This window comes from Hevea brasiliensis, chromosome 15 (genome assembly GCF_030052815.1).
Source record: "Hevea brasiliensis isolate MT/VB/25A 57/8 chromosome 15, ASM3005281v1, whole genome shotgun sequence".
Classification (NCBI taxonomy): Eukaryota; Viridiplantae; Streptophyta; class Magnoliopsida; order Malpighiales; family Euphorbiaceae; genus Hevea; species Hevea brasiliensis.
This window is the reverse complement of record NC_079507.1, coordinates 22,299,455-22,371,543: the sequence shown is the minus strand read 5'-3', so window position 1 is coordinate 22,371,543 and position 72,089 is coordinate 22,299,455. Positions and strand designations below refer to the sequence as shown.

At 34.5% G+C, this 72,089-nt stretch overlaps 1 protein-coding gene and 1 pseudogene across 1 annotated transcript; one reads left to right on the top strand and one right to left on the bottom strand.

Moving 5' to 3' along the window:
* Positions 1-21,765: 21,765 nt before the first annotated feature.
* LOC110664592 (replication protein A 70 kDa DNA-binding subunit A-like) lies at positions 21,766-25,727 on the top strand (annotated as a pseudogene).
* Positions 25,728-27,997: 2,270 nt separating this feature from the next.
* LOC110664591 (uncharacterized) lies at positions 27,998-30,737 on the bottom strand. The gene is made up of 4 exons (XM_021824324.2): positions 30,520-30,737; positions 29,586-29,732; positions 29,173-29,466; positions 27,998-28,858 (listed from the first exon to the last, which is right to left on the bottom strand). Exons 2-4 carry the CDS (start codon positions 29,724-29,726, stop codon positions 28,214-28,216), a joined length of 1,080 nt encoding a protein of 359 aa, XP_021680016.2. The 5' UTR covers positions 29,727-29,732; positions 30,520-30,737; the 3' UTR covers positions 27,998-28,213.
* Between the last annotated feature and the right edge of the window lie 41,352 nt (positions 30,738-72,089).

The window sequence follows — 72,089 nt, the reverse complement described above, 5'->3', positions numbered from 1 at the left end:
TAAACCAAACACATATCCACATCTTTAAGGACTAAAACAACTTGAAAATCATACTTAATTCCCACATACATTAACCAAAAACTCAAATTCCTAGGTTTTTCCCAAACCCAACATAACATATATAAGGATTTCCTAAAATCCATCAAGGGGAACTAGCAATTTAAGGCCCATAACACTTAAACATGGCTAAACTAACAATGCAATTTTAACATAAATCATAAAACCCTAACCCTACCATGCATAAACTTCTCAAATCTCATCTTAAAACAACTTTACTTGAAATTGAAGTTATAAAAACCTAATTTCTCATCAACATGCTTGGATCTACCTATTAGAACAAGAAGAAAAGAATGTTACCTTTTTTCTTGTAGCTTAGAGGTGAGAGAAATAAAGACCTAAAGTTTGAATCTACTCTCCCACACTTCTAAATGAAAGAATCCACCTTCAAACATTGAAAAAAGTCAAGAAAATCTCCTCAAAACTCTCCTTGCATGCTTCATCAGTTGAGAAAGAGGGAGAAGAGAAAAAACCAAGTGTTTTGGCAAAAACACAAACTATGGTTCCTTCTATACCCTCAATGTCGAAGGGCTTTCAACAGCTGGAGTCCATTCTTCAAAAAAGAGTATTTGAATAGGAAAAAAAACTTTGGCTACTGAAGTTCCTTTTGCCTAAAATACACACTTAAAAACACTTAAGAAAGAAATCCTTTAAAACATTTTCGTTTTTTAAATACAGTTTGAACACCTTGAACACACATATACATAAATATATACACCTTTCACCACTCTTCCCATCGTTCGCAAAATCTTCAAATTTGCTAAAATATTTCATCTATGACAGAAATTTTGACATCAGAAAATGGTGGGTGTTACATTTAATATGAAACCTATACCTATTAACAATGTAACCACAAATAGATGTCACATATCAAGTAAGACCACGTGACAATGAGAGTAAAGCTCCCATCATTTGACTTTGGTATTTTTTATGCAACCACGCAATTTATAACAAAAAAAAATACTTTGAAAAAATGAAACATCAAGTCCTATGGTTATAAACAATTAAAATAATTAATCAAATCATTCAACTTAAAGTGTACTTACTCTTGTTTTGAACCATTTACAAAAATTTTTATTTCGTTGACCTTCAAACATACCTACCAAATTGTTTGCTGGCAATTGTGAATACTCTGTAAGAAAAAAAAAAGAGGATTATGGGTTGTGAGAATAAAAAAAGAAATAAGATAGTAAATACAATATCGATAAGCTTAAAAATATCATACTTGATGTATGGCTACACTTCATCATAATTCTTTAATACATAAATATAAGCTTGCTCCTACTCTTGTGTATCAAGACTATATCCTTTGTACTGAACTATAACCTTTTGATATTCTAACTTTTGAGTTTTAAATCCCTAAATAGGATTTCCAAACTCATTTCTAACAATAAAATTATGTCCTGGCATAACTATACCAAAATAGATGCCATTGATAACTATTCTCATCTTGGTGTATTATCGAATAGTACGTAGCTCTACACAATAATCTCATATCAGTATTGTAATCTGCAGCTTACAGTACAAAAATCAAGAACATTGCACAATTACTACGATACATTCTAATAGATCAAATTTTCCTATATCTTATCCTTCTTGAGTCCACTTATATCCTAAACTTATTCTGATTACAATATCCATTGATAATTACTAACTGTAACATCTTTGCCCTCATCTAGAGCAATTCTATTATGGCAACTAACAATTTTTTTTTTCAAAATTAATGTCAATCATACTTGTTATCGTAGTTTTTATCCTAAAGGACTAGCCACTAATACATCAAAATTTGTTCCCATGTAAAGGAGTAGTAACAGAACATATAGTTCTAACACTAACATACAAATAAGTAGTGCTGGGATCAAATAAAAACTAATTGTTTCTTCCAAAATTAAGAACTTACCAGCAGCTACATTTGATGTTTTTGCTCTTTCTCCTTGGCGCATAGTGAACGCTCTGACTGGTGCGCTACTATGTTCAGGTTGATTTATTGTGCTAGGGTTGTTAGGAGTATCGATTCTATTTCTATCTCAGCCCTGACCGACTGTCTGTGAATTTTAGAGAGCAGATCGAGGTGCTTTAGTACAATCTCTAACAAAGCGTCCAAGCTTTCCACAGTTGTAGCAGGCTCCAGTGGCCTTACGACAAAAACCCCCATGTAGTTTGCCACAAACATGGCAAATACGGGCAGAATAGGAACTTCTAGTTGTTTGACGATTGGACCTTGGTGGCCTCTGCCCTGAAGATCTACCTCTATCAGATTCAAAACCACTAGGCTCTCCAGTGTTCTTCCTTTTTCCCAATTTACTATTTGAACTTTGATCACCAGGTCTTTCATTCTTCTCTATTTCATATTGCCCTTGTGGGTGTTGGGTTTGTTCTTGGGCTTGGGCTGACAGATTATCAGCCATTTGTTAAAAGAAAATGGCCATTTGCTGGGCCATTTGTGCAGTAATTTGTACAGGTGGGGCTGGTAAAGTCAAGCTTCCGACTCTCTGAGGGGTTGAGGCCTCACCTTGTACTTCCACTGTCATAGACTGTTCTATTGTCTCATCCTTCCCTTCCATATCTTTTCACAAGATTTTTTATTTTCTGTACAACCAACACAAGGAGATTTCCCTCCATTAGTTCATATTTATGATGTAAATGTACTATATGTATCAAACATTTGAGCAGTTGTACTTACCGACAAAAATATTTCAAATTCACAGTTCAAAATTTACTTTAAAACCATTGCTCTGATACCACTAAACATGTCACACCCTACTCCTCCATAAGATGTAACATGATCCCGTAGTACACCTAATGAATTACCGTACTTCACCTACTGGTAAGCCATTAAATATACTACAAGAAATTTTAAATTAATTTTCGTGAATTTTAAATCATCGATTAAAATCTGGTGTTATAAAAATTTTTCAAAATTTCGGTAGAGTGCTAGCTGTATTTTGAGAAAACAGTTCTTCAAACTTGAAAAAGAAAACACTCCCAATATGTTTTCTCAAATACAACTCTAATAAACTTCATTTCATCTCACAATTCAATCTCAATAATCAAATCATTTCATTTTCAAACCAACCTCATCATAAAAGAAACATTTCATTGATTACAAGACTCAAAAATTAATATTACAAAACTATTCAAGTAAATGAAATCTCAAATTTACATTTACAATAATTTACATTTAATTACATACCAAAATATTTTACAAGAGTTTTTATATAACTGCTCAAATAATTTACATACATATTATTACATGCATACATCAAAACCTATGTACATTGGTATACCTATGATATACCTGGAGCTGATCTGCATGTGTCTTCAAAGAAGCTCACTCAACTGCTCTATGCTCTTTTCACCAGTGACAGTATACAAAGCTATCGCTGAGTGGTGAACTCAGTGGTGTACAACTATAATTTAAAACATAGTACAATATACATTGACAAAATTATAACAATTAATTTAAAAGTCTTAAAATTCAAGAAAATTCCAAAAGTCAAAATATTTATTGCCAATAATATAAATCATTAGTTAAAATGACTTTGAGCAAGAAATTCAATTTAACAAATCACAACTGGACATTTAAAGTAATTCCAACAATCATGGAAATAAAGATTAATACCAACAAAATCAATTATGCATAAATCCCATTTGAAATCAAAATTCTTTACTATTCAAAAACCATTCTTTATCTCACTAACTGTGCAAGGCTAATCCGAAAGGGCCATCTTCGGGGTGATTCTAACTCCCTATGGTCGGGGAGGTCGAATCGAATTCTAACTCCCTATGGTCGGGGAGGTCGAATCATCATGCACAGTACACATCACAATAATGAAACTTTCGAAAGGGCCATAACAAATAAAAACTTATATCTAACCTCTAATAAGAGGAAAATCTAAGCCTGTGCACGTACTGTTAGTAGTATGCCCTAGAGCATATCATTTAGTATGTATCTTGTACATATTTTTAATAATAAAAGGAATTTCCACTTTTCCGTTTACATAATATATTTATGTGTAATAGAAAAGGTCCATTGATATTTTGTTAGAAATATTATTCTTAAGTTGTTAAGAATATGAGTGACAATATTTCTAGCACAAAGTATCATAAATAGGTTCACAATCGAGGATACTTCATAATAAGGACATGACTTATCCAGAAAGATTGTATTCATGTTTGTTCCCAAGTTATTTATATGAGATATAAATAAGATGGAATGGTGAGTCTCATGCCATATAACAAACATGATAGTCTCTTATAAATGACAAGTAGGTCAACCAAAGTGACACTTATGATAAGCACATGGAGTTTACTCTTGTCAATGTTTTGTCATAAATCATATCGAGGCATATAATCTTTAGACCGAGATAGCAGCTTATCTTGTATATAGGTAGTTTGAGTTTGATATCGCTTTCATACTTGTACTATGTATGGGTATATGGGCATGTGTTGGCTCTGCTAGTTATATATGGAGGTAGGTGTTGATCAAGAAGGAATCTGCTCCTCTAAGTAAATAGAGATAAAATCCTATGTTCATTTAATTGTTCTTGATGTTTCAAGTTCTGGCCAGACAGATAGATTTATTCGTAAAAGAGTTTCGATGAGAAAAATCTTTTAATCAAGAACTGGAATTAAAAGAGAACATAATATTCATAGCAAATGGAGTTTGACATAAACCATGACTCACTTGAGTTGGGATTTTGTAACAGAGAGATTCTAGTGCATGGTAACATATGATTATAGGTTCATTTAAGGTAAACCTTATTACTAATTGGGTGGCCATGGCATGCTATGCTAGGTGTTAACCATGGTCTATGAGGTTCATAAAATGATTTAGAGAAATCATTTATGGTAAGAAAGAGTTCGATGATATTAAGAGTTGATATCATGTCTCATTGCCAATTAGTGATGAGCCTAGTAAGTCACACACATACACAAGTTATCACCTATTTAAATATGATTTAATTAATTAATTAAAGAGTTTAATTGATTAATTAAATAGATTTGGTTTGCAATTAAATTGCAAAGTCCCTAGCATGACTTGAAACCAAATCTAGATTATTGGATGTGTAGTATAAATTAAATTTATATTTAAAGTGTTTAAATATGAATTTAATTGATGAGAAATTAATTAATAGAGATTAATTAATTAATTTATATTTGATATAAATTAATTAGAAGAAGAAAATAATTATTTTGGGTTAAGAACTCAAAATTAAGACACAGGGCATTTTGGTCATTTCACGATTGTGACACGTGGCACCATGAGATGGTGACACATGGCATAACACATAAGCTTGCCAAATGTTTTTTTTAATCATGTAAGATGATTAAAATCAAGATTAAATATAGGTTTGACACTTGGCACAATGTGATTGGGTCACTTAAACCTAGAGCTAATCAAAAGGTGACATGTGGCTAGGGTTTAATGTGTTAACCTAGCTATTTAAGTGTGGTTATGAAAAGAAACATAACCAGCAGCCTCTCCTCTCAATTGTCACGCCACTTTGAGCCTCTCCAGCTATTTCTCTTCATCTCTCATCAATTCAAAGAGATTAGCCATCAATCTCTTGAATTAAGAACACTAGAAATTGTTTCTAGTGTCCTGTTTACATCTCTAATCTCTTAAAAGGCAGAACTTGAATTTCTAATTAATAGAAAAGGCTTTAGAATCTGTTTAAGGGCTGTCATAGGTGTTCTTGGTGTGGACAAGCTAGAGGGACAACATCTGGTGTCCTGAAGACGAATCTCAAAGGCACATCACTGCAAAGACATCAAGAGGTTAGTGTAATCGTTCTTGATTTAATCTAGGGTTCTAAAATTAATCTGATTAATTTTAAAATCTTAAATGGCAAATAAAGATCCAAAAACATATTAAAAGAGTTTTAATATGTTGTTTATCATTGAAATCAAATAGATAAAAATAAATCTTGCATGGTGCATGTGACCCTAGGTGAAAATTTTTGAATTCAATGGTATAATCTTGTGTTTTTCACGCTTCCGTTCCTTCACGTACCATGGTAAACAAAACAAAGCTAACTCCGTTGTCTCCTCAACAAATGAGAGAGACGGGTAATAACCAAGTTAAGCATCTATAGTGAAATACAAAACAATATCATAAATCTCCTTGTTCTTTTTGTAAGCATAAATCACAACACAATTCAATTCAAAGTCAATTCCAATATCCAATAATTTTTATGCTCATCACAATTCAAAATATAAGTTTGTATTTTTTTCCATGCAAATTGCCCATCACAATTCAAAACATATTCAATCACAATTTTTTAAAACATAATTTATTCAATCCACAACAATGCTTAATACTTGTTGAAATACCATTTCATAAAGCTAAATTCATACATACTATAATAATTTCAATAATCATTGAATTAAATCCAATACTTGATAAACATAATACGTAATGAAAATAACTTCATTTAATCATATGAAATATTCATAACAAAATCAACTAAAAACTAATTGTGCACAAACCTCTGATGAGTCGTCTCTTGGCCTTAACTCAATTTTCCTTATGCTTTTCAATATCCTTTTCAACTAAAACACACAATTTAAAGTGTTTCAGTACTCAGTTAAATCATTTCTAACAATAAAATTCAATATCTAAATTTTCTTGGTACTATTCCCTTCAATTCATTTCATTAGTCAATCTATAATATTGACCTTTGATGCACTCTAAGTGAGTCAATTTTAATGTTCCCAATTTGTCACATTTTATAGTCTCTAAGTGTTGGTATATGTTACCAATTTTATTTTAAAGCTTATTGCATTTTATTGTAATTATTCAGATTTCATGGCCAATGTTTACTGTCTATTGGAGCAAGCTACAGTGCAAATTTAATAGATTTCTCTTCATTAAATAGTTTCTCATTGTGTCTTCTTTAATTTCCTTTTTAAATCATGTCATTTGGATTTGTATAACTCAAGTTATGGTCAATTGACCATAACTAGGTCAATTCTGAATTTTGGTTCACCTACTAGGCAGTTTTAGTATTACACTTTGCCAATTTTATTTGAGTAGGTTGCTACCATAGTTAGGTCTATTACTCCTCATAGGGTATGTTACCCTATGTCTTATAGTCACTAAAAATTTTTTATTGTAATTTTTCAAGTCTTGTAGAGTTACTTATGGTCAAGTTATTAGACTGGACTCAATGGTCTTGTAGTGACAAGATGTTTAACTAGGGCTGTAGCTTTGACCCAACATTTGAGCTTTTTACATTCATAAGATGAGGGAGAGGTCTAAAACAAAGTTGAAGGTCTATTTCTTAGCTTTCCAGAATGGTATGGTTCATTTTGTTTGAAGACTTCTAGTGGGAGTTATACTTAAAACACTTTGCTGGAGTTAATGGTCATTTGAACCATTTCCAGATTTGGTATGCCAACTTAATCAAGTTAATTGACCTAGTTCCCTAAGTTTCTGGGTTTTAGTCAAAATACCATTATTGTAGGCCTATGTCTTAGTGAAAATTTGGCGCTGGTTTCAGGGCATTTGGAGTTATATGGACCAAGTTATGGTCATTTTACTATTGTTGATCAAGTTGCACTTATATTGCAAAGTTTAGGTCATTTTTAGGTCAAAGTCAATTCGGCCAGTTTTTGTAACCCAACGTATGCAAGCATTTTGACTTGGTTCTTGTCATTTTTGGGCTTTGGTGTCCTCATAAGAGTTTTAGCTCTATGTCTAATCTTTCTATGGTATAAATTTCAGGTCATTTTGATCTGTTTTGAGTGAGTTATGGCCAAAATACTAACTACTATTCTTATGGTCAAAATTCTGGGTTTTCATGTCATGCAATTCCGGATTTGGTCATTGTTTTAAGTCACTTCTAGGCAGAATTTAGATAACACTTCTACATGAAAGTTGGCCTATTTTATGTCTAGTTTCACCTCCAATTGGCTTCATACCAATTGGAGTCACAACTTTTCACTTATAACCTAATTTATACAATGCCAATAATCACAACCTGCATAAGAGAATTTACACTCCCAATTTGGCAATCCTCCTCCTCCCAATACTTCAATATTCATTCTTGGCACTTGTATATTTATTTAACACAATTCTAGCAAAGTAAATTGGGCAGAATACTCAAATAATATAGGCTCCCATGGCTGCCTAAAATTGGGCAGTCCAATAACTTAACAATTCCATCAATTTTCATCACCAATCAACTCATCTCAAGCTAAACATAAACTTTACTTAAGAAAGGAAGTGAATTGGACCCTTAACTCTTTTTGGAGCTTGGTCAAACCTTAAAAAAAATCCTTCTTTTTGCTCCTAATAAGCTGCCCAAGGTATGAGGATAAAGTTTAATGAAAGAACCTTGAAGATTTCATGGCTTGATCTTGGTGGATGAGAGCTTGAAGCTTTGGCCATCCATGGAGTTTCTGGGAGGATTGGATTCTGCTTGGAGATGAAATAAAGAAGAAGAAGTGGCTGAAGTGGGATATGTTGTCCACTTAATTAATATACAAATCCATAGTGCTCCACTAAGGTGGATTAAATGTTTAATAATCCAAATTTTCCCTTAATTGTAATTATGCCCCAAACTTCCATCATTTATTTTATGTATCACATTTTTAATTTTTATGATAGTTTTAAAGTGTGCTATCACACATTTTTAATGGACGTTGAGGTCAAAAGGCAACTCTAGGTATCAATTGACCAAAATGCCCCTATTCGATTTGTATTCCCAATTTTTCGGTGACACCGATTTTTGTTTGTTTCTTGATTTTTCGTTTTTCTTTGTACTAATTTATTAATTTTTTTTTGACATTTTTAATGTCATTTATACCTCAATAGATGTTTAATTAAGTCCCAAAAATATTTTCCAGGGTTCCTTGCAGTCCAGGGCTAGTCAACGGTCCTCGCCGCAACTTCTCGGTGCGATCACCCATCGCTACGGTTTTTGGCTCATTTAACTTAATTACATTTCATTGCTCTTATTTTTCCTTTGTTTTTCTTGTATTTTCCTCTATTGTATTTCATTATTTTATGCCTTCTCACTATCACTAAAGTGTAGTCCCAGACATCTTGACTTGTCTGGACAGATATTAGGTCACCAGAGTAGCAGAATGTACAGACTACGTAAAGTGAGTGCGTTACAATTCTTCCCCTCTAAATAAAAATTTCATCCTCGAAATTTATCGAATGTATCTATTACTTCCTTACTTTTTCATTTCCTTGTGTTGTTTCATCAATTTTTAGGTTTGGCTTCTCTCTAGCCTTCACGGCATACACCTATGGTGTCACCTTGACTTTATGCCTTTCGACCGTCTCAGAAATAGCCTTCTGTGAAATCTCAGTCATCTCTACTTTAACTGTACCTCACTGGATACTGTGTCCCACCATTAATACGCATCTTGTTGGAGTAGAGACATAGCACCCTCCAGGTTCTGTTCTAACCAATTCTCATACTTACTTTCTTATTTACTTCTCTTTCCATTCCACAACTTAACTTTAATTAGTTCATTTTTCGATCTTATCTTCTTCCTTGACTCAATTCCTTGACTCGACTGTCGAGTCAAAATTTAGCACTGCTTATCACCCCTAAGAAATCCACTATACATCGGTATTACTCTGATTTGGCCCTCTAACCATTCTAGTCAACCCCTTTACTAATATTCGTAACATTTCTTTATTACATTTAAATCAACTATTCAAATTTTCATTTCCACAACTCTTTTATCTATCAATATTCTATAACTTACTTCTTTTGTACTGAACTATAACCTTTCGATATTCTAACTTTTGAGTTTTAAATCCCTAAATAGGATTTCCAAACTCATTTCTAACAATAAAATTCTATCCTGGCATAACTATACCAAAACAGATGCCATTGACAACTATTCTCATCTTGGTGTATTATCGAATAGTACGTAGCTCTATACAATAATCTTAAGTCAGTACTGTAATCTGCAGCTTACAGTACAAACATCAAGAACATTGCATAGTTACTACAATACATTCCAATAGATCAAATTTTCCTATATCTTATCCTTCTTGAGTCCACTTATATCCTAAACTTATTCTGATTACAATATCCATTGATAATTAATAACTGTAACATCTTTGCCCTCATCTAGAGCAATTCTATTACGGCAACTGACAATTTTTTTTTCAAAATTAATGTCAATCATACTTGTTATCGTAGTGTTTATCCTAAAGGACTAGTCACTAATACATCAAAATTTATTCCCATGTAAAGGAATAGCAACAGAACATATAGTTCTAACACTAACATATAAATAAGTAGTGCTGGGATTAAATAATAAACTAATTGTTTCTTCCAAAATTAAGAACTTACCAGTAGCTACATCTGATGTTTCTGCTCTTTCTCCTTGGCGCATAGTGGGCTCTCTGACTAGTGCGCTACTATGTTCAGGTTGATTTATTGTGTTAGGGTTGTTAGGAGTATCGATTCTGTTTCTATCTCGGCCCTGACTGACTGTCTGTGAATTTCGGAGAGCAGATCGAGGTGCTTTATTACAATCTCTAACAAAGTGTCCAAGCTTTCCACAATTGTAGCAGGCTCCAGTGGCCTTACGACAAAAACCCCTATGTAGTTTGCCATAAACATGGCAAATACGGGCAGAATAGGAACTTTTAGTTGCTCGATGATTGGACCTTGGTGGCCTCTGCCCTGAAGATCTGCCTCTATCAGATTCATAACCACTAGGCTCTCTAGTGTTCTTCCTTTTTCCCAATTTACTATTTGAACTTTGATCACCAGGTCTTTCATTCTTCTCTATTTCATATTGCCCTTGTGGGTATTAGGTTTGTACTTGGGCTTGGGCTGACAGATTATCAGCCATTTATTGAAAGAAAGTGGCCATTTGCTAGGCCATCTATGCAGTAATTTATACAGGTTGGGCTGGTAAAGTCAAGCTTCCGACTCTCTGAGGGGCTGGGCCCTCACCTTGTACTTTCGCTGTCACAGACTGTTCTATTGCCTCATCCTTCTCTTCCATATCTTTTCACAGGATTTTCTATTTCCTGTACAACCAACACAAGGAGATTTCTCTCTATTAGTTCATATTTATGATATAAATGTTCTATATGTATCAAACATTTGAGCAGTTGTATTTACCGACAAAAAGATTTCAAACTTACAGTTCAAAATTTATTTTAAAACCATTGCTCTGATACCACTAAACATGTCACACCCTACTCCTCCGTAAGATGTAACAAGATCCCGTAGTACACCTAATGAATTACCATACTTCGCCTATCGGTAACCCATTAAATATACTAGAAGGGATTTTAAATCAATTTTCATGAAATTTAAATCATCGATTAAAATCTGGTGTTATAAAAATTTTTCAAAATTTCGGCATAGTGTCGACTGCATTTTGAGAAAACAGTTCTTCAAACCTGAAAAAGAAAACACTCCCAATATGTTTTCTCAAATACAACTCCAATAAACTTCATTTCATCTCACAATTCAATCTCAATAATCAAATGATTTCATTTTCAAACCAACCTCATCATAAAAGAAACATTTCATTGATTACAAGACTCAAAAATTAATATTACAAAACTATTCAGGTAAATGAAATCTCAAATTTACATTTACAATAATTTACATTTAATTACACACCAAAATATTTTACAAGAGTTTTTATACAACTGCTCAAATAATTTACATACATATTATTACATGCATACATCAAAACCTATGTACATGGATATACCTATAATATACCTAGAGCTGATCTGAATGTGTCTTTAAAGAAGCTTACTCAACTGCTCTATGCTCTTTTCACCTGCGACAGTATACAAAGCTATCGCTAAGTGGTGAACTCAGTGGTGCACAACTATAATTTAAAACATAGTATAATATATATTGACAAAATTATAACAATTAATTTGAAAGTCTCGAAATTCAACAAAATTCCAAAAGTCAAAATCTTCATTTCCAATAATATAAATCATTAGTTAAAATGACTTTGAGCAAGAAATTCAATTTATCAAATCACAATTGGACATTTAAAGTAATTCCAGCAATCATGGAAATAAAGATTAATTCCAATAAAATCAATTATGCATAAATCTCATTTGAAATAGAAATTCTTTACTATTAAAAAACCATTCTTTATCTCACTAACTGTGCAAGACTAATCCGAAAGAGCCATCTTCGGGGTGATTCTAACTCCCTATGGTCGGAGAGGTCGAATCGAATTCTAACTCCCTATGGTCGGGGAGGTCGAATCATCGTGCACAGTACACATCACAATAATGAAACTTCCGAAAGGGCCATAACAAATAAAAACTTATATCTAACCTCTAATAAGAGGAGAATCTAAGCCCGTGCACGTACCATGGTAATTAAAACAAAGCTAACTCCGTTGTCTCCTCAACAAATGAGAGAGACGGGTAATAACTTAGTCAAGCATCTATAGTGAGATACAAAACAATATCATAAATCTCCTTGTCCTTTTTGTAAGCATAAATCACAATGCAATTCAATTCAAAGTCAATTCCAATATCCAATAATTTTTATGCTCATCACAATTCAAAACATAAGTTTGTATTTTTTTCCATGCGAATTGCCCATCACAATTCAAAACATATTCAATCACAATTTTTCAAAACATAATTTATTCAATCCATAACAATGCTTAATACTTGTTGAAATACCATTTCATAAAGCTAAATTCATACATACTATAATAATTTCAATAATCAATGAATTAAATCCAATACTTGATAAACATAATACGTAATGAAAATAACTTCATTTAATTATAAGAAATATTCAGAACAAAATCAATTAAAAACTAGTTGTGCACAAACCTCTGATGAGTCATCTCTTGGCCTTGACTCAATGTTCCTTATGCTTTTCAATATCCTTTTCAACTGAAACACACAATTTAAAGTGTTTCAGTACTCAGTTAAATCGTTTCTAACAATAAAATCCAATATCTAAATTTTCTTGGTACTATTCCCTTCAATTCATTTCATTAGTCAATCTATAATGTTGACCTTTGATGCACTCTAAGTGAGTCAATTTAATGTTCTCAATTTGTCACATTTTATAGTCTCTAAGTGTTGGTATATGTTACCAATTTTATTTTAAAGCTTATTGCATTTTATTGTAATTATTCAAATTTCATGGCCAATGTTTACTATCTATTGGACCAAGCTACAGTGTAAATTTAACAGATTTCTCTTCATTAAATAGTTTCTCATTGTGTCTTCTTTAATTTCCTTTTTGAATCATGTCATTTGGATTTGTATAACTCAAGTTATGGTCAATTGACCATAACTAGGTCAATTCTGAATTTTGGTTCCCTTACTAGGCAGTTTTAGTATTAAACTTTGCCAATTTTATTTGAGTAGGTTGCTGCCATATTTAGGTCTATTACTCTTCACAGGATATGTTACCCTATGTCTTATAGTCACTAAAAATTTTTTATTGTAATTTTTCAAGTCTTGTAGAGTTACTTATGGTCAAGTTATTGGACTGGACTCAATGGTCTTGTAGTGGCAAGATGTTCAACTAGGGTAGTAGGTTTGACCCAATATTTGAGCTTCTTACATTCATAAGGTGAGGGAGAGGTCTAAAACAAAGTTGAAGGTCTATTTCTTAGCTTTCCAGAATGGTATGGCTCATTTTGTTTAAAGACTTCTAGTGGGAGTTATACTTAAAAAACTTTGCCGGAATTAAAGGTCATTTGAACCATTTTCAGATTTGGTATGCCAACTTAATCAAGTTAATTGACCTAGTTCCCTAAGTTTCTGGGTTTTAGTCAAAATACCATTATTGTAGGCCTATGTCTTAGTGAAAATTTGGCACTGGTTTCAGAGCATTTGGAGTTATATGGACAAAGTTATGGTCATTTTACTATTGCTGGTCGAGTTGCACTTATATTGCAAAGTTTAGGTCATTTTTAGGTCAAAGTCAATTCGGCCAGTTTTCGTAACCCAAATTATGCAAGCATTTTGACTTGGTTCTGGTCATTTATGGGCTTTGGTGTCTTCATAAGAGTTGTAGCTCTATGTCTAAGCTTTCCATGGTATAAATTTCAGGTCATTTGGACCTATTTTGAGTGAGTTTTGGTTAAAATACTGACTACTGTTCTTATGGTCAAAATTCTGGGTTTTCATGTCATGCAATTCTGGATTTGGTCATTGTTTTAGGTCACTATTAGGCAAACTTTGGACAACAGTTCTACATGAAAGTTGGCCTATTTTATGTCTAGTTTCACCTCCAATTGTCCTCATACCAATTGGAGTCACAACTTTACACTTATAACCTAATTTATACACTGCCAACAATCACAACCTGCATAAGAGAATTCGCACTCCCAATTTGACAATCCTCCTCCTCCCAATACTTCAATATTCATTCTTGGCACTTCTATATTTATTCAACACAATTCCAACAAAGTAAATTAGGCAGAATACTCAAATAATATAGGCTTTCATGGCTTCCTAAAATTGGGCAATCCAATAACTCAACAATTCCATCAATTTTCATCACCAATCAACTCATCTCAAGCTAAACATAAACTTTACTTAAGAAAGGAAGTGAATTGGACCCTTACCTCTTTTTGGAGCTTGATCAAACCTTAACAAAACTCCTTCTTTTTGCTCCCAATATGCTGCCCAAGGTATGAGGATAAAGTTTAATGAAAGAACCTTGGAGATTTCATGGCTTGATCTTGGTGGATGAGAGCTTGAAGCTTTGGTCATCCATGGAGTTTTTGGGAGGATTGGATTCTACTTGAAGATGAAATGAAGAAGAAGAAGTGGCTGAAGTGGGATATGTTGTCCACTTAATCAATATACAAATCCATAGTGCTCCACTAAGGTGGATTAAATGTTTAATAATCCAAAATTTCCTTTAATTATAATTATGCCCCAAACTTCCATCATTTATTTTGTGTACCACATTTTTAATTTTCATGACATTTTCAAAGTGTGCTATCACTCATTTTTAATGGACATTGAGGTCAAAAGAAAATTCTAGGTGTCAATTGACCAAAATGCCCCTATTCGGTTTATATTCTCGATTTTTCGGTAACACCAATTTTTGTTTGTTTCTTGATTTATCATTTTTTTTGTATTAATTTATTAATTTTTCTTTGACATTTCTAATTTATACCTCAATAGATGTTTAATTAGGTCTCAAAAATATTTTCCAGGGTTCTCCATGGTCCAGGGCTAGTCAAAGGTCATCGCCGCAACTTCCTGATGCGGTCACCCATCGCTACGGCTTTTGGCTCGTTTAACTTAATCACATTTCATTGCTCTTATTTTTTCTTTGTTTTTCTTGTATTTTCCTCTATTGTATTTCATTATTTTATGCCTTCTCACTATTACTGAAGTGTAGTCCCAGACATCTTGACTTGTCCAGACAGACATTAGGTCACCGGAGTAGCAGAATGTACAGACTATGTAAAGTGAGGGCGTTACAGTGCAACCCTAAATTTCGGAAACCTTGGTGTCCATAAGGGTTTGATGAATTCTTGAATATAAACTTGCTTAATGATGAGGATTGATGATTATATGTGTATTAGAAAGTTGTATGGATTGAAGTGCATGAATTATGGATTTTGAGGTTAGGGTTTTGCTCAAAAATAGGGACTTTGATGTTATGGCTTGCAATTGACCTTGTTGAGATGAATTTTTGCTTAATAGAAGTGCCATGTATGCCAATTTGCAGTTTGGGAGATTGGAGGAAATTGTATTGGGAGTGTACTCTTCATGCAGATTGTGGGACTCTTTGAGTCCAGTGTTGATTTTGACCTATAACTAGAAATGTGTTGCTCCAATTGGTATGAGGCCAATTGAAGATGAAATTGAGGCCAAAATTCTCCATTTTTCATGAAGAAATCATGCCCAAATTCTATCCACAAATTGACCTAAATCCTGTTTGAATCCGGCTGTTTATACCCTGAACCCAGCAAAATGACCAAATGAATAGTTCATTTGGCTATAACTTCCTCTAGAAAGGTCAGAATGACCTGATTTTTATACCATTGGAAAGGTTAAACATAGGAGCATAACTCTCATGGAGAACACAAAACCTAGAACTACCTCTAACCTAACCAATTTGCTAGCACAATTTAGGTCACAAAACTGTCTAGAACCAAACTGCCTAGAATTTGCTGGACATAAGCCTATCGGACCAATTTTGGCTAAAAGGCTATAACTTGGTCTACAAATATCCAAATATAGTGAAACCAATGGAAAAAATTTTACAAGACATAGATCTAAAATATTAGTGTTTTGACCAAAACCTAGAAACCAAGGGAACTAGGTCAATTGATTAGGTCAAGTCAGCATGTAAATTCTGGAAATTGCCTAAGTGACCACTTTACCCCAGAACAGTTTTTAGAGCATATATCCCACTAGGAAACTTTAGTTGGAATGAGCCAAACTGTTTTGGAAACCTAAGAAACAGGGCTCCAACTTTGATTAAGAGACTTTCCTCAGATTGTGAGTGTAAAGATCCTAAAATAGGAGTTAAAGCTACTGACTTGAACCTGAACCTTGATGGTACAGGGTACATGAGTTCAGGCCAGTAAATTGGCCATATCTTAGTCTATACAACTCAAAAAATTATAACTCAAAAATATGAGTGATCATAAGACATAGAGTAACAACTCCTATGAAGAACATTAGCCTAAAAGTGGTTGTAACATGTCCAATTAATTAGACAAAGATGGACTCCATAATCTGCCTGAATCTGGACCTAGAAAGAGACCATGAACCAGTTGTGGTTATTTAACCATAACTTAAGTTATAAAACTCTAAAAGACATGATTCAAAAGAGAAAACAAAGGCAAGACATAAAGAAATAACTTCCATGAAGGAAGTGTGGCCAAACAGTGGCCACAAATTGATCAAATTGATAGTTAAAGTTAAGACACTAAAACTGAACCTAAAGAAAGGTTCATGAAATAATTTATTTTATGGTAGGGACTTAACTCTAATAAATTACCTAATGCATAAACTACATAAAAGTGCAAGTAGGACCTACTTTCCCACTACATAATGATACATGACATGAAATAACAAGTCCAAAATTAAGTAATAATGTTTAATTTGCCTAATGTATACCTAGACTTATGTATATAGCTTGGATACCAATTAGGAACTACAAATTACAGTACTGCCTACATAAATGATCATTAATAGACAACAAATGTTTGAGATGGTTATTCTACTGGCTTTATGCCTACCCGTTGGCCATAGTGCCTGTTATCATTTCTGGCTTTATGCCTGCCCGCTGGCCTTGTGCCTGATATGACCAATGTATACTTGATAGGCATACGAATGTCCAACTCGTATACTCCCGAGTATCCAACCTTTATAATATTTTATAGATTACTTGGGCACTGATGTAAATTTAATTAGACAAAATATGAAAGGAATGAATATAAAAGATCATGATAAATTTAATTATCTCCAATGATCAATAAACGTATAAAGAACCATAATGTTATAAAATCATACATAGATTAATTATGTTAGATTATTTTGTTACATAGATTAATTATGTTAGATTATTTTGTTAGTTTTAATTTAAATTATGCACCACTAAGCAATTCGCTTAGCGCGTTGGTTTTCCATCGCGCAGGTACTGGAGACTACCAGCAATCGCAACAGCAGCAGCAGCCACAGTAGTAGTGCTCTAATAGAGTATTGACCAGATCTACCACAGTCTGAGAGTCACCTCTGTGTTTTGTTTTGGTAGGGTCCATGTAACTAGATTTTGTATTTTGTTTACTATACATAAGTGAATGTTGTATATCATTTTGAATTATAAATTAATTGTAAATTATTGTGTAAATGAATTTGTATATAAATGAAATATATATATGATTCTCTTGAGGTTGTATGAGTAAAGATAACATGAGATGACATATGAAAATGTGAAATAGATATAAGTGATTTTAATAGGTGAATAGTGGAACCCACCATATGCAAATAAAACAAAGAAGACTCTGTTCGGGTTTCCAGTAAAATAAAATGTGATATAAAAAAAATTCCACACATGGATAACCTGAATAAATGAAATTTAAAATTTACAATGGATATGACAAGATAAGATAGGGTGCACCAGCACCAAATGTGGCATGCTTTACTCGGTTGTACTGTAGACAGGCAAAGGGCATCACAGATTTCCTCATATGAGGAGCCTTAGTTAATGTCATCCCTTCAAGATCATTCACTTGATCAAGTATATCATCTCCTGAAAAGTGTGATGCAGGCCTTGGCTAAATATTGTAAAGGAGAGCACCGTTCATTCAGCTATGGAAGATGGGTTGTCCTTCACCCAAGCACAAACACACCAGCACATACACAGACAACTCAACTTCTAACAAGATAGAAAACACTTTAGAACAAAGAGGACTTTCATTAACCTTGAAAAACAGAAAATACAAGATGCCAATGGCACTTGAAACACAATAGCAACCTATGCTAGAGTTTCTCAAGTATAAGCCTAAGATATTACAAGTGACAACTTGTAATAAATCTAAGTTCTAGGTGGAACTTAGTAAAGAACATAACCTCACAAGAGTTTCAGTTTGAGAGCTTGAAGCTTCTCTACAATGGAGGAAGAAAATACAATCTCAAAAATCTTCAGGAAAATGAGAGAGACTCCCTTTTTAGAGGTGAGTTTCTGCCAAGCATGGCTATTACCCAATGAACCATGCTTGGCTTGGATAATTCTCTTAGTCTTTCTATAAATGTTTAAATTACAATACCATAAAAAGAAGCCCTCCCAAATCAGATCACAATCTCCTAAAAATGTTCTTTGTCTTGTAGTCTAATTTGGTTAATTAGCTTTTACCAAAATTGCAAAAGAAGCCTCCCAAATCAGATCACAATCTCCAAAAAAAAGTTCTTTGTCTTGTAGTCTGATTTGGTTAATTAGCTTTTACCAAAGGTGTAAAAGAAGTGGACAATAACCAACACCAATAGCTCTTGCATATTGGGCAAAGTTGTATCTTCTAATGGTTGGTAGACTTGTAAAAGAAGAGGTCCCACATGCCACGTCACCTTCCACACAATCTGCCACATCCTCCTTGGTTGCCAAATCATTCGCCACATGGCATGCCACCTAAGCCATGCTCCAATGGGTCTCCCAAGCATTTGGCCATGCTTGTTCCTTCTTCTTCTCGTATGTGTAATGTCATTAGGCAAGTGGCACATCCTTTAGGGCTTGGCAAGTCCTTGGCCAAATGATGTTCCTTCACTAGTGCTTGTAATGCCTTGGCCCATGATCTTGTGATAGCCCCCTTGAACATAGATGCATAAAGTAAGTCCTCCATGATGTCTTCATCAAAGTGGCTTTGGTAATAATCAACACTCTATTGTACCATCAAAAGATTTCTTATCATTTCTCCATTTAATAAACGGGAAGTCTAATAATAAGTGACCATAAATGACCCAAATTTGACAAAATTCAAGCACCCATTGAAGAAGAAGAATGAGAGAGATGCAGAGAATTTGAAAAATAGCATCCTTTAGGTACACAGCTCACTCAATGTGCAGCCTGTTGGACAAAAAGATTAGATTTCTACCCACAGATGAATGAATAAACAAAGAACTAGTAGGAACAAATTAACCAACTAGCAATGTCAGCAGTAACATAAATTCATCGAGATTTCTACCCAAACCTTTATTTTTTTCATCAACACCAGATCTATTAAACCAATTGCTAGATAATTGTAGAGACCCAGATGAATTAATTCCCATAATTATAATTAACATGTAGAAACTCGATAATATTATGTTAAACTCAATTTCTAAGTGCTTTCATCATAAACAAGTTAAACCAAAAGTAGCACTTTCAATAATAATTCACATAAAAAGAGCAAATTTATTAATTCTGAATTCAAAATACACAAACATTAAATCAATAAACACTGAAAGAAACAAAATAATACTTTGCGAGTTAGTTGGGAGGCTTCCAAATCTATGCTTAGCAACATGATGTAGGCTTGCGATAATATAACCCTAAGGAGAATCGAAAGCAATGCAGGTAAGGCTACAATTGGGAGCAGTTAGTTTTTATGTAGAAGTTACTTATTTTATGAAATGTTAAGGCTTAGGAAACCTTCCAAAAACAGGAAATAACCTGCCTTAAGGAGGGAAATGCAAACTCTAAAAAATAATTAATTCATTTATGAGGATAATAGTGCCCTCATGATAGACTTGAAAAATTTTGAAAAATGAATTCAAAAAAAAAGAATATAATAGACCAACATTTTACTTTTCAACAAGGATATTTTATAATAGTGGTTAAAATTTTACACAATTACAATCAATTTTATTATTGGTCATTATTTATATATCATTAATGAGAATATTGTAATTCTTTCATTAATAATTGGTCGTTAAAAGCTATAATTCTTATAGTAGAAGATACATGTAGACACTTATTTTTTTTAACCCTTTGAAGCATTGCATATGTAAAGGCAGTGAGGAGCTCGACGATGTTAAATTCCAGAGAATTCTATAAGTTCTAGAGCACCTTGGGGATATTTGGAATGGATAGAAAGCACAAAAAAAAAAAAAATAAAATAAAAGTAAGAATATTAAATTTGAGTTTAGAATAAAAAGAAAAAAAAAGGTTTAAGGTTTAATTAGTGGCTAGTTAGACCTAGACTTGAGCCAAAGCCTTACTCATTTGATAAGACCAAAGATGCTTTATCTAGGCTTGATTGAAGTGACAAGCTCACTAAGTTAATAGTAAGGCTTATTAGGCCATATTACATAAATAAGGCTTTGGGCTTTAAAATTAAGGCTAAAACTATTAAGTGAACTAATAATAAATAATTAATTAGAAAATAAAAGATAAAAAAGGAATAAATATTCCTTGGTCGCCAAATCTACAATGATAAAGGCGTGGAAATGAGGGTTAGATAGGTTTAAACTCCTAAACTTGATCTAACTTAACCTCTCCAACCTTGCACTATATAACTCCTTTAATTTTCAATATTAGAAAAGGGATTTTCGGGGCTAGGAGGCATCAATTAAACACTAAAAGAAAAAAAAAAAAAAGATTAGGAGAGGTTTAGAGGGGTTCTAAGTTAATTAGAAAAGCACTCCTACCTTTAATGCCATAAAGGCCATTTGGGCTATTAATGCACACACACCCACAATCGAGAAATTATTAGGTGCACTCAGTGCACATACATTATCTCTCATAATCATGTGAGACCCACTCTCTATATTGTAAGGGGAGCCCACTTTTCTGTAATAGAGGGAGTATTATTTTTTAGTGCTCCAGGTATATCTAATAATTAGCCCCTACAATCTCATTCTGTAATAATTAGCCCCTACATATTTTATAATCATTACATTAAATATTTATATTGAGATTTATACAAAATTAATTAAAATGTATAAAATAAATATATAAATTTAAATGTAAATATTTAATATAATGATTATTAAGTTTATGCTCATATGAACTATTCTATAGCTGCACCCTAAAATTAATATTATATTATTAAAAAATTTAAAAATTATTATTTTATTTTTTTAAAAATAGGACTTATTTTAACTTAAATGGAAAGCTTTGAGTTTATAATTGGGAAAAAGATAAAAATGGATTTATTTGAAAATTATTGAAAAGTTGAGGGGTTGATTTGAACTTATTCCTATAACAATTGAGGTGGGACACGATCGGTTTTTAAGAAAATCACATGTCCACACAAGGTGAAGAAAAAAGAAAATTTGCAAAAGCCAAGAGGCAGACGTTTCCCTCTCAAAATTTTGGCGCTTGGTTTTCCCTCTGCTGGGGTCGTTTAAAATCAACACTGAAAATCTCCTTAAAATCCTAACAAAATCAATCTATTCTGCCCATCAAAACTCCAATTTTTCCGATTTCCCCATTAAAATTGCTTCTAATTCGCCAATTTCTTGCGCTCCAAACGCTCAATATCCCGCACTCTCTAGGGGCTATTGAACGGCGACGATGAATCTGACAGAGGGAGCCATTGCAAAGATAACCAGCGGAGGGGCAACGGCGGCGGAATTAAAGCCAACGCTGCAGGTGACGGAGTTGAAGCAGGTGCACACCAAGCAGCCCCAACAGAGCGACCGGTTTCGCCTAGTACTTTCAGATGGTTCTCACTTGCAGCAAGCCATGTTAGGGACTCAGATTAACCATTTGGTTAAAGACGGAAACTTGCGCCCTTGTTCTGTCGTCCAGTTGATTCAGTACACTTGCACCACCGTCCAAGGTCGCATGTAAGCTCGCACCATATTCTTATATGTGTTTCTTTGTATGTATATGTGCATATGTGTAACCAGAAGAAATGGAATGGAATTCTGTTGTTGAAGCATTTGGAAGGGCCTATAGAAGTGTTTCCTTTATTTTTTCTTTTTTAGGGGGCTGACCTTGATTTTGTGCTCTAGCATATCTGATTCAAAGTCATGCATGCAATTTAACAATCGGGATCAATCTCATATTTATTTGCTTATTATTTGTGAAATTTCTGGTGGAGCATGAATATAAATATTACTTGCGTTTATGTGCTCGATTAAAATAAGAAAAGATATTCTTTGCCTACATTAATGAGTTATGTTGTAATTATTTAACTGAAGAACGAATTTCCTTTGTTGGTTTGCAAAGTTATCTCGGATGATTCATGGTAAGTGAATGAAAAGGATTAGTTGGGGGGTTTCAGTTTCACCTAGTAGGTGCGGGAAAAAAATTCTAGGCCCCTGCTGCTCATGATTTTGGTGTCACTATTACACGACTTTACAAGTCCTGGTGATGTTATGAATGAAGCTTTTTATCGGAATTTTTTTTGACAATGCTTTTCCAAAAGTAAATAAATAAATAATAAAAAAAAACTCCTAGATCCATGAGTTTTTAGTTTTAGCTATCAAATATTAATGATTTATGTGGCAAAAAGTGGATCTCTTTGAGCATCAGTTTCATCAGACTGTTATTCTGCTAGTTCATGGATCCCCTAAATTGTTTATTTATTGCTTAGTGTTCTGTGCCTCTGTCTTATTCTTGTGGAGTATATTTTGATTTTCTTTTTTAACTGAAAGCAGGATTATTATCATCCTGGAATTGATTGTGATTGTTGAGGAATGTGCTCTAATAGGTCATCCGGTGTCAGCACAAAAATTTTTGGGGCCTTCTCAATCGTTCACTAATCAACCAGTTAACAACTCTTCAAATCCTCAATCATTTGGTAGTTGTTCACTTTCTGGTGGGGCAGTTGAAAACCCAAATTTGACTGTGGCATCTCTACCAAACCCCAGAATGAATCAGTTGCATAGTAGTTCTCATTCCAGCAATTATGACTCAGTAAGACATGGGGCAACAAATGTACCTCCATCTCATCTGAAAGCGGAATATGGTGCTGGGCTCCCTGGAGCAGCTCCAATGAATGGGTCGTACAGTGATCAGTGTGCAATCTTTCGCAACCATAGACCAGAAATTTCACAGGCTCCTGGCACTTCTACGCCTCTTGGTCAGCATATCAACAACCTTCTCCAATGTACTCTAATACTGGGCAAGTGGCTAAAAATGACGCTCCTCCTAGGTTAATGCCAATTTCAGCACTCAATCCATATCAGGGTAGGTGGACAATCAAGGCAAGAGTGACGGCTAAAGGAGAGCTCAGGCACTACAATAATCCCCGTGGTAATGGGAAAGTGTTCTCTTTTGACCTTCTTGATTCTGATGGTGGAGAAATTAAAGTAACCTGCTTTAATGCTGTCGCTGACCAATTTTACCACCAGATTGAAGCAGGGAAAGTTTATTTAATTTCCAGAGGAAATCTAAAACCTGCTCAAAAGAATTTCAATCACCTTCGCAATGATCTAGAAGTTTTTCTGGAGAGCACTTCAATCGTTCAACCATGTTTTGAGGATGACAGTGTAATTCCAAGGCAGCAATTTAATTTCCGTTCCATAAGTGAAGTAGAGGGCATGGATAATAACAATGTCGTGGATATAATTGGTATGGTGTCTTCCATTACTCCTGCAGCTTCAATAATGAGGAAAAATGGCACTGAAACTCAGAAGAGAACCCTCCAGTTGAAAGACATGTCTGGTCGAAGTGTTGAATTCACACTATGGGGAAGTTTCTGCAATGCAGAAGGACAAAGGCTGCAGAATATGTGTGATTCTGGTGGTTTTCCAGTTCTAGCTGTTAAATCTGGCAGGGTAAGCGATTTTAATGGGAAGGCCGTAGGGACTATCTCTACCAGTCAACTATTTATAGATACTGATTTTCCGGAGGCTCGCAGGCTAAAGGAATGGTTTGAAAAGGAAGGGAGAAACGTCCCTTCTCTCTCTATTTCAAGAGAAATGTCAAGTGTGGGTAGGGCAGATGTTCCAAAAACTATTTCTCAACTTAAGGATGAGAGGCTAGGGACTTCTGAGACGCCCGATTGGGTAACTGTCAATGCAACTGTGATATTCATCAAGGCTGACAATTTCTGCTATACAGCTTGCCCCCTCATGTCTGGGGACCGGCCATGCAACAAGAAGGTAAAAAATAATGGAGATGGGAAGTGGAGGTGTGAGAAGTGTGATCAGTCTATGGATGAATGTGACTACAGATACATACTCCAGTTTCAAATACAGGATCATACTAGCATTACATGGGTGACTGCATTTCAAGAGAGTGGTGAAGATCTGAACTTTTCGAAATATGAAAAACAAGATGACGAGAGCTTTTCTAAAATTGTACGTCAAGTTTTGTTTAGTAAATCTGTATTCAAGTTGAAAGTGAAGGAGGAAACATTCAGTGATGAACAGCGTGTAAAGTCCACTGTAGTAAGAGCAGAAAAGGCGAATTACTCATCACAGTCCAAATTTCTTCTGGACATGATGGAAAAGTTCAAATCAGGAAATTCTGCTCCTGTTGCCTCCAACACTGAGTCAACTTATCCTAACTCTGGAGCAAACAGCATTGGAATTGAAAGTAGTGGTAGACCATGTGGACCTTTGGGATCTAATCAAGGTGGGAACAAGGGTTACATTGCTAGAAAATTTGGTTCACTCCCATGTGAAGTGGGTCAGCATGGAAACCAATATAGCACGGAAACCAATATAGCACTTGGTTTCCTACATCTTCTCTTTCTTGTAACAGCTGTGGTGCTACTAGCCATACCTCAACAAATTGCCCTAGTATCATGAATGCCCCCAGGCAATCTGTGGGAGGGGCATGCGCCAGTAGTGGATCTGCTATGGCCAGTAGTGGTGGTGCTGGAGGTGAATGCTATAAATGCCATCAAATTGGGCATTGGGCAAGGGACTGCCCTGGGCAAAGTACTGTCCCTCCAGCATATGGTAGCACTGCCATTTCCTCTGGGAGGTTTGGGGGTATTTAGAAGCCACAGTTCGGTGGTTTCTGAAGTACCTGGACAGATAAGGCAGAAGTATGTAAAATAAGGTGCCTGCTTTGTCCGATATAATGGATAGCGTTTCAAGTTTTGAATTTGGTGTTTGGGTTAATGTTTCTAATCTTTCTCTGTACAGAATGCTGGGATCATAAATAGCATCATTTATAGTAGGACGCTATGATCACTGCTACATTATCTATCTCAAAGTAGATCTCTTCGTTTTTCGTTTTTGTTCCCTCACCACACCTTCATCCTGTTCAAATAGTTATTTTATTATGTTATATTATGCTTTTGGTTTGTAGGTTCTATAACTGGATTTTGTTTTGCCAAATGATGTATGATTGTATTTTCCTTATATTGTGGTCATACTGAGTAGAAATGCAATTATGCATTTGTTAAGGATCTTCTCTAGGTGCAGTTTCTTCGCAAGCGCCACAAATCGGGGCATTGTGTTCTGCAATTGAGGGATAATGAAAGCTCTGGTGTTTGTCTTCTATGGGTATGTTGTTTTCTGATGTGCTGGGTTTCTACTTTGTCTTTTCCACTGTTAGATTAGATCTAATCCATTCATCCAAATCCAGTGGTGATTTGCGGTGGATTAATTGAGACTTTGGGTTCGACCTGGCCAAAGGGCTGAATCAGATCAGAATCAACTTGCAACCAGTGGCTCTGATTTAAGGTTCAGGAAAATTGAAACTGCAAAGTTCTTTAGGTTTTTATTCGGTTCAATTCTTCTTTTGGTTTTAAAGAAAAAATCTAGTTTTGGTTCCAAATCAAACTGCTTGACTTTGGTTTGATTCAAGTATAATTTTGATCAACTTATGACTGGGTTCGATTCCATGGCAAGATTGAACTAGACCAATTCGGAGCCGGTTCCATTGTTGAACTCGCCCCGAGTCAGTTTTACATTGGGCCACTGGTAGTAGTTGCTTTTCCTCCACTTCTTTTTTCTTGGCACATGTAGTTCCTCTTTCATTATCATGCACCTATCGTTTATGATTTTATTTTTATCATTTAATTTTAATTTATTTAAATAATTTTTTTAATTGTAATTTAATTTTAAAAAAAATAATAACAGATTTTAAATTATTTTTATTTGTTTTAAATCAACATTAAATTAATATTTAATTAAAATAAATCTATAAATTATTATTATATTTTTTATAAAAACTAAAATATTAATAAAATATTATATACTAATAAAATATTATTAAAATTTATTATTGTTATATTATTTCTTAAATTAAATTTTAATTAATAACAAATTATATATATATATATATATATATATATATATATAATGAATAATTTTATTAACAAATTTAATTAAAATAAAAATTAAAAAAAAAAAAGAAAAGGAAGAGAAAAAAATAATTTTATTTTTTTTAATCTAAAAACTATTATTACAGGTAAAATAATTTTTTAAATACAATTAAAATTAATAAATTTTATTTTAATAAATTAAACAGTTAGTAAAATTTACCCTTATCGTTGACAGCAATTTTTTGTTTGCCTGTATTAAATGCTTACAATTGCGATCACACATACACGACAATTTTGCCAAATGTCTTCTTTTGTTTATTGCCTTTATTAACTAAATCTAAAATCAAATTTATTCAAACTTAAAATATTATCTTTTCAATGATAAAATATTTTTTTTTCTAATTTTTAAAAATAAAATATTAAAAAAATATTTTAATATTAATCAATTTTCTTTTTTAATTTTTTAAATTTTATTTTAATTAAAATTAATAAATAATTTTTAATATTTAAAATTAGAAAAAAATAATATTTTTATTATTAAAAAAAAGCTGTAGACTTACTTGATCTTATTAAGTATAAAATCTTATTAAGTCCAAAACTTAATTTTGAACTTATTTGACTATCTCTTAAAAATACAGTGGCTTATTTAGTTTTTTTTCCCTCCTTTTTGTCTGTTATTTCCATTTTTTTTTTAAATTATCTAAGCTCTCCTTTGGTCCTTCAAGATTTCACATTGGATGTGAAGTATGTAGATTATATAAGAATAAGAACTTTATTAAAATTGTCATGATTTTAATAGCGATCCATTACTGTTATTGATGCGTGTATTCTATCTATTAACAAAAAAAGAAAGGCACTTGAGTGAAAATAGGAGAAGCTGAGTGTCCCGGTATGGTCCTGATTGAGGTTCACAAGTGAGTCGGGCATGCTCAGGAACTAATCCTTCGAGATTTCACATCAGACAGAGTGTGCGTGTGTGTGGGCTATATAAGAATAAGATTGTTATGATTTTAACAGCTACCTATTCTTATCATTGACCAATGTTTCTATTTGTCGACAAAAAAAAAAAAGAAAAAAAATCTAAGCTCTCCCTTTGTCCTAGTGACTTCCATTAGTCGCTTGAGATGGCAATCGTTGTCTTAGCGTTCTCAATTCTGTAACTATAAAGGAAACTTTAATCTCAATTGGATTCTTGCAATGATCTCATGCTAACCACAGAAACCATTAATGGTAAACAGCAGAATAGGAGGGGATTCTTTTTCTAAATTTAAGTAAACTTCACAAAAATATAATATTTACACTGCTGGAGAAATTAAAATTTCATAAAGACTAACATATTTATTTCAAGAACAAAACGCACTGTGCACAACTGTGTTGGATCATCATTAATACATCTTGTTATATAAAGAGCACAAGGAATACACAGCAAGTATACACTGAACTGCAGGATTTGCCGTCACCAGCTATGGATGGTGGATGTAAGTTTTATTTCACTCTCTAGTTACAACTTGTGATGTTAGCAACACACATTATGTTAGCAACACACATTATTTGATGAAGTGGGCCCAGCAGCCTTGATACACATCGGATCCCATGTCATCTCTTCTGTACCACAATGAACACCTGCAATGCTACCAACCTGGGTTGAACTAGACCCTGCAACTGCAGCAGCAATCATTGTTTCTGCTGCTACCCTATCCTTCGCAGCTACTGCTTTAAGCCTGTGCCTCTCAGCTCTAGAACCAATAACCTGCCCTAGGATGGAAGCTCCAATAGTCAGTGCCATAGCAGTTTTAGGCATCACAACAGACTTCCTAAGCATAGCTATGAAGGGCACAGCTGCATGCACTGCTGCAAACCATGATAGTGAAAACTTCTTAGTATGTTCCTTCCACACGCCTAAAGGCACATTTACTGCCATGCCCAAGATTGCAATGACAAACATCTTCGCAGGTAGTGGCCGAGGTCGCAAGGTTTTAACCAGGGCAGTCCGTGCAAGGGCAGCCCGTGCCGCAACTACAGCAGGTGGACATCTAAGCGTCACACCAGGCGGCGGTTGAAGAGTTGATGCCACAAGCGGGAGTACATGACTAATAGCTCTATAAGACTTTGCAATTGGACAGTTCCCTGTTTCTAACCACTCATTTCCCAGTGACCCATGTTTTGAGGTATTTCCTTTCTGAAATATCAGAAAAAAAAAAAGCAAAATTAGAAAATGAGAAAATAATCAGTTCAAATTGAACATGAAGAATAAAGTTTTCAATTTTGATGAGCAGTTGATAAATGTCTGTTGGTACATTTTGTCATTGAGCACACAAATAAGCCATTTCCAGTTAAATTGAGAAGTTATACACTCAGCCGGAAAAGACTCTTGTAGATAGAGCTACTAGAAAACAGCAGTCAAACAAGCAAAAAATTCCGAACCCTGTTTGGATTCAAAATATTCCTTTTGTGGTAAAAAGTTAACTTGAATGGTAAAGAATGTGCATCTACCTTAGAAGATGGATCACTTTTGTTGGTTGATTCAGATTTCTTCTTCTGATTCTTCCACTTATCATGGAACGAACCAAAACCAAAGGGGCCACCAGGACCAAATGCAGATAAACTAATAGTGGCAGCATTTGCTGCTAAGGGGTTGAACTGGGGTGTAAAGTCAGGTTCCAAAATGTCATCATGGAAATCAGACTTGTTTGAGAGCGGAACAACCCCATCTTTCCCATGAAACATCTTAAATGCCATATCAAAATTTGGACCATCTTCAAAAATTGGACCTTTGGCTACCCTCTCCTGGAGAAACAATAGAACACATCAACTTCAGATAGAAAACCAACTTCAAAACTCAATGTTAGCACACGACGAGACAGACTAAAAGGCAAAAAGGTGCTCATGATAGAGCAACAACTTACAGGACTGGGAAAATTCACTGAAAATAAGGAAAAGCTAGTCGGCTTGTTGATGTGACGCAGAAATGGGCATCTCTGAATGGTTTTCTCATCAAAGTGACAATCAGATGCGCCTTCATTTACTCCCTTGAACAAAAAATCCATTGCTTACTGTATACACGCAAGACCAGCTTGAGTAGTTAATAGAATATTTTAAAATAAAAGAAATATGACACCATATATAATATCAGCTAATAGTTGCAGTAGATTTTATAATTGCAAAACCACAAAGCAAGATTTTGACATTCTCAACATCTAAGCTACATAAAACAGCACCAACCAACTTGAGAATTGGTCCAAGTGTTCATGTTAACAAGAATATATAAAGATCTCAAATGAATTATGTTCAGTCAGGAGAAATGATACAATAAACTCCAAATAATTCAGGAAAGGTTTGTTTAGTTGATAATTTATCTAGCAATTATGAATCGTCATTACAATTCATTCAAATAGAATGATGCAGAATTTATCTAGCAATTTTCTATAAAAAAAAAAAATTATTTAAACTCCCAAAATTCATAAACATTAACATACTAACAAACTGAAAACAAACAAATCCATATGAATTCAACAATTTCACATTGACTCAAGAAAAAGGAAATGAATTTGAGGACACAGGAGCAGAAATCAAATTCCATATACTGAAGTAAGACAACAGAAAGAGAATTCAAAGAAAAATGAAATCAACGCAAGCAATTCGTCATATAATTCAATTTCCAAATCCAGAAAGGGAAAAAAACTGCAAAAGCGAGGAAACCCTTGCTGTAAAAAAAAAAACAAAAGGAAACCCTTTTGTGAATTAAATTAATAGGAGGAGAAACTAAAGAAAAGAAATCATGCAATGAAAATTGAGTAAATGGGCATGAGCAAGAAGAGAAGAGAAGAAGAGAATTGCCACCTCAAGAGCGGACAGAGTGCAAACAGACGTGTGGTACACACAGGAAGGAATGCGGGCAATTTGGGTTTTGATGGGTAGATGCCCAAACTCACTTTTTTTTTTCCACGTGCCTTTAAATTGTACTGGGAGGCTCTGGAATTTGCCATTGTTGTTGCAATGGCTGTACAGTGTACATGATTCCAAAGCTTCTGAATCGAATTAAACAACTGTACCAATAATGTATTAGAATCGGGAAAAGGTAGCTGTTTGTTTTATCAAAAATATTTTTCTAGGTAAAGAAGAAATTAAAATAATTTTTATTTTTTAAATTATGATAATTTTATTAAAATATAAATATATATATAATATAAATATATATCTTTAATTTAATATTATAATAAATAATAAAAAGTATTTTTATAAAAAATTTTATTTAAAAAATATTTTATATATATAAATTATTTTTTTTAAATTAATAAAACAAAAATAGAGTTATCAATGCAAAAATACCGAATTCAATTTATTATTTATTACTGTGATTCGATTCTTATTCTTATTTTTCATTAAAAATCGAATTAAAATTATATAAAATCATACTGAATTAAAATAAAACTAAAGAATTAATTTTATATATTATTTTTTTTAATTTCCAAATTTTTATACATAATTTTTACTAAGTGTACTGAATTAAAATAAGCATTTAGAGTTGATTATGGTAGGGGTGGCTACGATTCGGTTTCGAACCAGAACCAAACCGAAATCGGTTCGGTCAAAACCAGATCGAAACTGGTCAAAACCGGAACCGGTTTCGAACCGGATCGAAACCGCCCTTTTACTGTTTGGTTCAGATTCATATTTTTTAGAAATCGTGAACCGGCGGTTCCGAACCGGATTGAACCGATAGTTCTAAACTGGACCAAACTAGTGATTTAAATACAAAAAAATTCAATAAATACCTCACTCCACTCCTAATTCATTTATATATATATATATATATATATATATATATATATATATATATATATATATATATATATATATATATATATATATATATATATCATTAATTCTCTACACAATTATTTTCTACACTATCTTTAATTCTCAATACTCTTTTAATTTCTCTCAAATTTTCTAAATAATTATTTTCTACACTCCTTTTAATTCTCAATACTTTCATAATTCTCCTATTTTATTATTTTATATGCTCACTAAAATTTTTAATGCTATATCAATTACTTTGTTATTATTTTATATATTCAATAAAATTGATTTAAATACAAAAAAATTCAATAAATACCTCACTCCACTCCTAATTCATTTATATATATATATATATATATATATATATATATATATATATATATATATATATATATATATATATATCATTAATTCTCTACACAATTATTTTCTACACTATCTTTAATTCTCAATACTCTTTTAATTTCTCTCAAATTTTCTAAATAATTATTTTCTACACTCCTTTTAATTCTCAATACTTTCATAATTCTCCTATTTTATTATTTTATATGCTCACTAAAATTTTTAATGCTATATCAATTACTTTGTTATTATTTTATATATTCAATAAAATTTTCAATACCCTCTATTTTGATTTTTTTTCTTTTATATTTTTTTAATTATCAATTATCATATAATTTTTTTAAAAAGGGCAAGTAATACTCAACTCAACTCAATTCAACTAAGCTTTTATCCCAAAAATTTATTGGGGTCGGCTATATGGATTCTCTTTCTCCACTCTAAACGATTTTGGGTTAAATCATCGGAAATGTGTAATACTTTTAGGTCATGTTGTACTATTCTCCTTTAAGTTACTTTAGGTCTACCTATTCTTTTCTTTCTATTCTCTAGCTCAATGTGCTCTACATGTCTAACTAAAATTTTCCTATGTCTATGCTTCACATTACCAAACCACCTCAATCTCCCTTATCTCAACCTATAACAGAAAATTTTGATTCATCTAAATCCTAAAGAGATACATAGGCAAAATTAAGTTCATGCACCTTTTTCTAATTTTTTTTAAATTAATTTCATCTCTAGTTTTTAATAAGTTCAAGTCTTTGCTTATTAAATTTTTCTTAAAAATAAGTTAATTTTATTCTTTTTATTCTTATTTTATTTTGATTAAAAGATTTCTAAGAAAAATTAAAATATTTTTACAAATATAACTTAAATTATAAATCAATAAAATTTTCCTCTAATTTTTTCCTTTAAATCACTCTTAAACCGATCCAAAATCGCTTCCAAACCGTCATTCAAACCGTTTTGAACTGTCATTTTTTGAACCGTCTCTTAAACCGTTTTAAACCGGGGCTCAAACCGGAACCGGCGGTTCAGGAACCATCTTCCAAATCATCCCATGACGGTTTGGTTCAGGTTCATGATTTTATTGAACCTGAACCGGCGGTTCAGGAACCGTAACCAGCGGTTCCTGAACCGTGGCCACCCCTAGATTATGGGTGTGAAATCAATTAGGCACTTAAATTTATTAATGAGGAGCCAGTTGCACTATTGCTACACCAAGGTCTAATTACAAGGTCCATGGTAAAGAAACTTCAAGGCATGGTGTTCAAACACATTAACAATGTAACACCCATCATCCGTCTATAGTGTAGCCGAGCGAGGAGTGCCACATTCAGTGCCGGAGCACCCTATCTTATGCTGTCATGTTCATTGTTAATTTTAAACTTATAAAAAATATGTAGTAAATTTTTTTTTGTCACAATTTAAGTTTTGTGGATACTCGGGCAAAACCTCCTCTGTTTAATTAAAATCTGGCGGGTTTCACTAGTTACCTATTAAAAATAATTTCATATCTCTACATGTCATATCATATCATTTCTGCTTATACAATTTCAAGTTTATTCATTCATTCATATAGAAATTCATATACAGAAATTCATAAATTTATTTACAACCCAAATATATATAATTACAATTTTTATTTACATTACAAACTAGTAATTACATCATGATTATACATAATGAATCAAAATACTAGTTTATACATGGGTCCTACCAAAATATTATAACTGATGAGGTGATTTTGGACTCTGGACTGAAGCAGATCTGGACAACTGTAATCAGAGTACTACTGTGGTGGCTGCTGTGTCTGGTCTCCAGTACCTATGTGATGAAAAATCTAACGCGCTAAGCAAATTACTTAGTGGTGCATAATCTTAAAGAAATTCAACTAAATAATTATAAATACTAATTCTGTAATACCCCTATTTGCATAGCCTGGTATATTTCACTATTCCGGTGACTGGAGTTGGTCCGGACAATTAAGGGGATTAGAACCACACTTAAGACAACTAGATAAGCCATAAACATAAATAATTAGTAATTGTCAATTAGTTAAGTATAAATAAGAAAAACAGAACATAAGAAGTTAAACGAGCCGAGAGTCACAGCGATGGGTGACCTTCTCGGGAAGAATTGCGAAGTCGATTTAAACTCAAATTTCGATCCGTAAAATGTGACGCTGCGGTCCTTAGGACCCTTACAAACACAGTGGAAAAGAGAAAATCACGAAAAAGAATTGTTAAGTCAGTCAAATAATTAGGTCAGGGAGCCGAAAAAAATATTGAATTATTTGCAAATCGGGTTGAACCGGCGAGGGGCAATTTGATCAATTGACCCCGAGAGCTGACTCCTGACCTAATTGTCAAATAAAATTAGAGAAAAGAAAATTTCGGAGTCGGGAATTAAATTAAAGAACTAATGAAAAAATAAATAGAAAAAAAAAGAAAATGATAAAATTAAAGTGAGATGACATCATGCATGACATCATGCATGATGCCATAAATCCTATAATTAAAAATTTATCTAAATTAATTTATGGTCTTCCTAAGACATAAAAAAAAAAGAAAAGAAAAGAAAAAAAAATCCTTCTTCTTCTTGTTGCCGTGACATATCCCTCTCCCAAACTCTCTCACACAACTCCATTGAAGCACTAAACTAAGCTTCATAAACCTTAAATTCCACCATAAAAACCTCACTCTCCAACATTAAATCTTGTAGTTAGACCTTGATAAGAAGCTTGACAACAAAAAGAAAAAGAAAGGAATAAGTTTTGAAGAAAAAAAAAATTCTGCATAAAAGGTTAGTTGATTTCTCTTTTTGTATCTTTACATATATACTTAGGCAAATTGATGGAGTGATGATTTATTGAAAAATGAAACAAAATGATATGTTTAAGAACTATATGAAATTTGATCAGCTATGAGTGGTTAGGGTTTGGTGTGCCTTAACCTAATTGAATATAAATTCTAAGGTTAGTGAAGTTATATGTATGTTTTAAATATTGAAATTGCATGAATTGAAACAATTAGTGTAGTTAGGGTTTTGGACACTTAGGGTTTAGAGGCAAAAATTTGGAAAAATGGTGAAATGATGTATTTGGTCTAGTTTGAAGTGAGAAATGGTTATTTGTGACCAAATGAGTTGTGTTGGAAGTGTTGGAGTTAAGGTTAAATTCGGATTCAATGTGGTCATGCTGCTGGCAGCAGGACCAAGGTCCCTTTGAGGGACTAAAATTGAAAATTTACAAGTCCAATTGGTATGAGACCAATTAGGAATGAAAATAGACATAAAATGACACATTTTTCATTTAGGAAGCATGCCCAAAAAGTGACCAAAACCTAGTGAACAAATTGACCAAATCTGGAAAATCTCAGTCTGTCCTGTACAAACTGATCTGTTCATTTGGCCATAACTTGAGCTAGGCAGGTCTAAATGACCTGAAATTTTACCAGTGGACAGCTGAGATATAGAACTAAAACTTTCATGAAGAACACAAACCCAAATTATACCATTAACCAAGTTATTTGACCACCCAAAATTGGTGACCTAAAACTGCCTGAACCAAAATTTGCTCAGAAATCTGGGTTGAGTCCAATCCGGCAGCCATGGTTCAAATGGCTATAACTTGAGCTAAAAAACTCCAATTGGAGTGATTCAAAAAGGAGAATAAACTTAAGACAATAGGGAATATTTTCTGTGAAAAATTTTTTGCCAAATTCTAACAGTAAAGTCAATGGAACAGTGCAACTTTAGACACCAAAACTGAAAATTATCGAATTTGCCTAAAAGACTTAGAATTTGAGTAAATAACTAAAACCAACAAATTTAGTGACCAAAATGTGATATGTGGGTGAATTTGGAATTCCCATACCTATTAAGCCTTAGAAAGTCAACAAATTGACTTGAATAGTGTAGTGAATAGTAATCCCAAAACACAAAATTTAAAGAACGTCGAATACCCCGAAACACAAAATTTAAAGAACATCGAATTTAGCACATTAGAGCTAGGTAAAAGTAAAGTTAAATTTATTTTTGGATTTATGTTAAGTTATGGTACTGAAACACTGTAAAATTGTGTGTTTCAGTTGAAAAGAACACCGGGAAAGAACCCGAGGAATAGAGTCAAGGCCAAGAGGTGACTCGTTTAATCTTTGTGCACAACGTATAATTTCTGTAAATTATTTTCTGCGTATTGTTTTGAATAATTTGAAATAGTGAATTGTGACATTATTTATGATGCTTTGATTTAAATTGTTGAAAGTTAATTGTGTATATTTGAAATGACAATATTTAGCAAATTGTTAAGATAAGTTTAGAAACCACAGTGTCATGACCATATATTTGAACACCTCACTAGCATGACTAGTGGGGGTAATCAGTTTCGAATTTTGATTCCTTCTCTGGCTGAAGTGTTGAGATGTGTGCCAGTAGAAGAAGAAATTGAATGGATATCCATATATTTGAGCTAGCTAGCCTTGTGATGTGACTTCTCCTTAGCCTCTGGCTATTGAGATTATATTTGTTTCGAATGGCATGATATAACTGTGAGCTTTTATGAAATGTGATTTGATACTTCAAAATGAAATTGTTTGGGATTAAAATCTTATAATTCATATTTTGTATTTAATTCTTATGTGCAGTCCAATTTTTGAATAAATGTGATTTAAATTCTACATAAAGATTATTTTAGTATATTATGCACCACTGAGTCCTAGTACTCAGCGATAGCTGTTATTGCTGTCATAGATATAGAGACTAGAGGAGCAGTAGATTGAGTTGCTAAGGACAGGTGAGCTACTTGCTTGAAGTTATCAGGTATAATTTATACCCTGACTGTAAATATTTATTTTGATGTATGTATTGCACATAAATGTATGTATGGACATGTAAAAATGGGTCTTGAGCAGCTTGTATAAAATTTGTATAAAGTTGTAATAAATTTTACTTTGGATTTTTCTGATGTAAATTTTTAGTATGATGTATATATAAATTGTTTATCTTTAATGAAAGACGAATGAATGAAATTAATTGATAGTATTTTGTTGATTACTGATTTTTTTTGGAAATTGAGAAATGAGGATTATTGAATTTTGAAACTTGGGAAATTGGTTGGAATTGATTGTGAATTTGAAGAAGTTGTTGAGAAAAATTATTGGAAGTGTTTTTTTTTTTTTTCCAGGTTTTTGAAGAACTGTTTTCTCAAAATACAGACGGCACTCTGCCGAAATTTCTATAAAATTTGCGAAAAAATAAAATGGACAAAAAATTTTAACTAGTTTTCAACTTTAATTAAATATTTCATACCTATTAGAAAATGCTCACCACTTATCAAAAGTAAGAAAATTGTTTTAAAATCCCTTGTAGGGTACTTAATGGGTTATCTGTAGGTGAAGTTCAGTAGTTCATTAGGTATTCTACGGGATCACGTTATGCCTTACAGAGGGGTAAGGTGTGACATGTTTTAGAGGTATCAGAACAAAATTTTTGAATTATGTTTTAACTTGAGAATTTGTGTCTTTCCTTGTTAAGTACAACTACTCAATATCCATATTTGTTACATACAGTGCATTACATCATAAATATGAACTAACGGAGGGAAATCTCCATGTGTTACTTGTTCAGGAGATACCCTAACTTCAGATTGAAATGGAAGAAAGAGATCGCTCAGTCGAGCAATCTGTTGAAGCTGAGGCACAAGAGGAAGCCCCAACTTTATAGAATGTCAGTGGATTAGTAGTACCAGCCCCATAATTGTCGTAGTTTCCTGCACAGTTTGCACAGCAGATGGCTGCGATGTTTCAACAAATGGCTGGGGGTATGCCTGCTCAAGCTCTACCCCAGACACCTGTGGCACAACCACTGCCTCCAGCCAGACAGTATGATAAGTTATTGAAGTATGGGGCTACTGAATTTAAGGGTACAGTGGACCCTTTAGAGGCAAAGCAATGGCTTGAAAGGATGGATAGAGTATTTAAGAAGCTGCACTGCCAAGATGAACTGAAGTTTGAATATTCTGTGTCACTACTGTAAGGGGATGCGTATGATTGGTGGAAGACCATCCCCCATAGCTTAGCTGAACCATCAGTACTGACCTGGGATGACTTCATCAGAGAATTCAGACAAAAATACGTCCCAGACGCATATGCGGATCAAAAGTTGCAAGAATTTCTGAGTCTAAAACAAGGGAACAAATCAGTGGCAGAGTATGAGAGGGAGTTCTCCCGCTTAAGCCACTATGCTGGGAGTCTCCTTTCTCCCAACAAGGCAAGATGCAAGAGATTTGAGACTGGTTTGAAGCCCAGTTTGAGAATGCAAGTAGTGAGATTCAGACACAGCAATTTCTTAGAACTCATGTCTCAAGCACTCGAGTTAGAAAGGATTGAATCAGAAGCAACCCCAGTAAAAGAAAAATCAGAGAAAGTTGAGAAATCAGAAAAAGATAAGGGGGAAAAGTCAGTAGAGCCAAGTTCTGGTGGTACCTCTGGAAAGAAGAAGAAATTTAGTGGACCCAGCAGGGGTCGAGGTGGAAGATTTGGAAGGGGCCGATTCTCTGGACAAAGACCCCCTAGGTCTGGTCAGCAGTCGAGCAGGGGTTCATATCCTGCCCGCCCCTATGAGACTTGTGACAAGATTCATGGGGGAGAATGCTATTGGGCCACTAGAGCCTGTTTTAACTGTGGAGGCAAGGGCCATCTTGCAAAAGACTGCACTAGTGCTCCTAAATATGGTCCAGCTCCTATTATTGCTGAAGGATCTATTCAGAGTCCTGCTCCCAGAGGTTCACAATCAGTCGGCAGAGAAAGAGGCAGAGGTAGAGGCACTGCTTCTGGCAGTCAGGGTACTGTTGGTCAGTCGGCACAAGGAAGTGCTTCAGCCAGAGTTTACATGATGAGACAACGAGAAGAGGCTGAGACTTCTGATGTTGTAGCTGGTACATTTTCTATCTCTGATCAAGAAGTATTTTTGTTGTTTGATCTGAGTTCAACCCATTCATATATTAGTGCTAGCATAGTCAATTCACTTGCTGTTCCATGTGTCCAAATGGGTTTTGAAGTGCTAGTAACTAGTCCATTAGGACAAGAGGTCCGGGTCAACAGAATTTATAGGGACTGTCCTTTAGTAATCCAAGGACATGTTTTTCTGTTAGATTTGATTGAAATGCCCTTTAGAGAGTACGATATCATCTTGGGCATGGATTGGTTAGCCAGGCATCATGCCATGATTGACTGTATATTGAAGACAGTCACTTTTGGTCTCCCTCTATACGGTGATGTGGTAATACATGGGGAGAGGCATTTACTGCCATCAAACATCATTTTGGCTGCACTAGCCAGAAGGATGATTAGAAAGGGGTGTGAAGCATACTTGGCACATGTGATAGACACCCAAGTGGGGAGTCCAGCACTGAGGGACATCCCTACAGTATGTGACTTTCCAGATGTGTTTCCTGATGAATTGCCAGGATTACCTCCAAAAAGAGAGGTGTAGTTTGAGATTAATGTTATGCCTGGTGTGGACCCAATCTCCATAATGCCATATAGAATGGCACCAGCAGAATTGAAAGAGTTGAAAGTACAGTTACAAGAGCTGCTTGACAAGGGCTTTATCCGCCCTAGTGTGTCACCTTGGGGAGCTCCAGTGTTGTTTTGTAACACCCTCCCGGTAGCAACTCCGTACATTCTACTGTTCCGGTGACCGGTGTCGGTCCGGACAGCTAGAACGTCCGGAAAAATATTTAAACTAAAGTGAGAAACCATAATTAACTCAAATATTAATGAGAAAAATTTAGTAAAAATTTTAGAAATAAAATACAGTTAAGTCAAATGAGCCGGTGCCCAAGCGATGGGTAACCCAGAGGGAAGTTGCGGTTCTCACAACGAGGAGCCCTAGACCCGGGGAAAAAATTATAAAATAATTTTTGGGACTCCAGAGAAGGGTCATTGAGGTTCATATGGCATTAGAATGCCAAGAAAATATTTAGAAAAATTTTTCAATCGGTACAGACAATTTTGGCCCGTTGAGCCAAACGGAGGGTATTTTGGTCATTTCGCCTTCAGAGGTGATTTTTGGCCGACTTGTCCAGTTAAGTAAATAATCATTATGATCTAAAATATGAATAAATATTAGTAAAAATTTAATTAGAAATGAGTTAAAGAAAGAAGAAAGAAAAATCAAATAAAAAGGCATTAATGACATAAGCTTGATGTAATTAGAACCCCTTAGCCAATCAAATTAAAGGAAGACATTTATAATACATAAATGGGCAGAAAAAGAAGACCATTTTAGAGAATTTTTTGCAGCTACTCTTCTTCCCCAATAAAACGTTTCATGCTTCTCTTTTCCCTTCTCCATTTTCATGCTTATAAAGCTTGAATCCACACCCTTTCTCACCTCAAAACCCTAAGTTATCTTCACTAAAACTTGTCCCCACATCCTAAGCAACCTCTTGGCAGCCAAAAGAAGAAGAAAGAAGGAGTTTGGGTAGCTTGGAAAATCTGCCACCTAAAGGTTAGTGCCTATTTACACTTAAATCTCTTTTAATTCATGTTAAAGACTTAAAGTGAGTAAGGTTTGTAAATTAAATGAATGGAATCTATGTATATGGACCCTATGAATTTCGGCTGCCCTAAGGAAGGAACAAAGGTGGAGTGTTTTTGATGGTTTTAATGGACTTAGAATGAATTAGAGATTATGTTTAAGGTGTATATACACATAAATAATGAATGGAAGTGCTTAATTAGGTGTATGTGTGAATCATAAGGGAAAACTAGGGTTTTGAGAAGTGAAAAATTGACTTGGCTTAGGAAATTGTTAGAGAACATCTTAATGGTCAATTAGTGACCATTTTAGGTATGTTGACCATGAATTGGACTGAAAATAAGTATAGCCAAGTGAATGTGTAGGCTGCCTTGTGAGTGCAGCAGAGTGACTGAAATTTCAGTCCACTTGCACAGCCATAACTTTGGCTGTGTAGGTCCAATTGATGTTTGGCCAATTGGACAGGAAACTAGGCTTGTAATGGCACATTTTTGCTGAAGAAACCATGCCCAAAAGACCAAAGCAAGAGGACCAAAACTTTGGGCCAATTCCAGACACCCTATAATAGCCCCTGCAAAAATGACCAAATGAACAGTTTGGCCATAACTCACTGTAGATATGGTCAATTGACCTGAAATTTTTACAGCAACAAGATAAGATATAGAAAAACAACTTTCATGAAGGACACCAATCTAAATTATGCCATTAACCAAATCAAATCATTGAGCAAAGTGAAGTTTATCAGATCGAGATTTTCAGAATTTTCATTTGAGCAGTAATGTTTGGATGGCTATAACTCTCTCTAGAAAACTCGGATTTAGGCGATTCTTGAACCAATGAAAACCTAAGGCATAGTAGAACATTTCATATGAAGAAAGTTAGGCCAAATTATGAACTTAACTTGATCAAATTACTGACCCAAGTTGGACCAAAATCTGCCAAAACCCAAAAGTGCAAAGATGAATAATGACGTGAACAGTAAACTTATTTTGACCATAACTTTAGCTACAAAACTCCAAATGGAGTGATTCAAAAAAGGAATTTAACTAGACAGAATAAGGAACAACTTTCATGTTTACCATTTCCTCAAATTCCCACTGTAAAAATAACAAATGGAACAGTAAAGATGAAGCACCAAATCTGAAAATTTTGTTCAATTAGCATTAAGCTTAGAAATGGTATTGGCAACCAATACCAACAAGTTTTAAATACAAAATGTGGTATGTTTGGGGTGTTAAAACCAATACACCTATTTTCTATCCAAAAGTCAACATTTTTGTTGACCAATGAGGTGAATAATGACACCAAAACCAAAAAATTGGCAATTTTGCTAAAATGACCTAAGCTTTGAGAAAGTCACCAAAACCAATAAGTTTTGAATACAAAATGTGGTATGTTGGGAGTACTAAGACCAATGTACCTATTGTTCATGCAAAAGTCAACATTTTAGTTGACTAATGAAATGAATAGTGACATGAAAACTTGAAATTCAAAAATTGTGAAACTTAAAAGTGCAAAATGCCCTAGTAGGCCTAATGTGATTGGTTTGGATAGGTTGGCATGCCAATAGGGTATTGTTTTAGCAGTACTGCGAAAGGCTTTATGCCTGTATTCATGGCTTTATGCCCGTATTCATGGCTTTTATGCCAGTATTCATGGCTTTTATGCCCGATCATGTGATATCATGGCTTTTTAGCCATACTGACTGCATACGTGGTTGACGTTCTGCGTCCCATGGTATGACGGCCCGAGGCACCGCGGTGTCCAGCGCCAACGACCCGTTATCCAGTCCAGTCATCCAGTATAGGTTACTTGGGCATGGAAAAGTATAACTGTGATTGAACTGATTATTAAAGAAAATACGAAAATTAAGAATCAGGAATGATTACAAAAATACAAAGAAGCTCAAGATAATGAAGAAAATAATTAACGAAATGCATGAAGAAGTTAATATCATAAAACATGATTAGCCCTCGACTAAACAATAAGTTAGTAATTATTCATTTCTTATGAACACAATAGCAAGGAAATTATTATTTTTATTTGCATATTATATTTTCTTGTATTATTGGCACCACTAAGCTTTATGCTTAGCGCGTCGCTTTTGCAACGCGTAGGTACTGAAGATTTGGACAGAGGGCCCAGTAGACCACAGATTCGGTAAGGCGGTTCACGATTACGCATAGTGTCCGTGTCACCTCAACTTCTGCAGTGCATTGGTAGGACACTAGGTGTCATTTTGGCATTCTGTAATAAATTTTGATTTTCTCATATGTAATGAAACTTATGTAATGTATTTTGATTTTCATTTAAATAATGCAAATTTGTGTTTGTAAATGGAAAAGTGAATATTGATCTGTAACTGGTACATGATTATCAAATGAGGTGAATGATTGAGAAATGAATGTGAACTGAAAAATATTGAGATTTTGATAAATGGAGTTGAGATGAATGAATAAGAATATAGGAAGTATTTTTCACAGGTTCCGAAGAATGGTTTTCTCCATTTTTAGCCGGAACTCTGCCGGATTTTCTATAAAATTCTCGGAACCTCAAATAAATTATAATTTCGATAAATGGCTTAAATAAATTATATTTCACAAGTTATATTCAAAAGGAAGAATAAAAATGAATTAAGATAAAATAGAGTGCTCGGCACACTGAGTGGCATAACTTGCTCGGCTACACTGTAGTCGGGTAAGGGGTGTCACATGTTTGTAAAGAAGAAGGATGGCACTCTCCACTTGTGTATTGATTATCAGCAGTTGAATAAGGTGACTATAAAGAATAGATATCCATTGCCCCACATTGATGACTTGTTTGATCAGTTGAGAGATACAGCTGTGTTCTCCAAAATTAACTTGAGATCAGGTTATTATCAGCTGAAAGTACAAGAGCAGAGTATTTCTAAAACTGCCTTTAGAACCCGCTATGGCCATTATGAGTTCTTGGTCATGCCATATAGGTTAACTAATGCTTCGGCTGCTTTTATGGATCTGATGAACACTATCTTCAGACCATACCTCGACCAGTTTGTTGTGGTATTTATTGATGATATATTGGTCTATTCGAGGAATGCAGAAGAGCATGATAGACATCTATGGATTGTCCTGCAGACTTTGAGGGAGAAACAGTTATATGCCAAATTGTCGAAGTGTGAATTTTAGCTGAAGGAAATATCTTTCTTGGGGCATGTAGTATCTGAAGAGGGCATCAAGGTAGATCCAAGTAAGATAGAAGTTGTCCTTAATTGGAGGCCACCCAGAAATATCACAGGGATTCATAGTTTTTTGGGTTTAACTGGATACTACCGTCGATTTGTAAAGGGATTCTCCATGTTGGCATCTCCATTGACCAAGCTGCTTAGAAAAGATGTGAAATTTCAGTGGACAGATAAATGCCAACAGAGTTTTGATGAATTGAAGAAATGTTTGACTGAAGCTCTAGTCCTTACTTTACCTACTCTGGGTGAAGAATACACAATTTATAGTGATGCTTCTCACAGTGGGTTAGGCTGTGTATTAATGCAAGATCGAAATATCATTGCCTATGCATCACGCCAGCTGAAACCGCATGAGAGGAACTATCCGACATATGACTTGGAGCTTGCAGCTATAGTGTTTGCTCTTAAGATCTGGAGACACTATTTATATGGGGAAAAGTGTTACATCTACACAGATCATAAGAGTTTGAAGTATTTGGGCACCCAGAAAGAGTTGAATTTGAGACAGAGGAGATGGTTAGAGTTGATAAAAGACTATAATTTTCTGATAGACTATCAGCCAGGGAAAGCTAATGTTGTGGCTGATGCCTTAAGTCACAAGACTATGGCAAGTCTATGGGTTACTCCTTTGTCTATGGTACATGAGTTAAGATCATTGCATGCCAGCTTAGAGATTAATGATGACAGGCAGACAACAGTTGCATGGCATGTACAGCCAGTGTTGATTGATCAGATCAGAATGGCTGCTCAGAATGATCAGAAGTATCAGAGGGCATTGGAAGAAGTCTAGCAGGGCAAGAAACCATAATTCTCAATAAGAGATAATGGTGTACTGTTACACCAGGACAGAATATATGTTCCTAATGATGTTGATTTGAGGCAAATCATTTTGAAGGAAGCACATGAGTCTCCTTTTGCCATGCACCTTGGTGGCACAAAAATGTATAAAGGGCTAAAGGAGCATTACTGGTGGATGGGTATGAAAAGAGATGTGGCAGAGTTTATTTCCAAATGCCTAACTTGTTAGCAAGTGAAGGCAGAGCATCAAGTACCAACTGGGTTATTACACCCACTACCAGTGCCTGAATGGAAATGGGAGAGAATAACTATGGATTTTGTGATGGGACTTCTGAGGACACAAAAGAGTCATGATGCAGTATGGGTCATTGTTGACAGACTGACCAAGTCTGCTCATTTTCTGCCAGTTCGGATGGACTACAGTTTAGAAAGATTGGCCAAGTTGTACATTGATGAGATTGTATGACTACATGGAATGCCAGTATTCATTGTATCAGACAGAGATCCTAGGTTCACTTCTAGATTCTGGAGTAGTCTTTAGAAAGCCTTAGGAACTATATTGAACTTCAGTACGACATTCCACCCATAGACAAATGGCCAATCTGAGAGGGTAATTCAGATCTTAGAGGGCATGCTACAGGCATGTGTGATTAAATTTGAGGGCACTTGGGACACACACTTGCCTTTGATTGAGTTTGCTTATAACAATAGCTACCAATCAAGCATTGGGATGCCTCCATATGAAGTTTTGTATGGCAGAAAATGTAAAACCCCGTTGTGTTGGGATGACGTGGGTGAAAGAAAGATGATTGGACCCGAAATTGTTCAGCAAACTAAATAGAAGATCAAGGTGATCAGAGATCAACTTAAGACTGCATCAGACCGTCAGAAGTCCAACATTGATTTAAAGAGAAGAGATATTGAGTATGCAGTGGGTGAGAAAGTATTCCTTAAGGTTTCTCCTTGGAAGAGAATTATGAGATTTGGCAGAAAGGGAAAACTAAGTCCTCGTTTTATCAGGCCATATGAGGTTCTAGAAAGAGTGGGTCCTTTGGCCTATCGTTTGGCACTACCTACAGAGTTGGAGAAGATACATAATGTCTTTCATGTGTCTATGTTGAGGAGGTATCGATCAGACCCATCTCATGTACTACCAGTAGAAGAAATTGAAGTGAATCTAGACCTCACATATGAAGAAGAACCCATAGAGATTCTGGCTTATGAGGTGAAGCAGCTGCAGAACAAGAAGATACCATTGGTAAAAGTGCTGTGGAACCATCATTCGGGCCAAGAAGCTACTTGGGAACGAGAGGAGGACATGAGGAGACAGCACTCACAGCTATTCAGAGATTGATACTAGGTAAAATTTTGAGACGAAATTTATTTAAAGGGGGGGAGAATTGTAGCACCCCTATTTGCATAGCCTGGTATATTTCACTATTTCGGTGACCGGAGTCGGTCCGGACAATTAAGAGGATTAGAACCACACTTAAGACAACTAGATAAGCCATAAACACAAATAATTAGTAATTGTCAATTAGTTAAGTATAAGAAAAATAGAACATAAGAAGTTAAATGAGCCGAGAGTCACAGCGATGGGTGACCTTCTCATGAAGGATTGCGAAGTCGATCTAAACTCAAATTTCGAACCGTAAAATGTGACGCCGCAGTCCTTAGGACCCTTGCAAACACAGTGAAAAAGAGAAAATCATGAAAAAGAATTGTTAAGTCAGTCAAATAATTAGGTCAGGGAGCCGGAAGAAATATTGAATTATTTGCAAATCGGGTTAAACCGGCGAGGGGCAATTTGGTCAATTGACCCCGAGAGCTGACTCCTGACCTAACTGTCAAATAAAATTAGAGAAAAGAAAATTTCAGAGTTGGGAATTAAATTAAAGAACTAATGGAAAAATAAATAGAAAAAAAAAAGAAAATGAAAAAGTGAAGGGAGATGACATCATGCATGATATCATGCATGATGCCATAAATCCTATAATTAAAATTTATCTAAATTGATTTATGGTCTTCCTAAGACATAAAAAAAAAGAAAAGAGAAGAAAAGAAAAGAAAAAGTCATTCTTCTTCCTCTTGCTGTGACATATCCCTCTCCCAAACTCTCTCACACAACTCCATTGAAGCACTAAACTAAGCTTCATAAACCTTAAATTCCACCATAAAAACCTCACTCTCCAACATTAAATCTTGTAGTTAGACCTTGATAAGAAGCTTGACAACAAAAAGAAAAAGAAAGGAAGAAGTTTTAAGAAAAAAAATTCTACATAAAAAGTTAGGTGATTTCTCTTTTTGTATCTTTACATATATACTTAGGCAACTTGATGGAGTGATCATTTGTTGAAAAATAAAACAAAATGATATGTTTAAGAACTATATGAAATTTGATCAGCTATGAGTGGTTAGGGTTTGGTGTGCCTTAACCTAATTGAATATAAATTCTAAGGTTAGTGAAGTTATATGTATGTTTTAAATATTGAAATTGCATGAATTGAAACAATTAGTGTTGTTAGGGTTTTGGACACCTAGGGTTTAGAGGTAAAAATTTGGAGAAATGGTGAAATGATGTATTTGGTCTAGTTTGAAGTGAGAAATGGTCATTTGTGACCAAATGAGGTGTGTTGGAAGTGTTGGAGTTAAGGTTAAATTCGGATTCAATGTGGCCATGAAGCTGGCAGCAGGACCAAGGTCCCTTTGAGGGACCAAAATTGAAAATTTACAAGTCAAATTGGTATGAGACCAATTGGAAATGAAAATAGACATAAAATGACACATTTTTCATTTAGTAAGCATGCCCAAAAAGTGACCAAAACCTAGTGAACAAATTGACCAAATCTGGAAAATCTCAGTCTGCCCTGTACAAATTGACCAAATGAACAGTATTTGTTCATTTGACCATAACTTGAGCTATGCAGGTCTAAATGACCTGAAATTTTACCAGTGGACAATTGAGATACAGACCTAAAACTTTCATGAAGAACACAAACCCAAATTATGCCATTAACCATGTCATTTGGCCACCCAAAGTTGGTGACCTAAAACTGCCAGAACCAAAATTTGCCTAGAAATCTGGGTTGAGTCCAATCCAGCAGCCATGGTTCAAATGGCTATAACTTGAGCTACAAAACTCCAATTAGAGTGATTCAAAAAGGAGAATAAACTTAAGACAATAGGGAATATTTTCTATGAAGAAAGTTTTGCCAAATTCTAACAGTAAAATGACCAATGGAACAGTGCAACTTTAGACACCAAAATTGAAAATTATCGAATTTGCCTAGAAGACTTAGAATTTGAGTAAATAACCAAAACCAACAAATTTAGTGACCAAAATGTGGTATGTGGGTGAAGTTGGAATTCCTATACCTATTAAGCCTTAGAAAGTCAACAAATTGACTTGAATAGTGTAGTGAATAGTAACCCCGAAACACAAAATTTAAAGAACGTCGAATTTAGCACATTAGAGCTAGGTAAAAGTGAAGTTAAATTTATTTTTGGATTTATGTTAAGTTATGGTACTGAAATACTATAAAATTGTGTGTTTCAGTTGAAAAGAACACCGGGAAAGAACCCGAGGTATCGAGTCAAGGCCAAGAGGTGACTTGTTTAAGGTTTGTGCACAACGTATAATTTCTGTAAATTATTTTCTGCATATTGTTTTGAATAATTTGAAATAGTGAATTGTGACATTATTTATGATGCTTTGATTTAAATTGTTGAAAATTAATTGTGTATATTTGAAATGACAATATTTAGCAAATTGTTAAGATAAGTTTTGAAACCACAGTGTCATGACCATATATTTGAACACCTCACTAGCATGACTAGTGGGGGTAATCAGTTTCGAATTTTGATTCCTTCTCTGGCTGAAGTGTTGAGGTGTGTGCCAGTAGAAGAAGAAATTGAATGGATATCCATATATTTGAGCTAGCTAGCCTTGTGATGTGACTTCTCCTTAGCCTCTGGCTATTGAGATTATATTTGTTTCGAATGGCATGATATAACTGTGGGTTTTATGAAATGTGATTTGATACTTCAAAATGAAATTATTTGGGATTAAAATCTCATAATTCATATTTTGTATTTAATTCTCATGTTCAGTCCAATTTTTGAATAAATGTGATTTAAATTCTGCATAAAGATTATTTTAGTATGTTGTGCATCACTGAGTCCTAGTACTCAGGGATAGCTGTTATTACTGTCACAGATATAGAGACTAGAGGAGCAGCAGATTGAGCTGCTGAGGACAGGGGAGCTACCTGCTTGAAGTTATCGGGTATAATTTATACCTTGACTGTAAATATTCATTTTGATGTATGTATTGCACATAAATGTATGGACATGTAAAAATGGGTCTTGAGCAACTTGTATAAAATTTGTATAAAGTTGTAGTAAATTTTACTTTGGATTTTTCTGATGTAAATTTTTAGTATGATGTATATATAGATTGTTTATCTTTAATGAAAGACGAATGAATGAATTGATTGATAGTATTTTGTTGATTACTGATTTTTTTTGGAAATTGAGAAATGAGGATTGTTGAATTTTGAAACTTGAGAAATTGATTGGAATTGATTGTGAATTTGAAGTTGTTGAGAAAAATTATTGGAAGTGTTTTTTTTTTTTCAGGTATTTGAAGAACTGTTTTCTCAAAATACAGACGGCACTGTGCCGAAATTTCTATAAAATTTGCAAAAAAATAAAATAGACCAAAAATTTTAACTAGTTTTCAACTTTAATTAAATGTTTTCATACCTATTAGAAAATGCTCACCACTTATCAAAAGTAAGAAAATTATTTTAAAATCCCTTATAGGGTACTTAATAGGTTATCGGTAGGTGAAGTTTGGTAGTTCATTAGGTATTCTATGGGATCATGTTATGCCTCACTGAGGGGTAAGGTGTGACAAATTCTGTGTAAACTTTTGCAATTCTAGGCCATTTGCATATTTTACTGCACTTTAGGAATAAATTAATTAGCAGTATCTTTTCTTTGTATTTATTTCATTCTCTGTCTTTTTAAACTCATGTCAGAGCCTTTAAAATTACTTCAGTATCTTTCATGTTTTATCAGTGTATTTCATGCTATATCAGTGTATTTGTGCCCAAGTAATCTATAACAGACTATAATGCTGAATACACGGGAGTATATAGGTTAAACCTCCATATGTCTACCCTTTATACAACTGTCATGTCAGGCACAAGGCTAGTGGGCAGGCTGTTGCAGCTAGAAATACAATTATGCACAATAGCATCTGTCATGTCATCAGTCATATCAGGCACAAGGCCAGTGGGCATGCACATAATAGCCTGTATACAACTGTCTGTCAGGCATAAGGCCAACGATCAGAAATCATATTAGACATATTTTATCAATCAATGATTATTCATGTAGGCAATACTGCTATCTGTAGTCCCTAATTAGTATACCAATAGATTTAACTATATATATAAGTCTAGGTACACTTTGGGCAAATTAGTATTAGTATTATTAAGCACTTATAGTTTTATTATTTCATGCTATGTACTATTAAGGGTTCATAACATATTGTTATTTCACTTCATGTACTATCTATGCTTTATACAATTTTCATGTCATTATAATGGGAACATAGGTCCCAAGTACATATTCATATAACTTATGTATTTATCACTCTCATTATTTTATGTCATGTATTTTACATATTTACATTTTATGTATCATTTGATTTCATATCACCTTGTAGTGGGAAAGTGGGAAAAGTGGGACCCACATACCTGTTTCATGTAATTTAGCATGTAGTGACTTATTAGGGATAAGTTAATAATTTATTCCAAGAACCTTTCTTTAGGTTCAGCTTTAATGTCTTGTCTTGTCTTTGAATAGAAAATTGAGCAACTTGTGGCTACTATTTGGCCACACTTCCTCAATGGAAGTTGTTCCTCTATGTCTTGTCTTTATTTTCCTTTTGAATCATGTCATTTGGATTTGTATAAGTCAAGTTATGGTCAAATAACCATAACTAGGTCAACTCTGGATTTTGGTTCCCTTACTAGGCAGTTTTGATATTGAAATTAACCAATTTATTTGGATAGCTTATAGTGACATTTAGGCCTAGTGTGCTTCATAGGATTTGTTGCCCTGTGTCTTATGTCACTCAAAATTTCTAGTTGCAATTTTTCAAGTCTTGTAGAATTCATTAAAGCCACATTATTGGACTGGACTAAAATGTCCTATACTAAGATAATCCTCAATTAGGTCAGTAAATCTGACCTATAATTTAAGCTTCTTACATTCATAAGTTGAGGAAGATGTCTAAAACAAAGTTGAAGATCTATTTCTTAGGTTTCCACAATGTTATGGCTCATTTCAATTGAAGATTTGTAGTGGGAGATATGCTTAAGATACTATTCTGGAGTCAATGGTCATTTATACCATTTCCATAATTTGTATACCAACTTAATCAAGTTAATTGACCTAGTTGCCTTAATTTTTGGGTTTTAGTAAAAATACTAATCTTGTAGGTCTATGTCTTATTGAAATTTTGGCACTGGTTTCAGGGCATTTGAAGTTCTATGGACCATGTTATGACCTCTTTGCCAAAACTTGTCAGTTTGCAAATACAAAGGCAATTCCTGGCAGTTTTCATTCTAGACAGTTTTGGTAACCCAACTTGGGCAAGTGATTTGACTTGGTTAATGGCATTTCTGGGCTTTGGTGTCTTCACAAGAGTTGTAGCCCTATGTCTAAGATTTCCAAAGATATAAATTTTAGGTCATTTGGACCTGTCTACAGTGAGTTATGGCCAAATGAATAAACACTGTTTATTTAGTCAAAACTCTGGATTTACAAATTTGCAATTCAGATTAGGTCAAATTTTTAGGTCATTTTTAAGCAGAATTTTGGCAAGGTTTCTACATAAAAGTTGATTCATTTTAGGTCTAGTTTTACCTCCAATTGGTCTCATACCAATTAGGATCACACAATTTAGGTTATGGCTCAAATTATACACTGTTTTCAATAATACACAACCTGCACACAATTTGCACTTCCAGTTTTCATTCTCCAACTCCCAAACTCCACATTAACATTCATGGCACTTCTAATTATCATCAATCAAACCTCAATTAGGTCAAATTCCAGTAGAGTTATCAAGTCCCCAATAATTAATCGAAAATCCCTAATTCTATGGTCAAAGTCAACAATTCACATTCAATCAATTTCTAATACAAGTATTTTCATCAATCAACTTATAGCCTCATCTACTTATTCATCAACACCATTAATCAACACTCACATATATGAAATTATCACTCTCCTAAGTACCTCAAGGCTACCAATTTGAACCATTACTCAAAGTTTTCAATACTTTGTTCAACACTAATTCAAATTGTCCCAATTTATACCTAGCACATGTAATTAAATTCTAATACCTATAAATATCTTAATCAACATCATAATTCATCATTTACATACATGAATTAACCTATTCTCATGGAAATCAAGGTTGCACAAAGTTCAACAATTACACAAGCCTTGTCAAATTCAAGCAATTACTCACAAAGTCTCCAAATCAAAATCAAAACACTAATTCAAATTAGTCAACCTCAAAATTACATATACCATTAAATCCTAATACATGTAACTACTTAATCAACCTCACTAATCATTAATTACATGTACAAATCAATCAAAATCCCATAGTTTCCTTGGCTTCCAAAATTGAAGCCCATCAATTACCCATCCAATTCTTCAAATTTCTCAACAAATCAACTCTTTACAACATTAATTCAAAGTTTAATTAAGAAAGGGAGGGAAAACTAGCACTAACCTCAACTTGAGCTTAACAAAACCTTGGAATTTTCTCTCCTTTTTGCTACCTATATCTTTCCCAAGTTGTGTGGACCACTTTTAATGAAGACACTTGCAAAAATCATGGCTTGATCATGGAGGAATGGGAGCTCTTGCATGAACGGCCATGGTGAACTTGAGAGAGAATTTCAATTCGGCTAAGGGATGATGAAGAAGATGAAGATGGCTTACTGGAAAAATCTGTCCTCAAATGGTCTTATATACCTCCACTAAACCCCACTAACTCATTTAATTAGTTTAAATAATCAACTTTTAATTATTTTAATTTATACCCCTCATCTTTCATTAATTGCATTACATATATAATTGCATATTTTCATGAAATTTTTAAAACTTAATACCACTTATTTTTAATGGAGATTTAAGTCAAAAGTTAACTCTAGATGTCAAATGACCAAAATGCCCCTCTTCGTATTGTATTTTCAAAATTTTCAATAGTACTGATTAAATCCTTTATTCGCCGATTTCTTAAATTTTTGTTTTCGTTTGTATCGATTCACTAAATTTTCTTTGACATTTCCAATGTCATTTATACCTCTGTAGACCTTTAATTAGGTTCCAAAAATTATTTCTTGGGGTTCCCCGTGGTCCTAGAGTCGGCAATTGCCTTCGCCATAACTTCCCGGTGCGGTCACTCATCGCTACAGTTTTGGCTAGTTTAACCTAGTTGCATTTCCTTTCTTTTATTTTCTCTTAATTTTTCTTGTATTTTCTTATAATTTATTCCATCATTTTATATCTCCTCACTATCATTTAAATGTAGTTTCAGGCATTCTAACTATCCGAACAGACGCTAGTCGTCGGAACAATATAACATACCGACTACCTACGGTGAGGGTGTTAAATATCTTTCCCTCTAAACAAAATTTTATCCTCGAAATTTACCCATTGTAAATAATTGAGGGACCGCTATCTCTTTGTCTTTTCACTTTTTCGTGTTATAATACTTCACTTTCTCTTTAGTCTGTCTTACTAGTCCTAGCTTTACAATCTTATCCTTATCTTGATTTACTATCGGAAATACGTAGCTCTACACAATAGTCCCAAGTCGATACTGTAATCTGCAGTTTACAGCACAAACATCAAGAATATTGCATAGTTACCACGGTATATCCCAATAGATTAGATTTTTCCTATACTTATCCTTTTTGAATATATGACTTTCTGTGGACCAAGATCCATACCTTAACCTAAAATAACAAGAGAAAACAGATCTGCATTAGTGTCACCTCGACTCTATCTAAAGGCCCATGCATGTGATGCAAACTATTTCTTTCTTTGTATTTAGGTTTAGAATCGCCTAAACCTTTGCTCTGATACCAATAAATGTAACACCCCTCACTCGTCTACAGTGTAGCTGAGCGAGGAATGCCACATTCAATGCCGGAGCACCCTATCCTATGCTGTCATGTTCTTTGTTAATTTTAAACTTATAGAAAACATGTGGTGAAATTTTTTTTTTATCACAATTTAAGTTCTGTGGATACCTGGGTAGAACCTCCTCTGTTTAATTAACATTTGGCGGGTTCCACTAGTTACCTGTTAAAAATAATTTCATATCTCCACATGTCATGTCATGTCATTTCTGCTCATACAATTTCAAGTTCATTCATTCATTCATATATAAATTCATATACAGAAATTCATAACTTTATTTACAACCCAAAATATATAATTACAATTTTTATTTACATCACAAACTAGTAATTACATCATGATTATACACAATGAACTAAAATACTAGTCTATACATGGGTCCTACCAAAATATTATAACTGATGAGGTGACTTTAGACTCTAGACTGTAGCAGATCTGGACAACTGTAATCAGAGTACTACTGTAGTGGCTGTTGCTCTAGCGGCTGCTGCTCTGGCGGCTGCTGTGTCTGGTCTCCAATACCTACGTGATGGAAAATGCAACACGCTAAACAAATTGCTTAGTAGTGCATAATCTTAAAGAAATTCAACTAAATAATTATAAATACTAATTTTGTGTAAACTTTTGTAATTCTAGGTCATTTGCATATTTTACTGCACTTTAGGAATAAATTAATCAGCAGTATCTTTTCTTTGTATTTATTTCATTCTTTGTCTTTTTAAACTCATGTCAAAGTCTTTAAAATTACTTCAGTGTCTTTCATGTTATATTAGTGTATTTCATGCCATATCAGTGTATTTCATGCCATATTAGTGTATTTATGCCCAAGTAATCTATAACAGACTATAATGCTGGATACATGGGAGTATATGGGTTAGATCTCCATATGTCTATCCTGTATACAACTGTCATGTCAGGCACAAGGCTAGTGGGTAGGTTGTTGAAGCCAGAAATATAATTATGCACAATGGCATCTGTCATGTCATCTGTCATTTCAGGCATAAGGCCAGCAGTCAGAAATCATATCATATATATTTTATCAATCAATGATTATTCATGTAGGCAATACTACTATCTGTAGCCTTAATTGGTATACCAATTGATCCAACTATATATATAAGTCTAGGTACACTTTGGGCAAATTAGTATTATTAAGCACTTATAGTTTTATTATTTCATGCTATGTATCATTGAGGGTTCATAACATATTGTTATTTTCATGTACTATCTATGCTTCATACCATTTTCATGTCATTATAATGGGAACATAGGTCCCAAGTACATATTCATATAACTTATGTATTTATCACTCTCATTATTTTATGTCATGTATTATACATAATTACATTTTATGTATCATCTGATTTCATATCACCTTGTAGTGGGAAAGTGGGAAAAAGTGGGACCCACATTGTAATACCCTCACTGTAGCAATTCCGTACATTCTACTATTCCGGTGACCGGTGTCGATCTTGACAGCTAGAACGTCTGAAAAAATATTTAGAATAGAGTGAGGAGTCATAAATAACTCAAATATTTATAAGAAAAATTTAGGAAAAAAATTTTAGAAATAAAATACAACCAAGTTAAATGAGTCGGTGCCCTAGCGATGGGTAACCCAGTGGGAAGTTGCAGTCTTCGCAGCTAGAAGCCCTAAACCTGGGAGAAAATTCATAAAAGAATTTTTGGGACTTCAGAGAAGAGTCATTGAGGTTTCTATGGCATTAGAATACCAAGAAAAGGTTTAGAAAATTTTTTCGATCGGTACAGATAATTTTGGCTCGATAAGCCAAATAGAGGGCATTTTGGTCATTTCGTCTTCGGAGCTGATTTTTGACCAACTTTTCTATTTAAGTAAATAAATTATATGGCATAAAATATGAACAAATATTTATGGAAAATTAATTAAAAATGAGTAGAAAGAAAAGAAAAGAAAAAGAAAAATGAAAGAAAACATAATAATTACATCATGCTTAAGTAAGCATGATGCAATTAAAATGTTTCTAACCAATCAAATTTCAAGAAGTTATTAAACACCACTTAAAAGAGAATAAGATGAAGAAAACAACTAAAAACACATCTACCATCTTCTCCCATCAAACCAACCAAACTCCTCCCATCACCTAAACCTCCATTAAAGCTTCACCCAAGCTCCATTTCTTACTCAATTATACCATAAAACCTTATCTCGTCTTCACTAAAATTCCTCCTCATATCTTAAACCATCTCTAGGCAGCAATTAGAAGAAGAAATTAAGGAGATTTATAAGCTCAAGTTAGCTCCCAAAAGAGGTTAGTGCCTAATATTTCATCTCTCTCTTTAATTTTTTGTTTAAGAACATGATTTAAGTTGAATTAGTAAGAAAAGAAATAAAAATTATGTGCATATATATATATATATATATATATATATATATATATCACATGATTTCAGCAGCCATAGATGGGTTAGTTTGATGAATTCCTTTGAATTAAAAATGGCTTCATAGCTGCCCTTAACACTAATATCATGATTAAGATAATGAAATGTAAGTTAATGCATGAATTGAAATGGTAGAGTTAGGGTTTGGGCACAAATTTGAGATTTTGTTTATGTATTGATGAAAAGAAGTTGTAATGGCCAATTAGTGACCATTTGGCTGTGTATGATGAGGAATTGAAGTGAATTGTAGCTTTGGATTTGAGGTTGGGTGTGCTGCCTTGAGTACCTTATAGGTCTGGATGTGAGTCTAGCATGTTTGGACAGCTATAACTTGGGTTGTGTAGGTTCAATTGGTGCAAGGCCAATTGGACATGAAATTAGACACATAATGGCACAATTTTGATGGAGGAACTCTATCCAGAAAACAAACTTAGGATGCCCTAAAAATTGACTAAATCTGGGTAACACACATTCTGCCTGGGCAAAATGACCAAATGAACAATATTTATTCATTTGGTCATAACTCAATGTAGAAAGGTCCAATTAACCTGAAATTTATATCAATGGAAAGCATATGCAAATTAGAACAGCTTTCATGTGGAACACAAACTCAAATTCTGGACTTAATTAAATGAAATTGCTAGCCAAAGTTAGACTACCAAATTTAGCAGAACAAAAAATTGCCCAGAAATTCTGCGTAAAGGCAATCCGACCAGTTATGGTGCAATAGCTATAACTTAAGCTAGAAAACTCCAAATGGAGTGATTCAAAAAGTGAAATGTAACTAGACACAATAAAGAACAAGTTTGATGAAGAATACTTGGCTAAATTCTCACTATAGAATGGCCTAATGGAACAGTAAACTCTAGCACCCAAAAACTAAAATTTTGATTTATTCTTCATTGGTTAGAAGCAATGATTGGCAACTAATGCCAACACTTTTGGGAACTAAAATATGGCAAATCTATGTGATTAAAACTGATGTAACTATTATATATGAGAAAGTTAATATTTTGACTTAAATGACCAAATGAATAGTAACCCCAAGGACATAAGAAAAAGTAAAATAAATTAGAGAAGACATTATAAATGATAATATATAATGTAATTAGTGAATTTTAATCCTTGAACTTGAGTAACTCTAAGACATAAAGGGATAACCCACATGGAGGGCTTTAGGAAAAATTGTGACTGATAATACATATACTTGTTGTAATAAATAAAAGAATCATAAGGATGTATGAATTTGACATTAGTTCTCCTCCTGAGAGGAGAAAAATATTTCAATATACAAATGGTACATAAAAAAAATTAATTGATGTGAATTGAAATTACCATGGATGGTATGATGAATTGCATAAATTATGTAGGAATGAGATTAAGGTATTTATGCTTTTGCTATGAATAAAAATTAAAATACTATAAATTATACTCAAAATATTTAATAAATAATGAAATTATGTGGCCATGTATTGCTTAGACACGTGTGTCAGATTGGATAGATTGGCATGCCAACAGGGTAATGTTTTAGCAGTACTGTGAAAGGCTTTATGCCCGCGCTCATGGCTTTATGCCCGCACTCATGGCTTTTATGTCCGATTATGTGTTATCATGGCTTTTTAGCCATACTGACTGCATACGTGGTTGATGTTCTGCGTCCTATGGTATGACGGCCCGAGGCACCGCGGTGTCCAGTGCCAACGACCTGTTATCCAGTTTAGTCAGCCTGTCATAGGTTACTTGGGCAATAAAATTTATTGAAATAAGTTAAAAATATTAGAAATTATATAAATGAGTAAGAGGACCTAAAATAAATTAGATTAGTTATTTAGCAGAAAGAATTGAAATGAACTAGACTAATGTTAAAAATTTATCTATTATGAAATGACTCTGAAAGCCTTAGTTATTATGAAATAATCAAAGATAACCTAGAAAGTATTGAATTAAACAATACAAAAGATTAGTAATAGAATTATAATTTAAATAAATGTTACAATAAACTATATTTTATTTCCATATGTATTTTGTATATTATTTTCTTTGTTATATTATTGCACTACTAGGCAAAATTCTTAGCGCGATGGATTTGTTTCCTTCGTGCAGGTACTGAAGCTAAAACCCAGTGGAAAGTTGACTGGGATTTTTGGAGTCCAGATATGCATAAGTGTCAGAAGTATTTAAGTTATCACCTCCCCAGCAATGCATGTAGATAAGGCCCATGAATTGTATGTTTTAATATAAATTAAGAATTGTAATTAATTTGTATATCATGTAAGTATGAACTTTATGTAATTAGTTATAAATCATATAAATTAATAGAAATATGAGAATTTTAATATGTGAATGGAGTATGAATGAAAGTGGATGGAAATGAATGTGAGAATTGAAATACATGGATGATATTGAAATATGAGATGATTATGAGATTTTGTTTTGAAAATGTTGTTGAATTCCAAGTAGGTGAATAGTAAAATATGCCAATGTGAAATAAAAAAGGGGAAACTTCACTGTTTCTCCATAGAAAAATAATTGATATTAAAAGATAATAACTTGAAAATGATTAAAGGAATAAAGTAAGATAAGATAGGGTGCTCCGGCCCCGAATGTAGCACACCTCATTCGGCTACATTGTAGACGGGTAAGGGGTGTTACACACATACCTGTTTCATATAATTTAGCATATAGTAACTTATCAGGGATAAGTCAATAATTTATTCTAAAAACCTTTCTTTAGGTTCAGCTTTAATATCTTGCTTTTGCATATCAAATTGAGCAACTTGTTGCTACTATTTGGCCACACTTCCTTAATGGAAGTTGTTCCTCTATGTATTGTCTTTATTTTCCTTTTTGAATCATGTCATTTGGATTTGTATAACTCAAGTTATGGTCAAATAACCATAACTAGGTCAATTCTGGATTTTGGTTCCCTTACTAGGCAGTTTTGATGTTGAACTTAACCAATTTATTGGGACAGCTTATAGTGACATTTAGGCCTAGTGTGCTCCATAGGATTTGTTGCCCTATGTTTTATGATCACTCAAAATTTCTAGTTGCAATTTTTAAAGTCTTATAGAATTTATTATAGCCACATTATTGGACTGGACTCAAATGTCCTATACTAACATAATCCTCAATTAGGTCAGTAAATTTGACTTATAATTTAAGCTTCTTACATTCATAAGTTAAGGAAGATGTATAAAACAAAGTTGAGGATCTGTTTCTTAAGTTTCCAGAATGGTATGACTCATTTCAATTGAAGATTTCTAGTGGGAGATATGCTTAAGAATCTATTCTGGAGTTAATGGTTATTTATACCATTTCCAGAATTTGTATGCCAACTTAATCAAGTTAATGGACCTAGTTTCCTTAATTTCTGGGTTTTGGTTGAAGGAGCGGATGCATGAAAAACACAAGTTTATATCATTGAATTTAAAAATTTTCACCTAGGGTCACATGCATGATGCAAGATTTATTTTTATCTATTTGATTTCAATAATAAACAACATATTAAAACTCTTTTAATATGTTTTTGGATCTGTATTTTCCATTTAAGATTTTAGAATTAATCAGATTAATTTTAGAACCCTAGATTAGATTAAGAACAAGTGCACTAACCTCTTGATACACTGCAGTGTGTTTGGCACCTTTGGGATGCGTCTTTAGGACACCAGATGTTGTCCTCTAGCTTGTCCACACCAAGATCACCTATGGCAGCCCTTGAATAGCTTCTAAAGCTTTTTCTATTAATTAGAAAATCAAGTTTTGCCTTTTAAGAGATTAAAGATGTAAACAGGACACTAGAAACAATTTCTAGTATTTTTAATTCAAGAGATTATTTGCTAATCTCTTGGAATTAATGGGAGATGAAAAAGAAGAGAGCATGGGAGCATTAAGGGTGGCGGCACAAAGGGAGACAGCAGCTGGTTATATTTTTTTCTTTTCATAACAATACTTATATAGCTAGGTCACCACTTAAAACCCTTGCCACATGTCACCTTCTGATTGGCTCTAGGTTTAATTGACCCAATCACATTGTGCCAAGTGTCAAACCTATATTTAATCTTAATTTTAATCATCTTACATGATTAAAAGACATTTGGCAAGCTTATGTGTAATGTCATGTGTCACCATCTCATGGTGCCACATGTCACCCTGTGAAATGACTAAAATGCCCCTGTGTCTTAATTTTGAGTTTTCAACCCAAAATAATTATTTCTCTTCTTTTAATCAGTTTATATCAAATATAAATTAATTAATTAATCTCTATTAATTAATTTCTCATTAATTAAATTTATATTTAAACACTTTAAATATAAATTTAATTTATACTATACATCCAATAACCTAGATTTGGTTTCAACTTTTTTTTTCTACTGAAAATATACAAATAAAATACCTCAATACCAATCTCAATTGCTGCCAAAAACTCATTACATGCATGTCTAATGCATCACAAGTTAGCAAATTTTAGAAAATTTTGGTTTTGGACAACTTGGTGCCCCAATTTTTGAACCCAATTTTTACCTAGTTTCAATCATAATTTGATGAGGTGTTCTTCATGAAAATTGTTCATCTAGGTCTTAAATTTATTTTCCTTTTTGAATAGCCTAATTCAGAGCTGTGTAGCTCAAGTTATGCCCAAAATACCATTACTGTTCATGTCACTGTTCATGCTACAGATTCAGTTCTGGCAGATTTATTGATATAATTTCGTTCAGCAATTTAGTCAAGTTAAGTCCATAATTTGGTCTAGCATTCTTCATACGAAATGTTCTACTATGTATTAGGTTTCCATCAGTTTAAGAATCGCCTAAATCGGAGTTTTCTAGAGAGAGTTATGGCCATGCAAAGTTTACTGTTCATATGGTAAATCTGCAATTCTGTAGATTTAGTGATTCAAATTTGCTCAGCAATTTGATTGGGTTAAGTCCATAATTTGGCCTCAAGTTCTTCATATGAAATGTTCTACTATGTCTTAGGTTTCCATCGGTTCAAGAATCGCCTAAATCGAAGTTTTCTAGAGAGAGTTATGGCCATGAAAAATTTACTGTTCATATGGTCAAATTCTGCAGGTTCCAGATTTCTCTCTCCAAGTTCAAGGCTCATTTCGGATAGCTTAAGGTCATTTTTGGGGAAGGGTATCTTCACAAAAATTTTAGCCCTATATCTTAAGTTTCATTTTCAATTGGTTTCACACCAATTGGAGTTGTGTAGCTCAATTTATGGGCTGTCAAACACACTAAACTCAGTGTGCAAATTTCTGCCCTAAGTCAAAATTTTCATTTCTTCAATTACTTCCACTAACCAATCTCAATTCACATTTAATTCACCCAAAATGACTATAATTTAGCATTAACACATCAATGACACTTCCTAGCAAAAAACCTATAATTTTCAAATATCAAAGTTTGCAATTTCCCTAATCCTACCATTTTATTACCTCCATTCATTAACCCAATGTCAATTCAAATTAAATAAACCTCAAATGACCATAATTTAATACTACACACGTCAATTTCACTCTCTAGCACCAAAACCCAATTTTCCCATGAATCCTAATCTCCCATAATTTAATTTATGCAATCCCATGAAATCTTACTACTCCCAATCATGCATACTACCTCAATCTAACTTAGATTTATCATCAATTTAACTAAAATACATCAAACCCCTAATTTTCCCTAAGTTAGCCAAAACCCTAGTTTAGGTTCAATGCATGTTTCCTTTCAATTTCTTATGAAATTTCATTATAAGTTAACTTCATTCAAGGCTTATACAACTAATCTAACATGAAAAGAAACTTACCTCTAGTGACCACTTCTAATCTTCAATTTCTTTTAACTCTTTTGTTCTCTTAGCTTCTAATCTCTCAATGAAAGATAAATTTGATTTTTCTACCAATTAGATAGAAAACCTATGGAGAAAAAGTGGGGAAAATCAATGGTTGAGAGAGGTTGTAAGTGGAAGAATGAAGAGAGAAGAAAGAAAAGAGAGGGAGAGGAGGTGTGTGTGTGTGGGGGGTGGGGGGGGGGGGGGGTGGGGTAACAAAGTGAGGGAGGGAGGAAGATGGCTTCCTTTTATACTTATCCCAAGTATTTATTTATTTAATTAATTTTTTATTAAGTTGTCCAAAGCCCATTGGTCCTAAAATTTTAATTGGGTCAAAATGGACCTAAAATTCTAGATTTTTATTTCTTTTATTTTCCTTTCACTTTATACTTGAATTCTTTTCCTAAAAAAATTATTCCATAATTCAATTCATTAATTTCACTTAAATTAATTAACATTTTGGTCAAAAGTCATCTCTTGAGGTGAATTGACCAAAATGCCCCTCATCGATTCATAATCCCTCTTTTTCAATATACCCGGTGAATCCTTATATTTTTGGGTCACTTGAATTTTTATTGTGCATATCTCAATTAATTTTCTATTTATTTTTGGTCCTCAAGGTGTCTTTAAATAGTACTAGTCACGAATAAAAAATGGTACTATTCATAACTCGGTGGTTTGGGGTGTTATAATTCTCCCCTCCTTAAAAATAAGTTCGTCCTCGAAATTTACCTGGTTTAATTCTCTGAATAGTTGTGGGTGCTGTCTCCTCATGTCCTCCTCATGCTCCCATGTAGCCTCCTGGCCTGAATGATGGCTCCACAGCACTTTCACTAGAGGTATTTGCTTGTTCCTCAGCTGCTTCACCTCATGTGCCAAGATCTTTATGGGCTCTTCATCATATGTCAGGTCTGGATTCACCTCAATCTCCTCTACTAGCAAAATGTGAGAGGGTCTGATTTGTACCTCCTCAACATGGAGACATGGAAGACATTGTGAATCTTTTCCAACTCTGGAGGCAATGCAAGTCTATATGCCAATGGACCCACTCTTTCCAGAACCTCATACGGCCCAATGAAGCGAGGACTTAGTTTCCCCTTTCTACCAAACCTCATGATCCTCTTCCATGGGGAAACTTTTAAGAATACCTTGTCGCCCACACTGTACCGAATATCACTTCTCTTTAGGTCAATGTAGGACTTCTATCTATCCGTTGCAACTTTGAGTCTGTCTCTAATGAGCTTAACCTTTTCTTCCGTCTGCTGCACTAATTCTGGGCCAATAAACTTCCTCTCGCCCACTTCATCCCAACACAAGGGAGTTCTACACTTTCTGCCATAAAGTGCTTCATATGGAGGCATCCCGATGCTTGACTGATAACTGTTATTGTAGGCAAATTCAATTAAAGGCAAGTGTGTGTCCCAACTCCCTTCAAACTCAATCACACAAGCCCAAAGCATATCCTCTAAAATCTGAATGATCCTTTCAGATTGGCCATTTGTCTGTGGATGGAATGCTGTACTGAAGTTCAATCTAGTTCCTAGGGCTTTTTGGAGACTACCCCAGAATCTAGAAGTGAACCTTGGGTCTCTGTCCGACACAATAGACACTGGCACTTCATGTAACCTCACAACATCATCAATGTACAGTTTGGCCAATCTTTCTAGGCTGTAATCCATCCTCACTGGCAAAAAGTGTGCAGACTTGATCAATCTATCAACAATAACCCAAACTGCATCATGATTCTTTTGTGTACGTGAAAGTCCTGTCACGAAATCCATAGTGATTCTTTCCCATTTCCACTCGGGAATTGGCAATGGCTGTAGCAACCTTGTAGGCACTTGGTGTTCTGCCTTTACTTACTGACAAGTTAGGCATTTAGCAATTTATTCTGCAATGTCTTTTTTCATTACTCTCCACCAATAGTGCTCTTTCACACTTCTGTACATTTTGGTTCCACCGGGGTGCATTGCAAAAGGTGAATCATGTGCTTCCTTTAAAATGGTCTGCCTCAGTTCAACATTCTTAGGAATGCACATTCTGCCCTTATATAATAACAAGCTCTCATTATTTATTGATAATTCTGGTTTTTTGCCATCCCGAGCCTCTTCCATCAACTTCACATACTTATCATCCTTCTGTGCAACTGCTTTAATTTGTTCGCCAGCATTGGCTTCACTTGCCAAGTAGCTACCATCTGCCCATCTTCATTAATCTCCAAATTAGCATGCAATGCCCTTAATTCATGCACCATGGACAAAGGAGAAACCCTCAAACCAGTCATAGTCTTGCGATTTAAAGCATCAGCTACAAAATTTGCCTTTCCAGGCTGATAGTCTATCAAGCAATCATAATCTTTTATCAGCTTTAACCATCTCCTCTGCCTCAAATTTAACTCCTTCTATATGCCCAAGTATTTCAAACTTTTATGATCTGTGTATATATAATATCTCTCTGCATACAAGTAATGTCTCCAGATCTTCAAGGCAAAGACAATGGCTACTAGCTCCAAGTCATGTGTAGGATAATTCCTCTCATGCGGTTTAAGTTAGCGTGAAGCATAGGCAATGACATTTCTGTCTTGCATCAACACACAACCTAATCTGTTATGATAAGCATCACTGTATATGGTATATTCCTTACCCAAAGTGGGCAAGGTTAAGACTGGAGCTTCAGTTAAATGCCTCTTTAACTCATCAAAACTTTCCTGGCATCGATCAGTCCACTGAAATTTTACATCCTTCCTATGTAGCTTGGTCAGTGGAGATGCTAGCATGGAGAATCCCTTCACAAACCTTCAGTAATACCCGGCCAAACCAAGGAAACTTCGAACTTCCATGATATTTTTGGGTGGCTTCCAATTAAGAATGGCTTCAACTTTGCTAGGATCCACTTGGATACCTTCTGCAGATACAATATGCCTCAAAAATGAAATCTCCTTTAGCCAAAACTCACATTTCAATAGTTTGGCATACAATTGCTTCTCCCTCAAAGTCTGCAATACTATCCTTAAGTGCTTATCGTGTTCCTCTACATTCTTTGAGTACACCAAAATATCATTAATGAACACCACAACAAACTGGTCCAAATATGGCATAAAGATAGTGTTCATCAGGCCCATAAAAGCAGCTGGAGCATTAGTCAACCCGAATGGCATTACCAAGAACTCATAGTAGCCATACCGAGTTCTAAAGGCAGTTTTAGGAATACTTTGCTCCTGCACCCTCAACTGGTAATAGCTTGATCTCAAGTCAATTTTAGAGAATATAGTTGCATCCTTCAACTGATCAAACAAATCATCGATCCGTGGCAGAGGATATTTATTCTTTATGGTCACCTTATTCAACTATCTGTAGTTTATGCATAGGCGAAGAGTACTATCCTTTTTCTTCACAAATAATACTGGTGCTCCCCAAGGTGACACACTAGGATGGATGAAACCCTTATCTAACAATTCTTGCAATTGCACCTTCAACTCTTTCAACTCAGCAGGTGCCATCCTATAAGGAGTGATAGAGATTGGCTCCACACCAAGCATAGTCTCAATTTCAAACTGCACCTCTCTTTTCGGAGGCAATCCCGACAATTCTTCTGGAAAGACATCCGAAAAATCCCATACTGTAGGAATATCTTTAAGATCTGGACTCCCCTCCTGGGTGTCTATCACATGAGCTAGATAAGCTTCACATCCCTTTCTAATTATCTTTCTAGCAAGTGTAGCTGAAATGATATTGGATGGCAATAACTGCCTCTTGCCGTGTATCACTACATCTGCATACTCGGGAAGACCAAAAGTGACTATCTTCAGTCTACAGTCGATCATGGCGTGATGCTTAGCTAACCAATCCATGCCCAAGATGATATCATAATCTCCGAAGGGCATGTCAATTAAGTCTGACAGGAATGTAAGTCCTTGGATCACCAAAGGACAATCCTTATACAATTTGTTCACCCTAACCTCTTATCCTAAAGGACTAGTCACTAGCACATCATAATCAAATTTCACACAAGGAATAGCAACAGAGCATGCAATACTAGCACTAGCATAAGAATGTGTAGAACCAGGGTCAAACAGCACATATACATCTCTATCAAAAATGGAGAAAGTACCAACCATAACATCTAATGTCTCAGCTTCATCCCTCTGGTGCATGGTTTACACCCTGATCGGTGCACCACTCTGGTCTGGTTGGTTCGCTGTGCCCTAGCTGCTAGAAGTGTTACCTCTACCCCTGCCTCTGCCTTTACTAGTTGTCTGTTGTCCTCTGTAAGCAGAACCTTGAACAGATCCCTCAGTTGTAGTAGGCAGCCCAGATCTGTGGGCACTAGTGTAATCTTTAGCAAAATGCCCACTTTCACCACAGTTGTAACAGGCTCCTATGGCCTTATAACATACTCCTCCATGAGTCCTGCCACAAGTCTCACAAGCATGGGTGGGAAAGGAAACCCTAGATGTCTGCTGTCCGGATCTAGGTGGCCTCTGCCCTGAGAATCTTCCCCTACTAGATCCTCTGTTAATTGGTCCCCCAAAGCTCTTCCTCTTACCCTAATTGTTACTTGGACTCTGACCTGTAGGCTTACTGCTATTCTCTTTTTCGGTGGTTACCTTCTCAGATGCCCCTTCTAGTTCTATCCTTTCCAATTCAAGGGCCTGTGATATCAACCCAGAGAAGTTGTCATTTCGAAACCCAACCACTTGCAATATCAAACTAGGCCTCAAACCGACCTCAAACTATTTGCATCTGTCTCTACTGGTAGTGAGTAGGCTTTTAGCATAGTGGCTGAGGCGAGAAAAGTCTCTCTCATACTCGACTACAGTCTTGTTCCCTTGCTTCAAATTGAGAAACTCCTGCAGCTTCATATCCACTTAGGTATCAAGAACATACTTCTGTCTAAACTCCCTTAGAAAGTCATCCCATGTCAGCACTAGCGGCTCAGCCAAACTGTGGGGAATGGTCTTCCACCACTCATATGCATCTCCATGCAGCAGGGAAATTGAATATTCAAACTTTAACTCATCTGTGTAGTGCAATTTCTTGAAGACCCTCTCCATCTATTCTAACAATTGTTCAGCTTCTAATGGGTCCATTGTACCCTTGAACTCTATTGCCCCATTCTTCATTAACTTATCATATTGTCTAGCTGGGGATGGTGGTTGCACTGGAGGTGCTTACACAGGAGCTTGGACTGGTATATTGCCAGCCATTTGCTAAAATAGTGCAGCTATCTGCTGAGCGAATTGAATAGGAAACTGCATGGGTGGGATGGGTGCAACCGATCCACTGGCATTCTGAGGAGCTGCGGCTTCCCCCTGTACCTCAGCTGCTACTGATTGCTCTACTGTGTGATCCCCCTCTTCCATATCGAATCACAAAGAATTCTACTCCTTGGAAAACCAAAACAAGGAGATTTCCCTCCATTAGTCCATATTTATGATGTAATGCACTATATGTATCAATTAATAACAGTTGAGCAGTTGTACTTATCAAAATTTTTCAAACATGCAATTTCAAAACTTGTATAAAAACCAAAGCTCTGATACCACTAAAACATGTCACACCTTATCCCTTGTAAGGCACGACATGTTCCCGTAGCATACCTAATGAATCACCGAACTCCACCTACCGATAACCCATTAGTTATGCTACAAAAGATTTTAATACAAACCATAGCTTTTTATCTTATTGATTCTTTTGCGGAAAACTGCATGAGAATAGTTAAAATTTCATGTAAACATTCATTGGAAATAATGATAGACTAAATATTATAAGAGTTACATTTTCATAAGTCTCAAAGTAAAATATAAAATAGTTACAAACTCAAAATGTGATAGCAATGCAATGCGTTTAAATACAAACTGCTCAATGTCCGTACATCCATACACATAGGTACAAAATACATCCAAAGGAATCACAAGGGTATACCTAATGTAAATACCCACAAACAATACCAAAATGCTGCTTTCAAGTCTCTCACTCCGCAGCCTTCTCCTTTCCCTTACCTGCGACCGCATAAAGAAGCTATCGCTGAGTATATCACTTAGTGGTGCACAACTAATAACTTTAAAACTTAAGGTAAAACACAATTTGTCAAAGCATAATAAATCACATTTTTCTTAAGCATGAAAACTTCACAATTCACAAAGCATTAGTATTGCCAACATCAACACACAGTTTAGGCCATGACACAAAATTTCATGATCAGTGCCGTGTTGTACACTACGACAAAGCAATCTCAACCTCACTAACCGTTATTAATAAGGAAAGGGCTAGCTAGCTAATGAGTACTCATGTAGTCTTACCCCACTAACCATTACTAATGGGAGACATAATCAATATCAATTATCAACCCCAAGTAGCCGTTACTACTGGGGAGTTTCGAAAGGGACTGTCATGTTAACTGTGGTTTCAAAATATTTTCCAAAAAATTTCCCACTCAACAATCACATTTATAAACCAATAAACACATTTAAATTTATCATAATATCCATATAAAGGTGGCAACACTCAAATTTCTTAAATGCAAGAGAAAAACCATATTTCAGTCAAAGTAAACTTGTTCAAAGCAAACTCATTCAATTTAACACATTCTAAGCAATTTATAAGTTTAAAAACGAAGAAAATGTTAGTTGTGCACAAACCTTCAATGCTCTCCTTTCTCTTTACTCACTATTCCTTGTCCGTTTCAAATTTTTTTTCTACTAAAAATACACAAATAAAATACCTCAATACCAATCTCAATTGCTGCCAAAAACTCATTACATGCATGTCTAATGCATTCCAAGTTTGCTTTGCAAAGTTTAGAAAATTTTGGTTTTGGACAACTTGGTGTCCCAATATTTGAACCCAATTTTTACCTAGTTTCGATCATAATTTGGTGAGATGTTCCACACGAAAATTGTTCATCTAGGTCTTAACTTTATTTTCCTTTTTGAATCGCCTAATTCGGAGCTGTGTAGCTCAAGTTATGCTCAAAATACGATTACTGTTCATGTCACTATTCATGCTGCAGATTCAGTTCTGACAGATTTATCGATCCAATTTCGTTCAGCAATTTGGTCAAGTTAAATCCATAATTTGGTCTAATGTTCTTCATAAGAAATGTTCTACTATGTCTTAGGTTTCCATCGGCTCAAGAATCGCCTAAATCGGAGTTTTCTAGAGAGAGTTATGGCCATGCAAAATTTACTGTTTATGCGGTAAATCTGCAATTCTGCAGATTCGGTGATTCAACTTTGCTCAGCAATTTGATTGGGTTAAGTCCATAATTTGACCTCAAGTTCTTCATATGAAATGTTCTACTATGTCTTAGATTTCCATTGGTTCAAGAATCGCCTAAATCAAAGTTTTCTAGAGAGAGTTATCACCATGAAAAATTTACTGTTCATATGGTCAAATTTTGTAGGTTCCAGATTTCTGTCTCCAAGTTCAAGGCTCATTTCGGATAGCTTAAGGTCATTTTCGAGGCAGAGTATCATTACGAAAATTCTAGCCCTATGTCTTAAGTTTCATTTCCAATTGGTTTCACACCAATTGGAGTTGTGTAGCTCAATTTATGGGCTGTCAAACACACTGAACTCAGTGTGCAAATTTCTGCCCTAAGTGAAAATTTTCATTTCTTCAATTACTTCCACTAACCAATCTCTATTCACATTTAATTCACTCAAAATGACTATAATTTAGCATTAACACATCAATGGCACTTCCTAGCACAAAACTTACAATTTTCAAACACCAAAGTTTGCAATTTCTCTAATCCTATCATTTCATTACCTCCATTCATCAACCCAATGTCAATTCAAACTAAGTAAACCTCAAATGACCATAATTTAATACTACACACACCAATTTCACTCTCTAGCACCAAAACCCAATTTTCCCATGAACCCTAATCTCCCATAATTTAATTTATGCAATCCCATGAAATCTTACTACTCTCAATCATACATACTACCTCAATCTAACTTAGATTTATCATCAATTTAACTAAAATACATCAAAACCCTAATTTTCCCTAAGTTGGCCAAAACCCTAGTTTAGGTTCCATGCATGTTTCCTTTCAATTTCTCATGAAATTGAATTATAAGTTAACTTCATTCAAGGCTTATACAACTAATCTAACATGAAAAGAAACTTACCTCAAGTGACCACTTCTAATCTTCAATTTCTTCTAACTCTTTTGTTCTTTTAGCTTCTAATCTCTCAATGAAAGATAAATTTGATGTTTTCTACCAATTAGATAGAAAACCCATGGAGAAAAAGTGGGGAAAATCAATGGTTGAGAGAGATTGGTAGTGGAAGAATGAAGAGAGAAGAAAGAAAAGAGAGGGAGAGGAGGTGTGTGTGTGTGTGTGTGTTGGGGGGGGGGGGGGCGCAACTAAATGAGGGAGGGAGGAAGATGGCTTCCTTTTATACTTATCCCAATTATTTATTTATTCAATTAATTTGTTATTGAGTTGTCCAAAGCCCATTGGTCCTAAAATTTTAATTGGGTCAAAATGGACCTAAAATTCTAGATTTTTATTTCTTTTATTTTCCTTTCACTTTATACTTGAATCTTTTCCTAAAAAAATTATTCCATAATTCAATTCATTAATTTCACTTAAATTAATTAAAATTTTGGTCAAAAGTCAACTCTTGAGGTGAATTGACCAAAATGCCCCTCATCGGTTCATAATCCCTCTTTTTCAATATACCCGGTGAATCCTTATATTTTTGGGTCACTTGAATTTTTATTGTGTCTATCTCAATTAATTTTCTATTTATTTTTGGTCCTCAAGGTGTCTTTAAATAGTACTAGTCACGGACCAAAAATGGTACTATTCATAACTCGGAGGTTTGGGGTGTTACATAGACAATCATAGTCTTTTATTAACTCTAACCATCTCTTCTGTCTCAAATTCAGCTCTTTCTGGGTGCCCAAATACTTCAAACTCTTATGATCAGTGTAGATGTAACACTTTTCCCCATACAAATAATGTCTCTAGATCTTAAGAGCGAACACTATAGCTGCAAGCTCCAAGTCATGTGTTGGATAATTCCTCTCATGCGGTTTCAGCTGGCGTGATGCATAGGCAATGACATTTCGATCTTGCATCAATACATAGCCTAACCCATTGTGAGAAGCATCACTATAAACTGTATATTCTTTACCCGGGATAGGTAAAGTCAGGACTGGAGCCTCAGCCAAACATTTCTTCAATTCATCAAAACTCTGTTGACATTTATCCGTCCATTGAAATTTCACATCTTTTCGAAGTAATTTGGTTAATGGAGATGCCAACATAGAAAATCCCTTCACAAATCGACGGTAGTATCCAGCTAAACCCAGAAAACTGCGAATCTCTGTGATATTCCTGGGTGGCCTCCAATTAAGGACAGCTTCTATCTTACTTAGATCTACCTTGATGCCCTCTACTGATACTACATGCCCCAAGAAAGATATTTCTTTCAGCCAAAATTCACACTTCGACAATTTGCCGTATAGCTGTTTCTCCCTCAAAGTCTGCAGTACAATCCGCAGATGTCTATCATGCTCTTCTGCACTCCTCGAATAGACCAATATATTATCTATGAATACCACAACAAACTAGTCGAGGTATGGTCTGAAGATAGTGTTCATCAAATACATAAAAGCAGCCGGAGCATTAGTTAACCCGAATGGCATGACCAATAACTCATAATGGCCATAGCGGGTTCTGAAGGTAGTTTTAGGAATACTTTGCTCTTGTACTTTTAGCTGATAATAACCTGATCTCAGGTCAATTTTGGAGAACACAGATGCACTCCTTAACTGATCAAACAAGTCATCAATTCGGGGCAATGGATATCTATTCTTTATTGTCACCTTATTCAAATGCCAATAATCAATACATAAACAGAGAGTGCCATCTTTCTTCTTAACAAACAACACTGGCGCTCCCCAAGGTGACACACTAGGGCGGATAAAGCCCTTGTCAAGCAGCTCTTGTAACTGCACTTTTAACTCTTTCAATTCTGTAGGTACCATTCTATATGGTGTTATGGAGATTGGGTCCACACCAGGCATAACATCAATCTCAAATTATACCTTTTTTTTCTAGAGGTAATCCTGGCAATTCATCAGGAAACACATTCGGAAAGTCACATATAGTAGGAATGTCCCTTAGAGTCAGACTCCCCACTTGGGTGTCTATCACATGTGCCAAATATGCTTCACACTCCTTTCTGATCATTCT

Coding starts and splice junctions, on each gene's coding strand:
- LOC110664591 (XM_021824324.2), bottom strand. CDS start 29,726: ATGGATTTTTTGTTCAAGGGAGTAAATGAAGGCGCATCTGATTGTCAC. Junction 29,467..29,585: donor CAGTGAATTTTCCCAGTCCT/GTAAGTTGTTGC, acceptor TTGTTTCTCCAG/GAGAGGGTAGCCAAAGGTCC. Junction 28,859..29,172: donor AAAGTGATCCATCTTCTAAG/GTAGATGCACAT, acceptor CTGATATTTCAG/AAAGGAAATACCTCAAAACA.